General features: G+C 37.4%; 2 protein-coding genes across 9 annotated transcripts in view; both read left to right on the top strand.

The window, feature by feature from the left end:
• Positions 1-16,012, top strand: part of LOC100599361 (UDP-glucuronosyltransferase 2B19) — a 50,844-nt gene extending 34,832 nt beyond the window's left edge. Inside the window, exons 1-7 of one of the 5 annotated variants that reach the window (XM_030818437.1) lie at positions 1,874-2,183; positions 2,535-2,594; positions 3,888-4,036; positions 8,186-8,317; positions 11,029-11,116; positions 12,294-12,513; positions 15,736-16,012. In XM_030818437.1, the coding sequence (XP_030674297.1) occupies positions 1,874-2,183; positions 2,535-2,594; positions 3,888-4,036; positions 8,186-8,317; positions 11,029-11,116; positions 12,294-12,513; positions 15,736-16,012 (1,236 nt within the window). Of the gene's footprint in view, positions 1-1,873; positions 2,595-3,887; positions 4,037-8,185; positions 8,318-11,028; positions 11,117-12,293; positions 12,514-15,735 lie in introns of those variants that run through there. The other 4 variants (XM_030818438.1, XM_030818436.1, XM_030818435.1 and 1 more) reach the window with 4 other exon arrangements.
• Positions 16,013-28,224: 12,212 nt separating this feature from the next.
• Positions 28,225-51,397, top strand: LOC100598804 (UDP-glucuronosyltransferase 2B4). 4 transcript variants are annotated; one of them, XM_012499321.2, is made up of 7 exons: positions 28,266-28,576; positions 28,928-28,986; positions 30,290-30,438; positions 42,011-42,142; positions 44,874-44,961; positions 46,144-46,363; positions 50,653-50,929. In XM_012499321.2, exons 1-7 carry the CDS (start codon positions 28,266-28,268, stop codon positions 50,927-50,929), a joined length of 1,236 nt encoding a protein of 411 aa, XP_012354775.1. The 4 variants fall into 4 exon arrangements, with proteins under 4 accessions (XP_003265736.1, XP_004089026.1, XP_012354775.1 ...); XM_003265688.3 differs by having other exon boundaries at positions 28,225-28,986; positions 50,653-51,397; XM_003265689.3 differs by lacking the exon at positions 28,928-28,986 and having other exon boundaries at positions 28,266-28,734.
• Positions 51,398-72,089: the final 20,692 nt, after the last annotated feature.

Below are 72,089 nucleotides of genomic sequence, written 5' to 3'. Positions count from 1 at the left end.
GATGGCTGCTAACTCATCAGAGTAGTGACTGCTAGTAGTTGGTGTGGCTGTGGCACTTTCTTAAAAGTAAGAAAACAACAGCATGTGCCACATCCACTAACCCTTCTTTTTCACAAAATATTTCTGTTTAATATGCACTGTTGTTTGATAGCAATTTTCCCATAGCGGTTCTTCTTTCAAAATGGAATCAAACATCTGAAAGTGTAATGCTGCTTTATTCACTAAGTTTAAGTCATATTCTACATTCATTGTTGTCATTTCAACAATGTTTACATAATCTTCACCAGGAGTAGATTCCATCTCAAGAAACAACTTTCTTTGTTCTTCCATAAGAAGCAACTCCTCATGCATTTGTTTTATCACGAGATTGTAGCAATGTAGTTACATCTTCAAGTTTCACTTCTAATTTGAGTTATCTTTCTATTTCCACCATATTTGCCATTATTTCCTCCACTGGATTCTTTGTTATAGGGCCAACAGGTTCATATGCCCACTTTACAATAATAGACCAATTACACTGAGGCGTTATGTTTTGCAGCAAAGAAAGAGTTTAATAATTGCAGGGCACAGAGCAAGAAGATAGTTGGAGACCCTCAAACTTACCTCCCTAAGAAGTTCTGGGCTGGAGTTTTTAAGGGGATAATAGAGAGTGATGGACTGAAAAACTGGGGTCACAGATTAGTCAGGATAATGGAGATAAAATCATCAGGACTTGGAAACTGCATTCTTTGGTGAGTCAGCTCTTTGTGAGCACCTTCAGACCACCTGGCATCAGTGAAGTCTTTCAGATTAGCTGGCATCAGTGAGGTCCTTCAGACCAGCTGAGTCAGTAGTTTCATCAGTATGCTGGACCTGAAGGTGAGAAAACAACATTTCAAAATGTTTAAGTTATTATTTATAGAACAGTTAAATGAGCTATAATCTTGTAACAGTATCTGCATAATTATAAGACAATAACCAAAAAACTATGAGGAAGTGAGTCAGAGAGCAAGCTAACTGAAAGATGTCTGGTGAATGTACTGTAGGCTTGGTTTACTTTTATTTCTTCCCCTCCCTTTATCCTTGATTAATTCAACAAAGTCTACAGGGATAGTTTCATCTTGAAACTGTATAAATCATACATGATGGTAGTAACAATCAACATATAAATGTTCTATCATAAATGAACCTTTAAAATATTATGCTAAGTAAAATAAGCCAGTCATAAAAGATCACAAATTGTATGATTCCATGTATTAACAAATGTCTAGAATAGGCAGATCTATAGAGATAGAAATTCAATTAGCATTTGCCCAAGATAGGACAAATGCAGAAAGTAGGGGTAAGGAGTTAAAGGATAAAGTGTACAGGCTTTAGTTTTAGGAGATAAGAGTTTTCCAAAACTGACCGTTATGAAGATGCACAGTTCTCTGAATACACTATGAAACATTAAATTTTGCACAATAATTGATAATTTGTGTGGTATCTGAATTATAGTTCAACAAATTTACAAAAGTTTTTTAACCATTTTTAGCCATTTTATCTTTAGTTCTGTGTGAAAGAGACTGCAGGAACGTGAGCCTTTCACTGCTACTCTTATGGACACTATTCTAAAACATATTACATGAGTCAGGTGACATGTCCATACAAGATCACTGATATTAGCTTAATTATAGCACTTAAAAATATGAAAAGGAAAATAAACTCACTTGTGTAAACAGGTCTTCTACCTTTTGTCTCCTTGTTATCCACATGTTCAGATTGTTAATATAATGTATTTACTTTGAAGTGTAAAAGTTATATTTTAACTTCTTCACTGATTTAAACTGGATGTCAGCATGAGAAATGACAGAAAGGAGCAGCAACTGGGAAACAAGCATTGCATTGCATCACCATGTCTATGAAATGGACTTCAGCTCTTCTGCTGATACAGCTGAGCTGTTACTTTAGCTCTGGGAGTTGTGGAAAGGTGCTGGTGTGGCCCACAGAATTCAGCCATTGGATGAATATAAAGACAATCCTGGATGAGCTTGTCCAGAGAGGTCATGAGGTGACTGTATTGGCATATTCAACTTCCATTCTTCCTGATCCCAACAACCCATCTGCTCTTAAATTTGAAGTTTGTCCTACATCTTTAACTGAAACTGAGTTTGAGGATATCGTCACGCAACTGGTTAAGAGATGGTCAGACATTCCAAAAGACACATTTTGGCCACATTTTTCACAAGTACAAGAAATGATATGGTCATATGGTGACATGATTAGAAAATTCTGTCAAGATGTGGTTTCAAATAAGAAACTTATGAAAAAACTACAGGAGTCAAGATTTGATGTTGTTCTTGCAGATGCTATTTCCCCCTGTGGTGAGCTGCTGGCTGAGCTACTTAAAATACCCTTTGTCTACAGCCTCCGCTTCTCTCCTGGCTATGCAATTGAAAAGCATGGTGGAGGATTTCTGCTCCCTCCTTCCTATGTGCCTGTTGTTATGTCAGAATTAAGTGATCAGATGACTTTCACGGAGAAAGTAAAAAATATGATCTATGTGGTTTATTTTGACTTTTGGTTCCAAATATGGGATACGAAGAAGTGGGATCAATTTTACAGTAAAGTTCTAGGTAAGTAATTTTTTCATCTGGTAGCATGGAGATCTAACTTTCCTGTGCCTTTGAATCTGAGCTTGTATAAAGCCATAAAGTCAGGGTAGTGGGGGCTTTTTGTAAGTGAATTTATCAAATGAAAGAAAAAGATTATCAAACTCACAAACACTATAGAAAAGGGAAATCATAGGATCAGTTAAAACCCTGTGGCCATCAACCATACAGAACACTCCAGGAAGTCATAAACCTGTAAATTAGTGCACCTTAGATTTCTTTAAGCAATCACACATCTATTTTATTATACATTTTTTTATCTTAAAAAAAGTCAGACTCATCAAGAAACAACTTGAGGAATGCATACTGGTAGATTGAGTAGTTACACATTTTTCTAGAACCATCTACTTAACATTGCAGAAATTGTTTTTTTCTTGTATACCTCAGTCACCTTATTTAGTAATTGCAATATGTACCCATGTTACCAGGAGGTTTCCTTTACAGTTGAGAGAAATAATGTCTCCGTTCCAGAATCAAAAACCAATACATATAATTTGAAGTTTCCAATGTTTCTATTCTCCTTCACTAAAGGATTGGAAACCATTCATTTTAAGGCCAATCATCTTGTTGAAGTGTGAACATTAAGTTGTTACTGTGTAGTTTTTTTGAAACTATGCATCTTTATTTAAAATATGAGCCAAATTAAGGATGAACACAAACTTGTATTTTAATAAGTTCTCAAAATTTTCTAGCTGTAATTTGCGAATATATTTACTTACAAACTAATATTGTTAAGATCTTAGCATGAATCAAAAGCAGTGGTAGGTACAAAGATTTCAGCCATAATTTCAAAATAATCAACAGTTCACTTGAAGATCCAAAGATAAAAGGACTAGATAAATGAATTGTGGAAATTGGACTATTTCTAAGAAAATTGTTTTTATGGGTAGAGTAGAATTCACTGATAATGGAGCTCCAAGAGTGGCTTATATGTGTATCTGCTACTATGAAGGCTTAAAAAATAAAGAAATGGAGATTAATTCTCCTTGGCTTATTTATGATTGTGAATATACTGATGTGACATAAACGATGTAGTTTTCCCTCATGATTCTCTCACCACTTTGTCTTTCTTGTAAATACCCATGGGCAAAATATATAATACATAAAAATTAAACTATGCCTATATATGAACACATGTATATATATTTCAAAGCACAAACACTTTGCCTACATTTTTGCCTACATTATTCTAACTTTTTTCGGAAGATTACCTAATTATCTTGTGTCACCTACTTTTCTTTTCTTTTTTCAAATCAGGAAGACCCACAACGTTATTCCAGACAATGGCAAAAGCTGAAATATGGCTTATTCGAAACTACTGGGATTTTCAATTTCCTCATCCAGTCTTACCAAATGTTGAGTTCGTTGGAGGACTCCACTGCAAACCTGCCAAACCCCTACCTAAGGTAAACTATTACTGTTTGTTTTGTCTGCTTTGCATTTTCAGTGCAAATGGTTCTATATTCATTCAGAGTGTTTGATTTATACTGGAAGAAAGATGGGTAGTGGGAAGGTAAAGCAGATACCAATTAAAAACTCACATACATGTTGATACCATCACAAGTTTGTGAATTTCATCATTATTACAGATAAAGAGGCACATTAAAGAGACTCCAAATAGGGTTGGTAAATTAAAGCTTTGATTATGCAACATATAGGAAGGTACTGGCCATTCATTCAAAGAATATTTATAAAGAGATTAGCACACACCACAGGCAAGGGTGTCAGACACAGTTTCTGTCTCAACACAAATTACATTCTACTTTGAAAGATAAAATATATGCAAGTAATAAAAACTGTGTAAAAAATATTATCTCCAGAGAAAAATCAATGCTAAGGAAACCTCCAGTATAGATAACAGAGAGTATCCTGGAGTCACCGATATTAATAATTTAGATGAGAGCTGAACAATATGCAGGAATAAGTGAAAGAATGAGGGAGAGAAAAAAACACAAAAAGAAAAGCTGGTAAAGTGTTCAGGACAGTTCTCAAGACTCAAAGTTTAGTTTGCAAGGGAGATACTGAGTAAGAATCAGATGATGCTGACAGGCAAGATAAGAGCCAGATACTCCTTAGGAACTGAAATATTTATTAAGCACATTTAGGAACTACTAAAAAGAGTTAAGAAAAGAAAATATGTGATAAGATTATATTTAAAAAAAATTTCAAGGTGTTCAATAGATTAAATTGCAGAAGGGCCAGACTGGAAAGATCCGATCATTCAGAAAATTTTATATGAATTCAGGTAGCAGATGATGGAAAAGTGAACTAGAAAGTGGATAGAAATAATTATGCCTACTTTTGCAGTAATACTACTAACTTCATACCGTGTTGTGTGGAAAAAAGTTAATACAATTAAAACACTTAAAATGTCTCTGGCATATAGTTAGTGATTCAGAAATGTCATTAATTTTGCAATTATGGCTATTTTTGTTATTACGATACTACTAATTAACATGTGTAAGTCACTTGAGATATCATTCCTCGTTTAATAGAAACTAATTATTCAGTATTTCAAGATTGCATTCTCTAACAAAGTCCTACCTGTCTTCTATATCACAGCTACCTTGTGGACTTGATTAAAAGAAGACATATCAGTTCTGACAGTAAGATGAGCAAGCTGAAATTGTAAAATTCTACCATAAGTGATAAGGATCTTCACCAGTATTCTAACTTATAAGAAAATAATTCCTTAACAATATAAATGTGTGATTCTAATAATGTTTGAAGCAAGACCCAGTGTTCACTTAATTTTATTCAAACATTTACATCATTCTGCATTGAGATTCCAGAGGTTTACATCTTAGCATAGACATACCCTATTAGAGCAGGTGTTTTCTGCCTTAAGACAAGCAACCCAATAAAGCTTCCTGGGGTAACTTGTGTCTCAACATCATAGCTGCCTGATAGAGAAGCACAGAAAAAATGAAGAACGCATGTATAATAAATACCAAATAATTTCTAACACTCGTATCTGAATAGTGCCCTCAGTTTACAATAACAAAAGAATTCTGTCATCATAGAACATTATATTCTTTATGAAGAAACATAAGAACCTCATATATTTTAAATTGATATCACAGTTCTAAGAAATAGGTAGAAAGTAAACATTCTTTATTACATTATTATGTAATCTCTTGAGAGATCATTTTTGTCTACCTCCTTATTAGCAGCAACATGATACTGATATTTTATTCCATGGTTAAAATTTAATATCTATGTTGAATGCAAATTGTATGGGCTTTATATGGTAACTTTCTAAAAAGACAAAAGCTGAGGTGAGACTAATGGAAATTCTGTCCCACCCTATCCTACTCTTGAAAGATTTCCCCACTCACATTAAGGGAAACTGATAGTGCCAGTAGGAGAGGGAAGAAAATAGGAGGTGTAGAAGGACAAGAAAAAGGATGACTAGTAGTATAATAGTGATAATTACTAATACTAGCTGTTGTTAATTACTAATACTAGCTGTTGTTATTAACTTGAAGAAAGTTTTGAATGCAAGTCAATGGTTGTGAAACCCATTTTCTAATTGTTTATTATGTAAAATAATGGTAAACCCAAGTTTCTATCTATTCAATTAAATATTAGATTCTCAGATAATTTATGTATATTTTAAGAGAAAAGGACACTTGGCAAATGTATCAAGTGTTAAAAATGCATCTAGCCATTGGTTTTACAATATATTTACATGAAATCATACAGAGAGAAGAAAATCAAGATATCCATGTTTAATATTTATGGAAAATATTCATAAGATAAACATTGCAAGTAATCAAACATCTTAAATGAAGGAATAATTAAAAACTTACATGCATACTGTAGCATTATAACTTTATCAATAAAATATTCAATTACAGTCAGCTATAATACAAGTAAAGTGAGATAGAAAAAATTATAAATATTACAAGATGACACTTTTTTTGTAGGAGGAAAAGTATATACAATAAGAACAAAATTGTCTAAATAAATGTCACAAGTGTACATTGAGCTATAAAAATAGAACAAAAGCCATAATGAAAACTACATAGTTTACCATGATAACATCTCTAGACAGAAATTTTATAAAAAACACTTATTTTCTTTTTAGAACTTTTAATACTTTTATAAAATTCCTTACATAAATAGTATTTTTTTAAGTCGTCACAGAAAGGGAAGCAATTAGTCCACATCAATAATGAATCTGTAAACAGCGGTTATATTAGTTTAACACTGGGTGGATGAAGAAGGCTCTGAGCATCAAGCCACTGAGACAAAACACTGAACATAAGTTACATCAAATGCAGCTACAGGTAACTGCAATCACACATAATACCTGGATATCCCATGTATTACCTGGAATAGTACTACAATGACTGTGACATCATTAACACTAATGTCTTAAGATTAAAACTCATGTTTTTAAAAATACTCAGCCATATGTGGTCTGCAAATAAACATTTGGAATTTTTTTCTTTGTTTTGTAAAGAACACTTAAGAGAAAGTTTTACCCTAATGATTATATCTGAAATTAATTAACTTTAAAAATTGGCATAGATTGGGGAACACAAGTCAGAATGATTCTCAATAAATTCCAGCCAAGTACATCTTCACTAAGATTTTTATGTAGTGTGAGTGAGCTACTCAAGAGGGTGACCAAATCTCCTCTGCAGAAAGGCCTGGCAGTCTCTTGTATTCTGGTGCAAGTGCTGCTGCCTCTGAGGCACAGCAAAGTGATGATGAGAGCTCCTCACATGCAGTTATAAATAGCACATCAATTTAACAGTGTGATATCATGGCAGTAGGTGCTCCACCTAAACAATAACCAGAAAAATACAATCATTCAACTATTTAACTATATACTGTACAATTCTGTATTATAAATGAGACTCTTAGAATTTATTCATAGAAATTCCAAACCACAATAGCAGATTCCAGAATGTCAGTGATTTTTAACCACCACCTTTTACAGTTACTTTTTTTTTCTTTTTTGAAAAAAGTCTGGAAAACTCTGACAAACTTTAAGTGAAGTGTAAAAGATTATAGAGTAAGATAAATGTAGACTTACATAATCCCAGGTGTGAGGAACTTTTCCTTAGTGCTTGTAGTCAGAGAAGTCAACCACTAATGACTTCCAACTAAAATAATTCTACAGAAAACCTGCCAAAAATAAGCATATGTGATTTAGCAGAACAACAACATAGCATTAAAGCCAAGTGGTGCCACTTTAAAGAGCCTGTATTAGTAATTATGATACTATAAATGAAGAGTTTTGGTACTTCCCCAAATACTATGTAATAGCTCTATTTCATTTCTTTCTTTCACACACACACACACACACACACAAACATGCATACACACGCATATTTCCACAAATACCCTTAACGGAGGCAACCTATCTCACATTATACATCTTGCAAAAAAAAAACTGAGTAATTGAGTCAGTGAAAAAACATCCTTTACTCCAATAATTCCTCATAATACTTGATTTTCTCTTTTTAGTTTTTATACCAATTCTTCCACAGTGCTTGCTGTGCTGATAATCTATTATGATGGAACACATTCTTTTTTCACAGGAAATGGAAGAGTTTGTCCAAAGCTCTGGAGAAAATGGTATTGTGGTGTTTTCTCTGGGGTCAATGGTCAGTAACATGTCAGAAGAACGGGCCAATGTAATTGCATCAGCCCTTGCCAAGATCCCACAAAAGGTAAGATAAAATGTCTTAAGGTTGTGAAAAACTACTGAAAGAGGCTGTTAAAGTTTGTTAAGAATCCAATTGTGGAAACTTCCTGCCTATAAATTTAGCTGTTGGAAAGCACTAATTATCTCAGATGTTAATTCAAAATCAAAAATATATATGGAAGATGTTAAAGTAATACAGAGGGTGTTATTCACTGGTAATTAATTTGGCATTAATATCGTGATCAGGAATAAATATAATTAAGAGTTGCAGGTAAAGTTTTGGTATCATCATGATATTGGGGTCAGGTAAGAGCTATCATCAAATTCTGCCCCTGTGATTGGATCCTTTTATTTAAGAATTCCTGAGGGCACTGTACACCCTACAGATGTTAGAAAACATTACATTTTAGTGAGTAACTTCACTAGCACAATAACAATAGCAGGTATTTCAAAAAGGCTGACATGCATCCTGCAGTATGGTGTTGCCATGTTACCCAGCCTCATGTACTTTCTGTCCATTTTGGAGTAGGCCTATTTGAGTGATATTCAGGGTACTATTCAGAGAAAGGATGGCCTAGGCTGTCAGACAACTAATATAAGGACCCACACAGCCAGGCCGATTTGGAGAAAGAGAAAAAGCAGCCTGCCTTGCTGGACTGGGCCCAGCTAATGTCTGAAGTAGGAAGATGAAATAGAAAGGGTGGAGATGGATCCTGCTCTGAGGGTGGACCCTGTGTAATATAAAATGTGGCCCCACAAGGACGCTGCACTATGAGATTAACAATTCCTCCCAGTGGAGGCAGCAGAATGAAATATAGGAAGGATTCAAGCAGAAGGAAGCCAGGCAGGGGAACAGGTTTAGATGCCCCCTCCATAGAACGTAGTAGGAACCTATTTTCTTTTATGTAGAATAAAATGTGTGTTTGTCAACTACTTTTTAGTTCCCTGTCTGACATAGTCTTCTTGTAATGACCTATGCTAATATTTTGCCAAAAACTCAAAGTTACTTTAACACTGATGTAACAAATAGAACTTAAACACTGTAAATTATTTTTTATGTAAGGATTCCCTGGGGGTTCCAAAATTACTATCATAAACATAAAAATATCTTGGCTATAGCAGAACATATAAATCACTGTTGTCAAAATTTTGTAGCACACTGTCTAAGTGTTAGCAATCAGTTGACCAAAATTCAGCAAAATACAATTTTGAATTTATTCAAGAGTTGTATTTTTACTTATGGTACCAATAGGTTCCTCATTTCTATGCTGAAAAAATATCCAAAATTAGAAATACTGAGAATACTTTGAATTTGTGTCAAAAATTGTCACTTGAAATTTTTCTTGGAAGTAGTGCTTGATAATTTGTAATTTCCAAAAAGTTATACATGCTACCTTTGCAGCATTAATTGACTTCTTCCAGGTGGCTTATTTCATAGACTTGCATTTTTGTCAATCAAAGACAACAAACTTATTAAAATAACTTATAGACAAGTAGATATAAGTGAACTACTTCCTATATTACTCAAAAAAATGAATAAATTAATATTAAATTTGGCAGATGAAAACTCATATAATACATAACACAAAATAAGCATATAGGTCATTAGTAAATTGTTGCTGCTTTTTCACACTAGAATTATGACTACCTAAAATGTGTATTGCATATAATTATTAAAAATTTTTATGTTATTAAAACTAAATTTTATTTGTTAACTTTTAATTTCAGGGTAAATGAGGAGGTTTGTTACATAGGTAAACATGTCTTGGGGGTTTTTTGTACAGACTGTTTCATCAAGCAGGTAGTAAGACTAGTACCTTTTAGTTATTTTTCCTGATCCTTTCTCTCCTCTCAACCCCCACACTCCAATAAGCCCCAATTTATGTTGTTCCTCTCTGTATGTTCATGTGTTCTCATCTTTTAGCTTCCACTTATAAGTGAGGGCATGTGGTATTTGGATTTCTGTTCCTGTGTTTGTTTGCTAAGGATAACGGACTGCAGCGCACTTATGCTCCTGCAAAAGACATGATCTTGTTCTTTTTTATGGCTACGTAATATTTCACCGTGTGGATATATCACATTTTCTTTATCCAGTCCATCACTGATGGGCATTTAGATTGACTTCATGTCTTTGCTAGGATGAATAGTGCTGTAATGAACATATGTGTGCATGTTCTAATTTATAGTCCTTTGGATACATACCCAGTAATGGGATTGCTGGGTTGAATGGTATTTCTGCCTCTAGGATTTTGAGGAATCGCCATGCTGTCTTCCACAATGGTTGAACTTACACTCCCTCCAACAGAGTATAAACATTTCTTTTTCTATACAACATCACAAGCATCTGTTATTTTTTGAGTTTTTAATAATGGCCATTCTGACTGGTGTGAGATGGTATCTCTTTGTGGTTTTGACCAGTGATGTTAAGCTTTTTTCCATATAGAGGTTTGCCACATATAGGTTTTCTTTTGAAAAGTGTAACAATATTTAAATACTTGAAATTTTCATTGATAATCTTATTTGTCTAAGCTACTATTTTGAAAAATCGTAATTTCCTTATGTACCTAACTCATTATAAAATCAAGGAAATGAAATGTGAGTATTCCATTTACATCAGTCTAAGTAGTTCTTGTTACTTAACATCATTTGTTCTCATTGTTAATCTCTTTAGCGTTCTAACATTCTATAACTTTTGAGTTCCTCTCATGGAATAAGATATTTTCTTCACTGTAATAGGTTCTGTGGAGATTTGATGGCAATAAACCAGATACCTTAGGACTCAATACTCAGCTTTACAAGTGGATACCCCAGAATGATCTTCTTGGTAAGTCTTTGGAGAACAAATACTGCATATATTAGTAACAGATTATTAGAGTGCTAATAGTCATATTGAAACAAGCCTATTGAACATTTGTTATGCAAAAACTTAAAAATAAAATGAAAATTCTATATATGTATTTTCCAGTCCTAGAGTGGAAAGAATAAACAACAATTGTTGGCATTTTATGATATGTGCCCACATTCTTTATGATCAGAGTATCTTTATTTCAGGTGTTATTACCTCTCACAGAATTTTTTGAGCACTTCCTGGGTGTCTTCCCTTCTCATATTTCTACAAATTTAAACCTGTTCTTTCCTCTTCTGTAGGGTTATTTCAAATGTCACTAAAAATAACAGCCCTTCTGCTATCATCAGGGACACTGCATTTTCTGTGGGATTAAGTCCCTAATCTTAATCAAAAAGTGATGACACATTTCATAATGAAATGTGACCTGTCTTTCCTCAATTCTAGCACCACCACCACCTCACTGCCTGCTGCCTTGCACACCCCACATATCCCACTGCATGACCGTACTTAAGAGAACACAATCTGGCTGGGCACAGTGTCTCACGCCTGTAATCCTAGCACTTTGGGAGGCTGATGCGGGTGGATTGACTGAGCTCAGGAGTTCGAGACCATCCTGGGCAACATGGTGAAACTCCATCTCTATTAAAATGCAAAAAATTAACTGGGCATGGCTGTTTGCCCCTGTAGTCCCAGCTACTCAGAAGGCTGAGTAGGAGAATTGCCTGAACCAGGGAGGTGGAGGTTGCAGTGAGCCGAGATTGCACCACTCCACTCCAGCCTGGGCGACAGAGGGAGACTCCATCTCCATTAAAAAAAACCAATAACAAAAAAAACAAGAACACATTCTTACATGCCCATCCCTTTTCTGTGCTTTTTTCTTTTTTGCACATTATATTTCCTTATCTAAATTGCACTTTTTTGTTAGTTCAACTGGTAATCTTGTATTAATTTTTTCAGTCTGAAGTTAAACACACCACATAGCCTTCACTTACATCTCCAGCAGAAGTAGGTGCTCCTTCCTCTGAAGTCTGAAAAGCAACTTGAATTCAGTTCAGTGTGTTATCTAGGAAGCGCTATCACATTCAGATTCTTCCGTTGTGCATTTCTCATTTTATTCCTATGAATTATTTTGCTAAAATTCATCCAATCCTAGGTCACCCAAAAACCAGAGCTTTTATAACTCATGGTGGAGCCAATGGAGTCTACGAGGCGATCTACCATGGAATCCCTATGGTGGGCGTTCCATTGTTTGCAGATCAACCTGATAACATTGCACACATGAAGGCCAAGGGTGCAGCTGTTAGTTTGGACTTCAACACAATGTCAAGTACAGACTTACTCAATGCACTGAAGACAGTAATTAATGATCCTTTGTGAGTATAACTTTTTTTTTACTCAGTGGTATTTATAGATAGGTTCTCTTGTCAATAGTGAGTATGACTTTTATCCTTTTCATAAGAGACTGATTTTGAAAGAATTTAAATGATTTAAACAATCTGAAATCTGCTTTTATTTTTGAGTGGTTATTTAAAAATTTTATTTGAACCACATACGTTTAATGAATAACCAATTATTGAAGTAATTTTCTACACAAAAATAATTTTAAAGTGATATAGATAAGAAGACATTTTAAAATAAATTTGACATAATCAATGCACAGTAGAAAGGAAGGATAAAGTTGAAGTAATATAATAAAATATTTTAATTCAATATCTAAAATGTCTCAAAGTGTATCTGTTTTCTCACTGAAAAATTTATTTTTATTATCATTATTGTAACAGACTCGATAATTAAATTTAATTTCCATAGCATAAAACCCACCTAAAGTATAAAATACAAATGTATTAGTATGCTTACAGACATGAAGCCATCACCATTATATAATTTTAGAACATTTTTATCAACATAAAAGTAACCATAATGCTACAGAAATCACTTCCCATGACCCCTTAGCCCTAGGCTAACACCAATTTGTTTTCCTTCTCTATGATTATTCTCTCTACATATTTCATATAAATTGAACGATACAATTTATGATGTTGTGTAAATTACTTCTTTTACCAAGTACAATTTTTGTTGTTTTTATGGTTTTTAGCTTTATTTATGTTGTATGTATTAACATTTCATTTCTTTTTACAGCAATATATTTTATAATACGGGTATGCCATATTTTATTTGTCTCTGTATGATCTGAGAGATAGGTAAATTGGTACTTTCCCTTCAAAATAATGTTTAAGATGATCTTACCTTTTAGAGCTGTTTCACTTAGTGTATGTACATTTATTTTATGTGTTTTATACTTAAATGTGTATTTTAGAAGATGTATAATGTATTTTAAGATTCTAGGCATCAAATAATTTCAAAATAAGCACAAAAAAATAGAGGAAATCCTAGGGGTTCTATCATAGTGTGGCCAGGGAAAGCCTCTCTTATCGGTAACATTTAGAGGGTTGCCTCAAAAAGAGATAGAATCATGCCTTGGGTTGTTGCAAGAAAGAATACTCCAAGCGTGGGTAGAGGGGACACAATGTATAAGGTGCTGAGATGGGAGCTTAAAGAAAAATATAAGGCCAATGTCCCTAGACCTAGAGTGCATGGCAGTGTTTGGAGAAGAGCTTGCCAGTGTCTGATAAAGGAGGATCCTGAGGACCAAATAACAGAGTTGGATTTTATTCTTGATATGATGAAAAGTCAGGCAAAAGTCTTAATCAGGGCAGTGTCATAATCTGACTTTTATTTCAAAAATAATCATTCTGGCTACTGGGTGGGAAACAGTAGGACACAAAAGATTAGAATAGGAGCAGAGCTCGTGGCTATGAGGCATTTCACCCACATGACACAATTCGTCTCTAGAAACTTAAAGACGGTAATTCTCAAATTGCATTTTAACTATATATCTTTTACCACTTAAAATGGTTCGTGATGCTGAGCATGATTTTATATGCCTGTTTGAGACCTAGAGGAGTGTACCTGGATATTTCATAACACAAAGAATAAATGCTTAAGCAATGGGTACCCTTTTCTTCATGATGTGATTATTTCACATTGCAGCCTGTATCAAAATATCTAATTTACCTCATAAATATACACAACTACTATGTACTCACAACTAAAAATTAAAAAAATAAAAAAATAAAATTGCTCATATATTCTCTGCATCAAATAATTAACTTTCTCACCTGAACTTCCATTTTTACTTTAAAAATATTTGTCACTTATGAAATCCAATTTAAAAGCCAAACGTTCTATGATAACTCAAATTAAAATACAAAAATTCTATGTCAATTCTATTACATTTACTTTGAATCAGATGACACTTTAAAAACCTTTCAAGGACTTGATATGCTCAGGCAAATTAACTTACTTTTTTTATTATTATATTTTAGGTTTTAGGGTACATGTGCACAATGTGCAGGTTTGTTACATATGTATCCATGTGCCATGTTGTTTTGCTGCACCCATTAACTTGTCATTTAGCATTAGGTATATCTCCTAATGCTGTCCCTCCCCACTCGCCCCACCCCACAACAGTCCCCGGAGTGTGATGTTCCCCTTCCTGTGTCCATGAGTTCTCATTGTTCAATTCCCACCTATGAGTGAGAACATGCGGTGTTTGGTTTTTTGTCCTTGAACTCAAACAAATTTACAAGAAAAAAACAAACAACCCCATCAGAAAGTGGGCGAAGGACATGAACAGACACTTCTCAAAAGAAAACATTTATGCAGCCAAAAAACACATGAAAAAATGCTCATCATCACTGGCCATCAGAGAAATGCAAATCAAAACCACAGTGAGATACCATCTCACACCAGTTAGAATGGCCATCATTAAAAAGTCAGGAAACAACAGGTGCTGGAGAGGATGTGGAGAAATGGGAACACTTTTACACTGTTGGTGGGACTGTAAACTAGTTCAGCCATTGTGGAAGTCAGTATGGCGATTCCTCAGGGATTTAGAACTAGAAATACCATTTGACCCAGCCATCCCATTACTGGGTATATACCCAAAGGCCTATAAATCATGCTGCTATAAAGACACATGCACACGTATGTTTATTGCAGCACTATTCACAATAACAAAGAGTTGGAACCAACCCAAATGTTCAACAACGATAGACTGGATTAAGAAAATGTGGCACATATACACCATGGAATACTATGCAGCCATAAAAAATGATGAGTTCGTGTCCTTTGTAGGGACATGGATGAAACTGGAAAACATCATTCTCAGTAAACTATCACAAGGACTTCTTTTTTTGAGAGGCGGTCTCACTCTGTCACCAGGCTGGAGTGCAGTGGTGCAACCTTGGCTCACTGCAACCTCCCCCTCCTGGGTTCAAGAGATTCTCCTGCCTCAGCCTCCCAAGTAGCTGGTACTACAGGCGTGTGCCACCACGTCTGGGTAATTTTATTTTATTTTTTTGTATTTTTACTAGAGATGGGGTTTCGCCCTGTTAGCCAGGATGGTCTTGATCTCCTGACCTGGTGATCTGCCTGTCTCGGCCTCCCTAAGTACTGGGATTACTGTTGTGAGCCTCTGCATGCAGCCAAATTAACTTACTTTCAATGTTGATACCTTTATGTTTGTCATTTAGATATAAAGAGAATGCTATGAAATTATCAAGAATTCATCATGATCAACCAGTGAAGCCCCTGGATCGAGCAGTCTTCTGGATTGAGTTTGTCATGCGCCATAAAGGAGCCAAACACCTTCGGGTTGCAGCCCACGACCTCACCTGGTTCCAGTACCACTCTTTGGATGTGATTGGGTTCCTGCTGGCCTGTGTGGCAACTGTGATATTCATCATCACAAAATGTTTGTTTTGTGTCTGGAAGTTTGTTAGAACAGGCAAGAAGGGAAAAAGAGATTAATTATGTCTGAGGCTGGAAGCTGGGAAACCTGATAAATGAGAATCCTTCAGTTTATCACAAAAAGAAGAGGTTGTGATACAAGATTCCTTTCTTCTTTTGACAAAACATCTTTCAAAACTTGCCTTGTCAAGTCAAAATTTGGTTTTTAGAGATTTAGTACCTGTTTAACCATTAGAAATATTTCATGTCAAGGAGGAAAACATTAGGGAAAACAAAAATTATATAAAGCCATATGAACTTATATTTAAATTGATTGAGCTCATATTGAAATTTATTGTTCTAATTCACAGTTTACGTGAAAAAAATTTACTGAGCTTAACTACATGTTACACATTGTACATGGACACAAGAACATTAAGAAGTCCACTGATGGTATCAATACTGTTTTGCATATACTCAGCATACTTTGGATTCATTTCATGCAGGATTGTATTGTTTTAATTGTTACTGAGGAAACTATTAAATAACCAAATTGTATAAAAAGTCTCTCTCTTCTTCTTGATATTTTGAGATAAGTAGCGCTGCTTGGCTTTTATTGTGCCTCCAGCTTCAGTGTCACTTTTTTTCCTAAAAGGTATGATAAAATTGCTTACCATTTTAGAGCTTCAGTCATTTCCCAGTGGGAAGTATGTGGAATTAGAAATAAAACAACTCCTATCTGGTTTCTACTACAAAATGAACTAATTTTACAATGTGCTTGGTTTTTTGAGCCTATTCTATTTTTCTGGTCATTTAAAAATATTCCTCCTTTTCTTATTCTTTCTTTTTTTAGTTATTTCAAGTTTTTGGGCCACAGTTAGTTTTTGGTTACAGGATAAGCTCTTTAGTGGTGATTTTTCAGATTTTTGTGCATCAATTACTCAAGCAATATACACTGTACCCAACGTGTAGTGTTTTATCCCTCACCTCCCTCCTGCCCTTCTCTCTGAGTTCCGAGAGTCCTTTATATCATTCTTATGCCTTTGTGTCCTAATAGCTTAGGTCCCACTTATGAGTGAGAACATACAGTGTTTGGTTTTATATTCCTGAATTACTTCACTTAGAATAATGGTCTCCAACTCCATCCAGGTTTATTTTGTCCCTTTTGAGGCTGAGTAGTATTCATATATATATATATATATATATATATATATATATATATATATTCCCCCAATGGGTGGATAAAGTAAATGTGATATATATAATGTATATATACACACACATATATATACACATACATATACACATATATACAAAATATATACATAGTATATATATGTATGTATGTATGTGTATACAAACACACACACATATATATGTATATATACACATATATACACATATATATGTATATATACACATATACACATATATATACATATATGTATAATACGTATATATTATGTGTATATATGTGTGTGTGTGTATATATATATATATCAGATTTTCTTTATCCTCCCATTGGTTGATGGGAATCTAGGCTGGTTCCATAGTTTTGCAATTGTGAATTGTGCTGCTGTAAACATGTTTGTATATGGGTCTTTTTCATATAATGACTTATTTTCCTCTGGACAGATGTCCAACAACATAATTGCTGGATCAAGTGGCAGTTCTACTTTTAGTTATTGCTTGCCATAGTGGTTATACTAGTTTGCATTCCCACCAGCAGTGTAAATGTGTTCCCTTATTACTACCATGCCAACTTCTATTATTTTTGGATTTTTAAATTATAGCCATTTGCCATTTGTATATCTTCAACTATCTGAACTTTGACAAACCTGACAAAAACAAGCAATGGGGAAAGGATTCCCTATTTAATAAATGCTGCTGGGAAAACTGTCTAGCCATATGTAGAAAGCTGAAACTGGATCCCTTCCTTACACCTTATACAAAAATTAATTCAAGATGGATTAAAGACTTACATGTTAGACCTAAAACCATAAAACCCTAGAAGAAAACCTAGGCAATACCATTCAGGACATAGGCATGGGCAAGGACATCATGTCTAAAACACCAAAAGCAATGGCAACAAAAGCCAAAATTGTCAAATGGGATCTAATTTAAAGAGCTTCTGCAAAGAAAAAGAAACTACCATCAGAGTGAACAGGAAACCTACAAAATGGGAGAAAATTTTTGCAACCTACTCATCTGACAAAGGGCTAATATCCAGAATCTACAATGAACTCAAACAAATTTACAAGAAAAAAACAAACAACCCCATCAAAAAGTGGGTGAAGGACATGAACAGGCACCTCTCAAAAGAAGACATTTATACAGCCAAAAAACACATGCAAAAATGTTCATCATCACTGGCCATCAGAGAAATGCAAATCAAAACCACAATGAGATACCACCTCACACCAGTTAGAATGGCCATCATTAAAAAGTCAGGAAACAACAGGTGCTGGAGAGGATGTGGAGAAATAGGAACACTTTTACACCGTTGGTGGGACTGTGGAAGTCAGTGTGGCGATTCCTCAGGGATCTAGAACTAGAAATACCATTTGACCCAGCCATCCCATTACTGGGTATATACCCAAAGGACTATAAATCATGCTGCTATAAAGACACATGCACACGTATGTTTATTGTGGCACTATTCACAATAGCAAAGAGATGGGACCAACCAAAATGTCCAACAACGATAGACTGGATTAAGAAAATGTGGCAAATATACACCATGGAATACTATGCAGCCATAAAAAATGATAAGTGCATGTCCTTTGTAGGGACATGGATGAAACTGGAAAACATCATTCTCAGTAAACTATCCCAAGGACAAAAAACCAAATACCGCATGTTCTCATTCATAGGTGGGAACTGAACAATGAGAACTCATGGACACAGGAAGGGGAACATCACACTCCAGGGAATGTTGTGGGGTGGGGGGACGGTGGAGGGACAGCATTAGGAGATAGTACCTAATGCTAAATGACAAGTTAATGGGTGTAGCAAAACAACATGGCCCATGGATACATATGTAACAAACCTGCACATTGTGCACATGTACCCTAAAACCTAAAGTATAATAATAAAAAAAAAGAAGCTTTTGTAAGGCAGGTGTGGTGGTAACAGATTCCTTCAGCCTTTGCTTGTCTAAAAAATATCTTATTTTTCCTTTACTTATAAAGCTTAGTTTGGCAGGATGTTGAATAATGGCCCCCAATCTCTTCTGGCTTGTAGGGTTTCAGCTGAGAGGTACACTGTTAGTTTTATGGGCTTCCCTTCATAGGTGACCTGGTTTTTCTCACTATCTTTCTGTAACATTTGTTTTTTTTCATTTTTACCAAGAAGAATCTGATAATTATGTGTCTTGATGATAATCTTCTCATGGAGTATCTTACTGGGGTTCTCTGCATTTTCTGAATTTGAATGTTGGTCTCTCTAGCTAGGTAAGGAAAGTTCTCAGGGATGATACCTGAAATACAGTTTCCAGGTTGATTCCATTTTCCCCATATCTTTCAGGCACTCCAGCTAGTTGTAGATTTAGTCCCTTTATAAAATCTCATATTTTTTGGAGGTTTCGTTCATTCCTTTTCATTCTTTGTTTTTCTATTTTTGTCTGCCTGTCTTAATTCAGAAAGCCAGTCTTCAAGCTCTGAGATTCTTTTCTTTGCTTGGTCTATTCTGCTATTAATACTTGTGATTTCATTATGAAATTCATGTGGTATCATTTCCATACTTTGTAAAGTAGAGTTCTTTATAATATATTTTGCTCCTATGATAATTTATTATCATTTTTGGCTTTCTTGCTTTTGGGTTACAATGTACTTGTTTAGCTTAGGTAACTTCATTTCTATCCATATTCTGAATTTTACTTCTGTCATGTCAGCCATCTTAGCCTCAGCCTGGTTCTGAACCCTTGCTGGAGAGGTGATATGGTCATTTGGATGAGAAAATGTACTGTGGATTTTTGAGTTTTCAGCATTCTTGTAATAATTTTTTACCTTTGTGGGCCTGTCTGTCTTCAGTTTTTGAGGTTGCTGACCTTTGCTTATGTTTCTTTTTTATCTTATTTAATTACCTTGAGGGTTCATTGTGATATAAGGTGAATTCAGCCAATCGGCTTTGTTTCTGGAGGATTTTGGGGGACCAACGTTCTGCTCCCAAGTCCTGGACCACGTGCTTTAACTCCAGTGGACTTTTATTGGGTCTCAACTTTGTTCTCTGGCTCCTCAAGGTTTTAAGTCTTCTGAGCTGTGGTGGCCCAGGTGAAGCAGCTGCAGCAGACTGCTAGTGAGTGCAGAGGTGTCTGCCTGCCTCACTATGGTTGCTCATCACGAAGGCTGAAGCAAGGCAACTGGAGAAGGAGTGGAAGGCCCCTGCTGGAGACTGTGTGCTGTTATAGTGGAGGTGATGTTGGATTAAGGTGGATTGCTGGGCAGCACAATTCTGGGTCTCTTCTCTGTGCTCCACAAGTTAAGAGTGATCACTTAGGTTATGGGAGGATTTCCTGTTCTCTGTGCAGCTTTAGCACAAGGGTGTGGGACTGGCAGGGGCAGGGCTTTCTGGCTCTGTGCCTGCCAAGGCTATGTCTGCAAAGGCTGTCAGCAGGGCGGGAGGGGTGCGGTGGGAGGGTGTACTGCACTCCTGTGTGCTGCTGGGGCAAGTAAAGCTAAACTCACTCATGCAGATTTGCATCAGCACAGTGACATGGGGAGTTGCTGTGTACTCAGGAGAAGCTGCAGTCTTGGGAGAGAACATGTAGACTGGGCGCACGGCTATAGGGGCCACCTTGCTGGAGTTCTCCAGTCAGGCACAGTCCAGTGTTGCAGAAGCTATGGTGTGAGCCCCCAGAGCACCAAAGACTACCCTGTAAGCAGTCGTGGCCAGAGTGGGGCCCTGGGGAAGGGCAGAAGTCCAAGGAGTGCTCAAGTTGAACCAGCCTCGTCTGATGTGCAGAATTGCCCTGAAAAGACCAGGTTTGACAGTTCCCCTAGGGCTAAAGTCTATTATGTGAGCAAGTTGAGCCTAAAGAGATGGCCATTGATGGCCACACTTTGCTACAGATGCTCCCACACCAATCCCTCTTGGCTTCACATCAGCTGGCTTACTGCTCCACTACTTTGCTTGTCTCCTGGAGGATCCATACCAGAGAGGTGCTGGTCAGCAATCACTCAATGCAATCATCCCAGGATGGAGATACTGTTCTGTGGGCCCAAGCCAGGGGTTCCCTGTTTTTTGACTAGCAGTGTGATGTGTGGGATCCATGGGAGATGGTCGGGCCTCCTCTTCCTGAATCAACTGGAGCTTGTTGGAGGTATGAATATGGCATTTAGGGTCTTTGCTCCTTTGGTAGTCTGAGGGAGCAAGATAAGTTCCACCACAGAAGCTGTGGCAGAGAGGCTTTCAGGGGCCCCTGGAGTCTCTGTCCAGGGAGTTTCCAAGTTGCTACTAGCTCAATAGTTCTTGCAGGGGGTGCCTAGAGGCCCAGGCTTGGGAGATCTGCCCAGTGAGGAGATATGGGAACAGGCAACCACATTACAGTCCGCTCACTTTTCTGTAGGGCTGCTGCAGTATGCTGGGGGCCCACTCCAGTCTCTAGTTGCCTCAGATTTTCCAGTACCTGAAGGTATCATCAGTGAAATCTGAGAAACTGCAAAGATGGCAGCCTGCTCTTTTTCCTAATAGCTCTGTACCAGGGAGGTACAGACCTGTTGCTGGCCCAAACACACCTCTAAGAGGTGTCTGGAGACCCCAGTTGGGAGGTCTAACTCTTTCTGACTAGAAGGACTATGTTAATAACTCGGTGATGGGTTGATAGCTGCAGCAAAATACCATGGCACGTATTTACTTATGTAACAAACCTTCACATCCTGGACATGTATCCTGGAACTTAAAACAAATACAATGAACAACAACAACAAAAATAAATTATTAATAAATGACAACTGAATGAAGAAAAGAAAGAAAAGAAAGGAAGAAAGAAAGAGAAACAGAAAGAAAGAAAGAAAGAAAGAAGAAAGAAAGAAAGAAAGAAGAAAGAAAGAAAGAAAGAAAGAAGAAAGAAAGAAAGAAAGAAAGAAAGAAAGAAAGAAAGAAAGAAAGAAAAAAGAAAGAAAAAGAAATAAAGAGAAAGAAAGAAAGAGGAAGGAAGGAAGGAAGGAAGGAAGGAAGGAAGGAAGGAAGGAAGGAAGGAAAATGAAAGAGAGACAAGGCAGGATGATGTCCCACCCAGGAGCAATGCAGAGCCAAATGAACCTCCCAGAGAAGTGATGAGTGAATGTGCAACCCCAGGTAACATTCTTCTCCCACAGATCTCTGCAACCATTGGGTCAGGAAGTTCCCTCATGAACCCGCTCCACCAGGGCTTTAAGTGTGACACACAGAGCTACCTGGAGTCTAGGTAGAGCAGCTGACCACATTTTCATAGAGCAGCTGTGCTGTGCTGGGGGTATATATCAGCCCCTGGTCACCTTGGAACCTCCAAACCTCAAAGGTAGGATTGGTTAGATTGCCCAAACAGCAAAGATGACAGCCCGCCCCTTCTCTGGAAGCTCTATATTAACCCTATACCTAAAAACTCTGTCAGCTGAGGAACACCAGAGGTGGTACCCAAAATCCCTGTTGGGAGACTCCACCCAGTGATGAGGAACAGGGTCAGGGATCCACTTAAAAAAGCAGTCTGCTCACACATTTTTGTAGGACTGCTTTGCCGTGCTGGGCTATCACTTTCACCCTAGTCGTCTTGGACTCTTCAAAGCCTCCAAGTTGAAATTGCTAAGTCACCCGAACAGCAAAGATGGCAGCCCACACCTCTTGGGAGCTCTCTCCCAGGGTGCTTTCAAATCTCCAGTGGCAGGAGAACACTGATTGGGGTGGCTAGAAGCCCCTGTTTGGAGGTCCCGCCCAATGGGGAGGAACAGGATCTGGAACCTGCTTAAAGAAGCAGTCCAGCCAAGTTTAGGCAGAGTAGATTTCAACAGCTGAGGGATTCCTTCCTCCCCGCCCCCCCACTCCATTTGGACTCTCCAAAGCTCAAAGGGCAGAACAGCTAAGTTGCTCAAACAGCAAAAATGGTAGCCCTCACTGCACACTACCCCCCTGCACCCAACCCCCAGCTCCATCTCCAGTAGGCACAACACTGCTACCATGACTGTCTGGAATTCCAAGCCAGTGGGTCTTATCCTGTGATGTGTTGTGAGGGTGGCACTTGCAGACTGTCACTGCTTGGCCACCTGAATTCAACCTCTTTGCTAGGAATATGGTCACATTCCTAACCTCCCACTTTGCCAGAGCTACAGCTACTTTTGCCAGGAAGCCCAGAAAGCTGGGGTATCTAAAACTCCCAGGTCTCTACACATGCCTGAGCTGCTGCTCTGCCTAAACTCCATGTAGTTCTGTGTGTCACACTTAAGGCCCTGGTGGAGTGGGTTCATGAGGGGACTTCCTGGCCCGAGGGTTACATGTGGGAGAAGTATGTTATCTGGGGTTGCACATTCACTCATCACTTCCCTGGGTCAGGGAAGTTTGCTTAGCTCTGCATTGCTCCTGGATGGACCATCATCCTGCTTGCTTTCTTTTCTTTCTTTCGTTCGTTCTTTTCTTTCTTTCGTTCGTTCTTTCCTTTCTTTCTTTCTTTCTTTCTTTCTTTCTTTCTTTCTTTCTTTCTTCCTTCTTTCTTTCTCTTTCTTTCTTTTTCTTTCTTTCTTCTTTCTTTCTTTCTTTTTTTTTCTTTCTTCTTCCTTTCTTCTTCCTTTCCTTGTTCAAAGGTCATTTATTAATAATTTATTTTTGTTGTTGTTCTTCATTGTATTTGTCTTAAGTTCCAGGATACATGTCCAGGATGTGCAAGTTTGTTACATAGGTAAATATGTGCCATGGTATTTTGTTGTAGCTATCAACCCATCACCAAGGTATTAAGCCCAGAAGGCATTAGCTATTTATCCTAATGCCCTCCCTTCCCTATCCCAACAGGCCCCAGTGTGTGTTGTTCCCCTCCATGTGTCCATGTGTTCTCATTGTTCAGTTCCCACTTATAAGTGAAAACGTGGTATTTGGTTGTCTGATTCTGTGTTAGTTTGCTGAGGATAATGGCTTCTAGCTGCATCCACGTCCCTGCAATGGGCACAGTCTCATTCTTGTTTATGTCTTCATAGTATTCCACAGTGTATATGTACCACATTTTCTTTATCCTGTCTATCATTGATGAGCATTTGGGTTGATTCTATCTCTTTGCTATTGTGAATAGTGCAGCAATGAACATATGTGTGCATGTATCTTTAAAATACAATAATTTATATTCTTTGGGTATATACTCAGTAATTGGATTATGACAATATTAACCTTAAATGTAAATGGGCTAAATGCCCTAATTAAAAAATACTGAATGACAAGCTGGATAAAGAGTTGGGACCCATCAGCATGCTGTATGCAACAGACCCATCTCATTTGCAAAGACACACATAGGATCAAAATAAAAGGATGGAGGAAAATTTACCAACCAAATAGAAAGCAGAAAGAAGCAAGTCTTTCTATCCTAATTTCTGACAAAACAGACTTTAAATCAAAAAGATCAATAAGATAAAGAAGGCCATTACAGAATGGTAAAGGGTTCAATTCAACAAGAAGAGCTAACTATCCTAAATATATATGCACCCAATACAGAAACACCCAGACTCATGAAGCAAGTTCTTAGAGACTTACAAAGAGACTTAGACTCCCACACAATAATTGTGGGAGACTTTAACACCCCACTGTCAATATTAGACAGAGTTTTGAAACAGAAAATTAACAACAATGTTCATGACTTGAACTCAGCTCTGGATCAAGTGGACGTGACAGATATCTACATAATTCCTCACCCAGAAACAACAGAATATACATTCTTCTCTGTACCACATTGCACTTACTCTAAAATCAATCACAGAAATGGAAGTAAAACACTCCTTAGCAAATGAAAAGAACTGAAATCATAATAAGAAGTCTCTCCGACCACAGCACAATCAAATCGGAACCCAAGATTAAGAAACTCACTTAAAACCCCACAACTACAGGGAAATTGAACAACCTGCTCTCGAATGACTCCTGAGTAAGTAATGAAATTAAGGCAGAAATCAAGAAGTTCTTTCAAACCAATGAGAACAAAAAGACAATATAACAGAATCTCTGAGATGCAGCTAAAGCATTGCTAAGAGGGAAATTTAAAGGACTAAATTCCCACATCAAAGAACTTGACAGTCCTCAAATTGATGCATATATCACAACTAAAAGAACTAGAGAGCCAAGTGCAAACAAACCCCAAAGCTGGCAGAAGACAAGAAATAACTAAGATCAGAGTGGTGCTGAAGGAGATAGAGACATGAAAAACTATTCAAAAAATCAACAAATCCGGGAGCTGTTTCTTGAAAAAATAAAATAAAATAGACAGCAGTCTAGACCAATAAAGAGAAAAAGAGAGAAGAATCAAATAGACACAATAAAAAAATGATAAAGAGGATATGAACACTGATTCCATAGAAACACAAACCACCATCAGAGAATACTATAAACACTTCCATGCAAATAAACTAGAAAATCTAGAAGTAGATAAATTCCTTGACACATACACCCACCCAAAGATGAACTGAGAATAAGATGAGACCTATAACAAGTTCTGAAATGGAGGGAGTAATAAATATCCTACCAATCAACCAAAAAAAAAAAAAAAAGCCCAGGATCAGATGGATTCATAGCTGCCTTGTTTTTCTCCATTCTCTGTGTATCAGTTCCTTCCTTGATTAGTCCCAATGCAAATGCCTGAATGTTTCAGCTGAAGGTGCTGTATTTACCCACTCCATCTTTTTCTCTCCAAAAGAGCCATGCATATGAGCTGCTTCTAGTTGGCCATCTTGCCCACTCCCCCACTTATAATAATTTTCAAGCGTATACTTCATATTAAGTGATTTTGCTAACACAAGAAATACTTCTGAGATGTTGTGGATTTGGTTCCAGGCTACAATAAAGCAAAACATGCAATAAAGTGAGTCACAGAATTTGTTTTGGTTTCTCTGGCACATAAAAGTTATGTTTACACAATGCTGCAGTCTATTAATTCTGTAGTAGTATTAAGTTCAAAAAAAAGTACACACCTTAATTAAAAACACTTCATTGTTAAAAAGTAGTAACACTCATCTCAGCCTTCAGTGAGTTGTAAACTTTTTTCATGGTGGAGAGTCTTGTTGATGGCTACTAACTCATCAGCGTAGTGACTGCTAGTAGTTGGCATGGCTGTGGCACTTTCTTAAAAGTAAGAAAACAATGGCATATGCCACATCCACTAACCCTTCTTTTCACAAAAGATTTCTGTTTAGCATGCATTTTTGTTTGATAGCAATTTTCCCATAGTGGTACTTCTTTCAAAACTGGAATCAATCCTCTGAAAGTCTAATGCTGCTTTATTAAGTAAATTTAAGTCATATTCTAAATCTATTGTTGTCATTTCAGCAATGTTCACATAATCTTCACCAGGAGTAGATTCAATCTCAAGAAACAACTTTCTTTTCTCTTCCATGAGAAGCAACTCGTCATGTATTTGTTTTATCACGAGATTGCAGCAATTTACTTACATCTTCAAGTTCCACTTCCAATTTGAGTTATCTTTCTATTTCCACCACATTTGCAGTTATTTCCTCTACTGAAGTCTTTGTTATAAGGCCAACAGGTTCATATGCCCACTCTGCAGTAATAGACCAATTGCAATGAGACATTATGTTTTGCAGCAAAGAAAGAGTTTAATAATTGGAGGGCACTGAGAAGGAAGATACTTGGAGACCCTCAAACTTACCTCCTCAAGGAAATCTGGGCTGGAGTTTTTAAGGGGATAATGGAGGGTGATGGACTGAAAAATTGGAGGCATAGATTAGTCAGGATAATGAAGATAAAATCAGCAGGAGTTGGAAAATGCATTCTTTGGTGAGTCAGCTCCTTGTGGGGTCCTTGAGACCAGCTGGCATCAGAGAGGTCCCTCAGACCAGCTGAGTCAGTAGTTTCATCAGTATGCTGGACCTGAAGGAATACCTCAAAGAGAAAACCACATTTCAAAATGTTTAAGTTATTATCTATAGAACAGTTAAGATGAACTCTAATCTTGTAATAATGTCTGCATAATTCTAAGACGGTAGCCAAAATACTAGGAGAAAGTGAGTCAGAGAGCAAGCTAACCTAATAATTAATACTGAATGTGCTACAGGCTTGGTTTACTTTTTTTTTTTTCCCTCCCTTTGTCCTTGATTAATTCAACAAAGTCTATAGGAATAGTTTCATCTTGAAACTCTCTAAATCATACATGATGGTTGTAAGAATCAACACATAAATGCTATATCATAAACGAATCTTTAAAATATTATGCTAAGTAAAATAAGCCAGTCATAAAATATCACATATTGTATGATTCCATGTATTAAAAAAAGTCCAGAATAGGCAAATCTATAGAGATAGAAATTCAAGTAGCAGTTGCCCAGGATAGGACAAATGCAGAAAGAAGGGGTAGGGAGTAAAAGGCTAAAGTTTATAGGGTTTATTTTTAGGAGATAAGAGTTCTCTAAAACTGACTCTTATGGTAGAAGCACAATTCTGTGAATATACTATGAAACATTAAATTTTACACAATAATTGATAATTTGTATGATATCTGAATTATATGTCAACAAATTTACAAAAGCTTTTGAACCACATTTAGCTATTTTACCTTTAGTTCTGTGTCAAAGAGACTGCAGGAACATGAGCCTCTCACTGCTACTCTTATGCACACTATTCTGAAATATATTACATGAGTCAGGTGACGTGTCTATCCAAGATCACTGATATTAGCTGAATTACAGCACTTAAAAATCTAGGGCCAGCTGCGGTGGCTCACATCTGTAATCCCAGCACTTTGGGAGGCCGAGGCAGGCGGATCACAAGGTCAGGAGTTCGAGACCCTCGTGCCGAATACAGTGAAACCCTGTCTCTACTAAAAAAAAAAAAAAAATTAGCTGGGAGCGGTGGCAGGCGCCTGTCTGTAGTCCCAGCTACTTGGGAGGCTGAGGCAAGAGAATGGCGTGAACCCGGGAGGAGGAGCTTGCAGTGAGCTCTCAAAAAAAAATCCAAAAAGGGCATTAAACTCACTTGTGTAAACAGGTCATCTACCTTTTATTTGTCTCTTTGTCATCCACATGCTGACTGTTAATATAATGTATTTACTTTGAAGTGTAAAAGTTACATTTTAACTTCTTCACTGATTTAAACTGGATGTCACCATGAGAAATGACAGAAAGGAGCAGCAACTGGGAAACAAGCATTGCATTGCATCAAGATGTCTATGAAATGGACTTCAGCTCTTCTGCTGATACAGCTGAGCTGTTACTTTAGCTCTGGGAGTTGTGGAAAGGTGCTGGTGTGGCCCACAGAATTCAGCCATTGGATGAATATAAAGACAATCCTGGATGAGCTTGTCCAGAGAGGTCATGAGGTGACTGTATTGGCATCTTCAGCTTCCATTTCTTTTGATCCCAACAGCCCATCTACTCTTAAATTTGAAGTTTATCCTATATCTTTAACTAAAACTGAGTTTGAGGATATTATCAAGCAGCTGGTTAAGAGATGGGCAGACCTTCCAAAAGACACATTTTGGTCATATTTTTCACAAGTACAAGAAATCATGTGGACATTTAGTGACATGACTAGAAAATTCTGTAAGGATATAGTTTCAAATAAGAAACTTATGAAGAAACTACAAGAGTCAAGATTTGATGTTGTTCTTGCAGATGCTGTTTTCCCCTTTGGTGAGCTGCTGGCTGAGCTACTTAAAATACCCTTTGTCTACAGCCTCCGCTTCTCTCCTGGCTATGCAATTGAAAAGCACAGTGGAGGATTTCTGTTCCCTCCTTCCTATGTGCCTGTTGTTATGTCAGAATTAAGTGATCAAATGACTTTCATAGAGAGGGTAAAAAATATGATCTATGTGCTTTATTTTGAATTTTGGTTCCAAATGTTTGACATGAAGAAGTGGGATCAGTTCTATAGTGAAGTGCTAGGTAAGTAACTTTTTCAACTGGTAACAAGAAGATTTAACTTTCTTGTACCTTTGAAGCTGAGCTTGTATAAAGCCATAAAGTCAGGGTAGTGGGGTATTTTTGTAATGAATTTATCAAAAGAAATTGTAAGATGATCTACCAAACTCACAAACACTATAGAAAATGTAAATTATAGGATCAGTTAAAACTCTGTGGCCATCACTCACACAGAAGACTCCAGGAACTCATAAACCTGTATATTAGTGTCCCTAAGATTTCCTTAAGCAATCACATACCTGTTTTATTATACATTTTTTCATCTTTAAAAGAAAGTCAGACTTATCCAGAAACATCTTGATGAATGCATACTGGTAGATTGAGTAGTTACACATTTTTCTAGAACTATCTATATAACATTGCAGAAATTCTTTTTTCTTGTATATCTCAGTCTCATTATTTGATAATTGCAATATATACCCATGTTACTAGAAAGTTTCCTCCACAGTTGAGAGAAATAATGTCTCCATTTCAGAATCAAAAACCAATGCATGTTATTTGAATTTTCCAGTATTTCTATTCTCCTTCACTAAAGGATTAGAAACCATTCCTTTTAAGGCTCATCATCTTGTCAAAGTGTGAACATTGTTATAACTGTATAGTTTTTTTTGAAACTATGTCTCTTATTTAAAAACATAAGCCAAATTAAGGTTGAACGCAAATTTCTATTTCAATAATTTCTCAAAATTTTCTAGCTGTAATTTGCAAACATATTTACCTAAAAACTAATAGTATTATGAGATTAGCATGAATCAAAAGCAGTAGTAGGTAAAAGGATTTCAGCCATAATTTCAAAATAATCAACAGTTAACTTGAAGAACCAAAGATAAAAGGACTAGATTAATGAATAGGAAATTAGACTATTTCTTAGAAAATTGTTTTTATGGGTATGGTAGAATTAATTGATCATGGAGCTCAAAGAGTGGTTTATACGTATATCTGCTACTATTGAAGGTTTACAAAATAAAGAAATGGAGATTAATTCTCTATATCTTGTTTGTGGTTGTGAATATACTGATGTGACATTAGGGATGTAGTTTTCCCTCATGATTCTCTCACCACTTTGCCTTTCTTGTAAATACACATGGGTAAAATATATAATACATAAAAATTAAACTATGCCTATATATGAATATATGTATATTTTTTCAAGGCACAAACACTTCACCTACATTTTTGCCTACATTATTCTAACTTCTTTCAGAAAATTACCTAGTTTAATTATCTTGTGTCATCTATCTTTTCTTTTGTTCTTTTTTCCTGTCAGGAAGACCCACTACATTATCTGAGACAATGGCAAAAGCTGAAATATGGCTTATTCGAAACTACTGGGATTTTCAATTTCCTCACCCAGTCTTACCAAATGTTGAGTTCGTTGGAGGACTCCACTGCAAGCCTGCCAAACCCCTACCTAAGGTAAACTACTACTGTTTGTTTTTTCTGCTTTGAATTTTCAGTGCAAATGGTTTTATATTCATTCAGAGTTTTTGACTTACACTGGAAGAAAGATGTAAGTGGGAAGAGTAAAGCAGATACCAATTAGAAACTCACGTACATGTTGATACTATCACAAGTTTATGAATTTCATCATTATTACCAATAAAGAGGGATACTAAAGAGACTTTGAAAATAGGGTTGGTAAATTAAAGCTTTGATTATGCAACATATAAAAAGGTATTGGCCATTCATTCAAAGAATATTTATAAAGAGATTAGCACACACCACAGGTAAGTGTATTGGACACAGCTTCTATCCCAACACACCTTGCATTCTACTTTGAAAGATAGAATATATGCAAGTAATAAAAACTGTGTAAAAACTATTATCTCCAGAGAAAAACCAATGCTAAGGAAGCATCCAGTATAGATAATAGAGAGTATCCTGGAGTCACTGATATTAATAATTTAGATGGGAGCTGAACTATATGAAGGAATAGGTAAAAGAATGAAGAAGAGAAAAAAAACACAAAAAGAAAAGCAGGTTAAGTGTTCAGGACAGTTCTCAAGACTCAAAGTTTAGTTTGCAAGGGAGATACTGAGTAAGAATCAGATGATGCTGACAGGCAAGATAAGAGCCCGATACTCCTCAGGAGTTGAAATATTTGTTAAGCACATTTAGGGACTACTAAAAAGAGTTAAGAAATGAAAATATGTGATAAGATTATATTTAAAAAAAGATTCCAAGATGTTCGATGGATTAAATTGTAGAAGGGCCAGACTAGAAAGAGCTGACCATTGAGGAAATTTTGTATGACTTCAGGTAGCAGATGATGGAAAAGTGGACTAGAAAGTGGATAGAATTACTTATGCCTACTTTTACAGTAATACTACTAACTTCACATTGTGTTGTGCAGAAAAGGTTAATACAAATAAACCACTTAAAATGTCTCTGGCATATAGTTAGTGATTCAGAAATATTATTTTGCAATTGTGGTTATTTTTGTTATTATTAATACTATGAATTACTTAACATGTGTAAGTCACTTGAGATATTATTCCTTATTTAATAGAAACTAGTTATTCAGCATTTCAAGATTATATTCTCTAACAAAGTCCTACCGGTCTTCTATATGACAGATACCCTATAGACTTGTTTAAAATAAGACATATCAGTTTTGACAGTAAGTTGAGCAAACTGAAATTGTAAAATTCTACCATAAGTGACAAGGATCTTCACCAGTATTCTAACTTATAAGAACATAATCCTTTACCAATATAAATGTGTGATTCTATTCATATTTGCAGCCAGACCCAGTGTTCACTTGATTTTACTAAAGCATTTAAATGATTCTGCATTGAGATCCCAGAGGTTTACATCTTAGCATAAACATACCCTATTAGAGCAGGTGTTTTCTGCCTTAAGACAAGCAACCCAGTAAAGCTTCCTGGGATAGCTTGTGTCTCGACATCATAGGTGCCCGACAGAGAAGCACAGAAAAGATGAACAACGCATGTATAATAAAGACCAAATAATTTCTACCACTTGTATCTGAATTGTGCCCTCAGTTTACAATAACAAAAGAATTCTGTCATCATGTAGCATTATATTCTTTATGGAGGAACATAAGAATGTAATATATTTTAAATTGATATCACCCTTCTAAGAAATAATAGAAAGTAAGCATTTTTATTACATTATGTAATCTCTTAAGATATAATTTTTGCCTACCTCCTTATTAACAGCAATGTGAAACTGATATTTTATTCCATGGTTAAAATTCAATATCTATGTTGAATGCAAATTGTATGGGCTTTATATGGTAACTTTCTAAAGAGACAAAAGCTGAGGTGAGACTAATGAAAATTCTGTCCCACCCTATCCTACTCTTGAAAGATTTCCCCACTCACATTAAGGGAAACTGATAGTGCCAGTAGGAGGGGGAAGAGAGTATGAGGTGTAGAAGGATAAGAAAAATATTGAATCATAGTACATGTGATAATTACTAATACTAGCTGTTGTTACTAACTTGTAGAAAGCTTTGAATGCAAGTCAATGGTTGTGAAAGCCATTCTCTAATTGTTTATTATGTAAAATAATTGCAAACCCAATTTGCTTTCTATTCAATTAAATATTAGATTCTCAGATAATTTATGTATACTTTAAAAGGACACTTGCCAAATGTATTAAGTATTAAAAATACATCTAGCGATTGGTTTTATAATATATTCACATGAAATCATGCAGAGAAAAAATAAATGAAGATGTACATATTTAATATTTATGGAAAATATTCATAAAATAAACATCAAAAGTAATCAAACATCTTAAATTAAGGAATAATTAAAAACTTACACTAGATGCATACTATAACATTACAATAATTTTATCAATAAAATATTCAATTACAGTAAGCTATAATACAAGTGTGTCTGTAATTGGTGGGTTCGTGGTCTCGCTGGCTCAGGAGTGAAGCTGCAGACCTTTGCAGTCAGTGTTACAGCTCTTAAGGTGGCACATCTGGAGTTGTTCATTCCTCCTGGTGGGCTCATGGTCTCTCTGGCTTCAGGAATGAAGGTGCACACCTTCGTGGTGAGTGTTACAGCTCATAAAAGCAGTGTGGACCCAAAGAGTGAGAAGTAGCAAGATTTATTGCAAAGAGTGAAAGTACAAAGCTTCCACAGTGTGGAAGGGGACCCAAGCAGGTTGCCACTGCTGGCTTGGACAGCCTGTTTTATTCTCTTATTTGGCCCCACCCACATCCTGCTGATTGGTAGAGCTGAGTGGTCTGTTTTGACAGAGCGCTGAGTGGTGCGTTTACAATCCCTGAGCTAGACATAAAGGTTCTCCAAGTCCCCACCAGACTCAGGAGCCCAGCTGGCTGCATGCAGTGGATCCCGCACTGGGGCTGCAGGTGGAGCTGCCTGCCAGCCCCATGCCATGCACCTGCACTCCTCAGCCCTTGGGTGGTCGATGGGACTGGGTGCTGTGTAGCAGGGGATGGTGCTCATCGTGGAGGCTTGGGCCCCACAGGAGCCCATGAAGGGGGTGGGAGGCTCAGGCATGGCGGGCTGCAGGTCCCGAGCCCTGCCCTGCAGGAAGGCAGCTAAGGCCCAGTGAGAAATCCAGTGCCGTGCCGGTGGGCTGGCACTGCTGGGGTACCTAGTACACCTTCTGCAGCTGCTGGCCTGGGTACTAAGCCCCTCATTGCCCGGGGCCGGCAGGGTTGGCCAGCTGCTCCGAGTATGGGGCCTGCCAAGCCCACACCCACCTGGAACTCCAGCTGGCCCACAAGCACCATGTGCAGCCCCATTTCCCGCCTGCACATCTCCCTCTACACGTCCCTGCAAGCTGAGGGAGCTGGCTCCAGTCTTGGCCAGCCCAGAAAGGGGCTCCCACAGTGCAGCGGTGGGCTGAAGGGCCGTTCAAGTGCCGCCAAAGTGGGAGCCCAGGTAGAGGAGGTGCCAAGAATGGGCGAGGGCTGTGAGGACTGCCAGCATGCTGTCACCTCTCAATCCCCCCTCTAAACAGGACACCCCAACTGCTGTTGGGAATTTGGCCAATGACCACTCTAGCTACTTCCTGCTGGATAGGGGTGAAGAAGAAGCCTGCAGTTGTAGTTTCCTTCAAAGGGGAACTCTCTAGGCCAGGGGAAGTGCCAGCGGGTCAGTCCAGGGGTCCTTGGTAGAAGTTGTTAGTTGAACTCATTTGGGGTTCCATTTGTAAGACCATCTGTAGCTTGATGGCCTCAATTCTAGAGGAAACAAATTTGAACAAGAAGGTTAAAAATACAGGGCCCAAAGGCAAGTAACAGCAAGATGGCTGCCAAGGGACCTAGAAAGGAGAGAAGCCATGTTGCCCAACTAAAGAGGTTGATATAAGAATTTGAAAGGCGTTGTCTGATTTCAGAAGCCTTTTCCTCTAAACGCCAGGTGGCAACTCGTACTATCCCCGACTGGTTAATGTAAAAACAACACTCTTCCCCTAAGAAGGTGCAGAATCCTCCTTTCTCAGCAGTGAGGGGGTCTAGGCCTCGGCGGTTTTGGAAAGTCACTGCTGCCAAAGAGTCTATTTGAGATTTTAAAGTAAGAATAGATTTTGTTATTTCTTGCAAACTGTTTGAGAGGCAGATATGGGTTGAAGATCCACATAAGTAGAATATGCCTTGGCTGCATAGATAGAAATTTACCCTGGCTTTTAAAGGAATAGGGTGCACTGTTTTTTCTTTAATACTTCCATTTCTCTCTTTCTTTCTTAGATTTCTTCTTCATCTCTTCCTCTCTTTTTAACTCTCTCTTTGACTTTCTGTGTCTGTCCTTCTTTCTCTCTGACTTCTTCTTTGTCTCTTCCTTTCTGTCTCTTTCTTTGACTTCCTGTCTCTTTCTTTCCTTTCTGCTGCCTCTTCCAGCTGCTTATGCTACTGTTCTCCCCTCTCCTTCCCATTTTAATGGCTTTGTCAGTGTAAGATTCCCACCTCTTTGGGTTCCTGCACCATATGCAATAACTCCATAACTTCCCTGTGGTATTTAATGGGGGTTCCCCTAGAGGTTAGGAACTCACTCTCTTTCCATATTGCAGCATGGGTATGTAGGATTAGATAAGAATACTTGCTATCTGTATACACATTGATTTTTTTTCCATTTCCCAGTTCTAAGGCTCAGGTAAGTACCACTAGTTCAGCTAACTGGGCACTGGTCCCTGAGGCAAGAGGCTTGGTTTCAAGTATGGTTACATCACTAACTATGGTGTAACCTGCCCTTTGTATCTCATTCTCCACAACTGAACTTCCATCAGTATATAGGTTAAGGTCAGTATTAGTTAAGGGGACTTCTAAGAGATCATCTTGGGCAGCATAAGTCTGGACTATAATTTGTTGGCAGTCATGCTCGATTGGTTCCCCATCCTCTGGGAGAAAAGTGGCAGGGTTGAGGGCCACGCATGTGCATATTGGAAGTACCAGTCCCTCAAAGAGTAGTGCCTGGTATCTAAGTAGGTGTTTGTGTGATAGCCGTAAACTTCCTTTGGCACCTAGTATACCATTTACATCATGAATAGTCCAGACAGTGAGATCCTTTCCTTGTATTATTTTGATAGCCTCTGACACTAAGACGGCCACTGCTGCAACTACCCTTAAACAGTGAGGCCAGCCTTTTGCTACTACATCAGTTTCCTTACTTAGGTATGCCACTGGTTGTGGGGTTGTCCCATGAGTCTGAGTAAGGACTCCAAGAGCTATCCTGGCTCTCTCTGTGACATATAAAAAGAAGTTCTGTCATGTGGGAAGGCTTAAAGCTGGAGCTTATACTAGGGCCTGCTTTAAGGTTTTGAAGGCTGTTTCTGCCTCTGGTTCCCATTTGACTAGATGAGTACTTGCCCCCTGGGTTTCCTTGATTAGAGAATAGAGGGGCGTGGCTGTCTTGCTGTATCTAGGGATCCATAGTCGGCAAAAGCTGGTAATTCCAAGGAACCCCCTCAACTGTTTTAATGTCTTAGGGTGAGGATAAGCCAATATAGGCTGTATTCGTTCCTTACTGAGGGCCCTGGTCCCTTTGGCTAAGATTAGGCCTAGATATTTAACCTGCTGTAGGCAAAGCTGGGCCTTCGTCCTAGACACCTTGTACCCTTGATTAGCTAGAAAGTTCAAGAGATCTAGAGTAGCCTGCTGGTAACAGGCTTCTGAACTGGTAGCCAAAAGTAAATCATCCACATATTGAAGAATCAGAGTGCCTGGACTTGAGAAGCGCCCTAGATCTTGGGCCAGTGCCTGACCAAACAGGTGAGGGCTATCCCTAAACCCTTGGGGCAAGACCGTCCACGTAAGTTGGGACATGTAGTCGGTGGGATCCTCAAAGGCAAAGAGAAACTGGGAGTCAGAGTGCAGGGAATACAGAAGAAGGCATCCTTGAGGTCCAGAACCATTAACCATTCTGCTTCCTTTGGTATTTGAGAGAGCACAGTATAGGGGTTGGGTACAACTGGATATAGTGGAATTGCTGCCTCATTAATGAGTCTAAGACCTTGCACTAGTCTCCACTGACCATTGAGTTTTTGTACTCCTAGAATTGGGGTGTTGCAGGGACTGCTGCATTTCCTTACTAAGCCTTGAGCTTTCAAATGTTTAACAATATTCTGTAATCCTTTATGAGCTTCAGGCCTTAAGCGATATTCCCTTTGATAAGGAAAAATGGTGGGATCTTTTAACCTGATTTGGACTGGATGGGCATTTTTTGCCCTTCCAAATTGTCCTTCCAATGCCCAGACTTTAGGGTTGATTCCCTCCTCAAGTAGGAGACAACAAATGGGTAACCTGTTCCCCATATTCATGTAGATAATAGCTGCACCCTTGGCTAATATATCCCTCCCTAATAAGGGTGTGGGATTTTCAGGCATAACAAGAAAGGCATATGAAAAGAGCAAAGTCTCCCAATTACAACTGAGGAGGTGGGAGAAATACTTGGTAACAGGCTGTCCCAGGATTCCTCGGATGGTAATGGACCTTGAGGACAGTAGCCCAGGACAGGAGATTAACACTGAGAAGGCCGCACCAGTGTCCAGGAGGAAGTCAATTTCCTGGCTCTCAGTAGTTAAACATACCCAGGGCTCAGTGAGGGTGATGACGTGAGCTGACACTCGCCCTGGGCACCCTCAGTCCTGTTGTTGGATCATCTGGTTGGGGGCTTCTGACCCAGGGAAGCTTCGTCCTCTGGGGCAGTGCACCTTCCAGTGATTGCCTCGGCATAGTGGACATGGATGAGGGGGCAGCTTGTTTCTCATTGGACAATCTTTTTTAAAGTATCCTAGTAAACCACACTGATAACAAGCCCTACCAGGTGATTGGCCTGCTCCATTTTCTGTCCTCTCTGAACCACCAAGCTTTGCTTGTCTGAGGGCCATGACTAAGGCTGCGGCCTTTCTCTGATCTCGCTTTTCCTTTTGGGCCTGTTCCTCTTGGTCCCTATTATAGAACAGTGAGATTGCCAGGTTTAATAATGCCTCTAGATTTTGTTCAGGGCTCAGGGCTTGCTTTTGGAGCTTTCTCCTGATATCTGTGGCTGATTGGGTAATAAACTTATCTTTTAGAATCAATTGACCCTCAAGTGATTCGGGTGACAGGGGAATATATTTTCTTAAGGCCTCTCATAGCCGCTCGAGGAAGGCAGAAGGATTTTTTTCCTTTCCCTGAGTTATGGTGGACATCATTGAATAATTCATGGGCTTTTTTCTAATTCTCCTTAGTCCTTCTAGAACACGGGTCAACAGATGTTTATGACTCCAGTCCCCATGATCTGAGTCAAGGTCTCAGTGGGGATCCACACAGGGGATGGCTTGCTGACCGGTAGGGAATTTGTCCCTTTCTTAGGCTGTCATTCTATCATTTACTTGACTAAGATACCAGGTATCTCCAAACTCTCAGGCTGCAGCTAAAGGCTCATTCTTTTCATTAAAAGCCAGAGTTTGATCTAACAGTAGCATGACATCTCTCCAAGCGAGGTCGAAGGTTTGCCCTAGACCCCATAGGACATCTATGTACCTAACAGGATCTTCTGAAAACTTCCCCAGGTCTGCCTTGATCTGTTTTAAATGAGAGATGGAGAAGAGGACAGGTGCCCAGGTTGGGCCAAATTCCGCTCCCCCTACAGCTTGAAAGGGACATAACCGATAGCCCGGGGTTTTTGTGGACCTTTGGAGATTTCTTTGCTTAATTCCTTCTGGGCTGGGGAGATTAGAGGAGGATTATCATTAATCAGAAGGGGAGCTGTAGCGAGGCTAGGATATGGGGGTAAGCTGAGAGGTCCTCCTATGGGATGTAAATTGCAAGCTTTGCATAGTTGTGTATTCTCCCTCAGTGAAAAGAAAGCTTGGACATAAGGTATTTCACTCCATTTGCCTTCCCTGTAACAGAAAAGGTCAAGCTGGAGGATAGTATTGTAATTTGTACTTCCCTCAGGTGGCCATTTTTCCCCATAAGAGAGAGAATATTGGGGCCAAGTTGTAGTGCAGAAAAAAATGAGCCACCTCTTTTACAGGGTTTGTGGGTCAAATTGGTCCCAACGGCTTAGGATGCATTTCAAGGGTGAGCCTGTTGATGCCTGAATGTTTCCCATCTGAAAGACAAAACTGCCCATAGTTTTGGTTTATTTTTTTTCTTCCCCTGCCCAAGAACTTGCAACAGTCCCTGGACCCTGCCTGATCGGAATAGTTGCACTCACTGCCACAGCAGCAGAAACACTAGTTTTCCTCCCAGACCACATGGAGGACCAAGGAAGGTCAGATTTAGTGGTCCTTACCAACACATTCTTGAAAACCTGCACCCTTGCCTGTCCTCCTAGACCACAAGGAGGACCAACTGAGAAACATCAGATTTAGTGACCCTTACAGATGCATTCTTGAAAACCTGTTAGAGTCCTAAGCATTCTCCTGTTAGTATTGGGACATTACCCCTTTCCTAGAAAGATGTTATGCCCCAAAAATGAAATGCAAGGCCATACCCTGAGGGAAGGAAGGGATCTCCAGAGTTGGAGGAGTGACACCTTTTGTCCTCACTTATGTGAATAGAAGGATAAAATTTCTGAGGCTCCCCATATCCTAGCTTCAGGAATAGCTTTTGTTAGGCCTGTTAGTCTGAGGAGGGATCCTAAAATTCCAGGTAGTCCCCACTATGACGGGGCTTTGGGCAAAAATTGTGTCTTTCTGATTGGTGAGCCCAGGTGCCTAAAGAAGGTAACAGAGTCCTGGAGTTTATACTAGAAATAATTCTTATAGGAAAAACTAGAAAAGCACCAGAGACAGGTAGCAATTTTTAGAAGTGGGACTAACCTCAGAGAAGAGAAGTGAGAGGAAGTTTGTCTGGCAGGCATTAAGATCCAGGGGGCAAGGGTGAGGATAGATAGGATAGATGGGTGAGACTTGCTTGGGCGACATGCTTTTGAGAGTTCCGCTCATGGCTGCAGGGTCAACGAACTTGTTGTCGGGACCCTGGAGCTGCATGGCTTTCCTCTCTGTCAACCCTCGGCTCAGCCCAGAAGTACAGGAAAACCAGAAGCTGGTTCTAGGCAAAGCAACAGTCCCAAGTCCAAAGAGTGGGGGGTTGTTAGAGAGCCCTTTCCCCGAAAGCCTGAGACTGGTGTCTTTAGTCCAGTGGCCACGCTAGTCACTTTTAACTGGCCGACAGGTGCCTGGCATTTAGCACCCGAATTCTAAGGAAAACTAGAACAGAATAGCAAGTGAAAGGGGTCCGATGGTACTCACTGCTTGTCAATAGGCCATTGTCTCACCGCTCAGCTATAGGTGATGGTCTCACCGCTCGGCAATTGTCTCACCGCTTGGCGATAGGCAAAAGTCCCATCTGTGTCACCCAAATGTGTCTGGAATTGGTGGGTTCTTGGTCTCACTGACTTCAAGAATGAAGCCACGGACCTCGCGGTGAGTGTTACAGCTCTTAAGGTGGCGCGTCTGGAGTTTGTTCCTTCTGATGTTGGGATGTGTTTGGAGTTTCTTCCTTCTGGTGGGTTCGTGGTCTCACTGGCTGAGGAGTGAAGCTGCAGACCTTCGCGGTGAATATTACAGTTCTTAAGGCGGCACGTCTGGAGTTGTTCATTCCTCCCTGTGGGCTCTTGGTCTTGCTGGCTTCAGGAGTGAAGCTGCAGACCTTCGCGGTGAGTGTTACAGCTCATAAAAACAGTGTGGACGCAAAGAGTGAGAAGTAGCAAGATTTATTGCAAAGAGTGAAAGTACAAAGCTTCCACAATGTGGAAGGGGACCCGAGTGGGTTGCCACTGCTGTCTCGGGCAGCCTGCTTTTATTCTCTTATTTGGCCCCATCCACATCCTGCTGATTGGTAGAGCTGAGTGGTCTGTTTTGACAGGGCACTGATTGGTGCATTTACACAAGTAAGATGAGGTAGGAAATTATAAATATTACAGGATGACACATTTTTTGTAGGAGGAAAATGTATATACAATCAGAATAGAATTGTCTAAATAAATGTCACAAGTGTACATTGAGCTATAAAGATAGAACCAAAGCCATGATGAAAACATATGTAGTTTACAAGGTGACATCTCTAGACAGAAATTTTAGAAAAAAAAAATATTTTCTTTTTAGAACTTGCAATACTTTTATAAAATACCTTACATACATAGTGTATTATTATTTTAAAGTTGTCACAGAATGGGAAACAACAAGTCCACATCAATAATGAATCCCCTTTAGGGATTATATTACTTTAACACTGGGTGGATGAAGGTGGGTCCGGACATCAAGCCACTGAAACAAAACACTGAACGTAAGTTACATCAAATGTGGCTACAGGTAACTGCAATCACACACAATACCTGGGTATCCTATGTATTATCTTGAATAACAGAACAATGACTCTCACATCATTAACACTGATGTCTTAAGATTAAAAATCATATTTTAGAAAATACTCAGCCATATGTGGTCTGCAAATAAACATTTGGAATCTTTTTTTCTTTGTTTTGTAAAGAACACTTAAGAAAAAGTTTTACCCCGATGATTAAATCTGAAAGTATTTACATTTCAAAATTGGCGTAGATTGGGGAACACAGGTTACAATGATTCTCAGTAAATTCCAGCCAAGTACATCTTCACTAAGATTTTTATGTAGTGTGAGTGAGCTACTCAAGAGGGTGACCAAATCTCTGCAGAAAGGCCTGGCAGTCTCTCGCATTCTGGTGCAAGTGCTGCTGCCTCTGAGACACAGCAAAGTGATGATGAGAGTTCCTCACATGCAGTTATAAATAGCACATTAATTTAACAGTGTGATTTCAGGGAAAAATTGTTCTACTTAAACAATCACCTGAAAAATATAGTCATTCTACTATGTAACTACATACTGTACAATTCTGTATTACAAATGAGACTCTTAGAAACAATTCATAGAAATTCCAAACCACAATAGCAGACTCCAGAATGTCAGTGATTCTTAACCACCACCTTTTACAATTACTTTTTTTCTCTTTTGAAAAAAGACTGGAAAACTCTGACAAACTTTAAGTGAAGTGTAAAGGATTATAGAATAAGATAAATGTAGGTTTACATAATCCCAGCTGTGAGGAACTTTTCCTCAGTGCTCAGAGTCAGGGAAGTCAACCACTAATGACTTCCAACTAAAATCATTCTACAGAAAACCTGCCTAAAATAAACATATGTGATTTAACAGAACAAAAATACAGCATTAAAGCCAACTGGTGCCACTTTAAAGAACCTATATTAGTACTTAAATATTATAAGTGAAGAGTTTGGGTATCTCCTCAAATACTGTGTAATAGCTCTATTTCTTTACTCCCTTTCACAAATGTACACACATACACACACACATATTTACACAAAGACCCTTAACAGAGGCAACCTATCTCATATTATACATATCGCAAAAAAAAACTGAGTAATTGAGTCAGTTAAAAAACATCCTTTACTCCAATAATTCCTCATAATACTTGATTTTCTCTCTTTTTATAACAATTCTTTCACAGTGCTTGCTGTGCTGATAATCTATTATGATGGAACAAATTCTTTTTTTTCACAGGAAATGGAAGAGTTTGTCCAAAGCTCTGGAGAAAATGGTATTGTGGTGTTTTCTCTGGGGTCAATGGTCAGTAACACGTCAGAAGAAAGGGCCAATGTAATTGCATCAGCCCTTGCCAAGATCCCACAAAAGGTAAGATAAAATGTTTTAATGTAGTGAAAAACTATTGAAAGAGGCTGTTAAAGTTTGTAAAGAATCCAATTTTAGAAACTTCCTGCCTGTAAATTTAGCTGTTGGGAAAGCACTAATTATCTCAGATATTAATTCAAAATCAAAAATATATATGGAAGATGCTAAAATAATACAGAGGGTGTTTTTCATTGCTAATTAATTTGGCATTAATATTGTGATCAGGAATAAATATAATTAAGAGTTGCAGGTAAAGTTTTGGTATCATCATATTGGGGTCAGGTAAGAGCTATCAGTAAATTCTGCTCCTGTGATTTGATCCTCTCATTTAAGAACCCCTGAGGGCACTGTACACCCTATAGATGTTAGAAAACATTACATTTTAGTGAGTAACTTCACTAGCACAATAACAATAGCAGGTATTTCAAAAAGGCTGACATGCATCATGCAGTTTAGTGTTGCCATGTTACCCAGCCTCGTGTGCTTCCTGTACATTTTGGAATAGGCCTATTCAAGTGATATTCAGGGTACTATTCAGAGAAAGGAAGGCCTAGGCTGTCAGAAAACTAGTGTAAGGACCCGCAGAGCTAGGCAGATTTGGAGAAAGAGAAAAAGCAGCCTGCTTTTCTGGACAGGGCCTAGCCAATGTCTGAAGTAGGAAGATGAAAGAGAAAGGGTGGAGATGGATCCTGCTCTGAGGGTGGACCCTGTGTAGTATAAAATGTGGCCCCACAAGGACGCTGCACTATGAGATTAACAATTCCTCCTGATGGAGGCAGCAGAATGAAATATAGGAAGGATTCAAGCAGAAGGAAGCCAGGCAGGGGAACAAGTTCAGATGTCCCCTCCATAGAACATAGTAGGAACATATTTTCTTTTATGTAGAATAAAATGTGTATTTGTCAATTACTTTTTAGTTCCCTGTCTGACATAGCCTTCTTGTAATTACCTATGCTAATATTTTGCCAAAAACTCAAAGTTCTTTCACACTGATGTAACAAATAGAACTTAAACACCATAATGTTTTTTTTAATGTATAAGGATTCCTTGGGGGTTCCAAAATTAGTAACTTAAACATAAAAATGTATCAGCTACAGCAAAACATATGAATCACTGTTGTCAAAATTTTATATCATATTTTCTAAGTGTTAACAGTCAGTTGACCAAAATTCAGCAAAATACAATTTTGAATTTATTCAAGAGTTTTATTTTTATTTATGGTACCAACAGGTTCCTCATTTCAAAATTGACAAAATATCCAAAATTAGCAATACTGAGAATACTCTGAATTTGTGTCAAAAATTGTCACTTGAAATTTTTCTTGGAAGTAGTTCTTGATAATTTGTAATTTCCAAGAAGTTATACATGCTACATTTGCAGCATTAATTGACTTCTTCCAAGTAGCTTATTCTATAGACTTTCATTTTTGTCAATCAAAGGATATCAAGCTCTATTAAAATGACTTATAGACAAGTAGATATAAGTGAACTACTTCCCGTATTACTCAAAAAAATGAATAAATTAATATTAAATTTGGTAGATGAAAACTCATACATAAAACAAAATAAGCGTATAAGTCATTAGAAAATTGGTATTGCTTTTTTACACTTGAATTATGACTACCTAAAATTTTTAATGCATATAATTATTAAAATTTTGTATATTTTTAAAATTAAGTTTTATTTTTAAACTTTTAATTTCAAGGGTAAATGTGGAGTTTTGTTACATAGGTAAACTTATGTCTTGGGGTTTGTTGTATGAACTGTTTCATCATACAGGTAGTAAGACTAGTACCTTTTAGTTATTTTTCCTGATCCTTTCTCTCCTCCCAACGCCCACCCTCCAATAAGCCCCAGTGTATGTTATTCCTCTCTATATGTTCATGTGTTCTCATCTTTTAGCTTCCACTTATAAGTGAGGGCATGTGGTATTTAGATTTCTGTTCCTGTGTTTGTTTGCTAAGGATAACGGCCTGCAGCTCACTTACATTCCTGCAAAATACATGATCTTGTTCTTTTTTATGGCTACATAATATTTCATGGTGAACATGTACCACATTTTCTTTATCGAATCCATCATTGATGGGCATTTAGATTGATTTCACGTCTTTGCTATGGTGAACAGTTTTATATAGAATAAAATGTGTATTTGTCTGTGATAAACATACATGTGCATGTTCTAATTTGTAGTCTTTAGATACATACCTAGTAATGGCATTGCTGGGTTGAATGGTATTTCTGCCTCTAGGATTTTGGGGAATCGCCATGCTGTCTTCCACAATGGTTGAACTTACAGTCCCTTCAACAGAGTATAAGCATTTCTTTTTCTATACAACATCACAAGCATCTGTTATTTTTTGAGTTTTTAATAATGGCCATTCTGACTGGTGTGAGATGGTATCTCTTTGTGGTTTTGACCAGTGATGTAAAGCTTTTTTTCATATAGTGGTTTTTCACATATAATTTTCTTTTGAAAAGTGTAACAACTTTTTAAATACTTGAACATTTCATTGATAATCTTATTTGTCTAAGCTACTATTTTGAAAAATCATGATTTCCTTATATACCTAATTATAAAATTAAGGAAATGAAATATGAGTATTCTATTTACATCAGTCTGAGTAGTTCTTGTTACTTAACATCCCTTGTTCTCATTGTTAATCTCTTTAGATTTCTAACATTCTATGACTTTTGAGTTCCACTCATGGAATAAGATATTTTCTTCACTGTAACAGGTTCTGTGGAGATTTGATGGGAATAAACCAGATACTTTAGGACCCAATACTCGGCTGTACAAGTGGATACCCCAGAATGATCTTCTTGGTAAGTCTCTGGAGAACAAGTACTGAACGTATTAGTAACAGATTATTAGAGTGTTAATAGTTCTCATGAAACAAGCTTACTGAACATTTGTTATGGAAGAACTTTAAAATAAAATGAAACTTCTTTATATTTATTTTCCAGTCCTGGGGGAAAAGAATAAATGATAATTGTTTGCATTTTGGGATATACACCCACATTCTTAATAATCAGAGTCAGAGTATCTTTATTTCAGGTGTTATTACCTCTCACAGAATTTTTCTGGCACTTCTTGGGTTGTCTTCCTTTCTCATTTCTACAACTTTACACCTGTTCTTTCCTCCTCTGTAGGGTTATTTCAAATGTCACTAAAAATAACAGCCCTTCTGCTATCACCAGGGACACTGCATCTTCTGTAGGATTAAGTCCCTAATCTTAATCAAAAAGTGATGACACATTTCATAATGAAATGTGACCTGTCTTTCCTCAATTTAGCACCACCACCACCTCACTGCCTGCTGCCTTGCACACCCCACATATCACACTCCATGACTGTACTTAAGAGAACATATTCTGGCCAGGCACAGTGGCTCATGCCTGTAATCCTAGCACTTTGGGAGGCTGATGCAGGCAGATTGACTGAGCTCAGGAGTTCGAGACCATCCTGGGCAACATGGTGAAACTCCATCTCTATTAAAATACAAAAAGTTAACTGGGCATGGCTGTTTGCCCCTGTAGTCCCAGCTACTCAGAAGGCTGAGTAGGAGAATTGCCTGAACCCGGGAGATGGAGGTTGCAGTGAGCCGAGATTGCACCACTGCACTCCAGCCTGGGCGACAGAGGGAGACTCCGTCTCCATTAAAAGCAAAAAATAAAAAATAAAAAAAAAGAACACATGCTTACATGCCCATCCCTTTTCTGCGCTTTTTTCTTTTTTGCACATTATATTTCCTTATCTAAATTGCACTATTTTGTTAGTTCAATTGGTAATCTTGTATTAATTTTTTCAGTCTGAAGTTAAACACACCACATAGCCTTCACTTACATCTCCAGCAGAAGTAGGTGCTCCTTCCTCTGAAGTCTGAAAAGCAACTTGAATTCAGTTCAGTGTGTTATCTAGGAAACACTGTCACATTCAGATTCTTCCGTTGTGCATTTCTCATTTTATTCCTATGAATAATTTTGCTAAAATTCATCCAATCCTAGGTCATCCAAAAACCAGAGCTTTTATAACTCATGGTGGAGCCAATGGCGTCTACGAGGCGATCTACCATGGAATCCCTATGGTGGGCGTTCCATTGTTTGCAGATCAACCTGATAACATTGCACACATGAAGGCCAAGGGAGCAGCTGTTAGTTTGGACTTCAACACAATGTCAAGTACAGACTTACTCAATGCACTGAAGACAGTAATTAATGATCCTTTGTGAGTATAACTTTTTTTTTACTCAGTGGTATTTATAGATAGGTTCTCTTGTCCATAGTGAGTATGACTTTTATCCTTTTTATAAGAGACTGATTTTGAAAGAATTTAAATGATTTAAACAATCTGAAATCTGCTTTTATTTTTGAGTGGTTATTTAAAAATTTTATTTGAACCACATGCATTTAATGAATAATCAATTATTGAAATAATTTTCTACACAAAAATAATTTTAAAGTGATATAGATAATAAGACATTTTAAAATAAATTTTACGTAATCAATTCACAGTAGAAAGATAAACTTGAAGTAATATAATAAAATATTTTAATTTAATATCTAAAATGTCTCGAAGTGTATCTGTTTTCTCACTGAAAAATTTATTTTTATTATCATTATTGTAACAGACTTGATAATTAAATTTAATTTCCATAGCATAAAACCCACCTATTTAAGTATAAAATCCAAATATATTTAGTATGCTTACAGTCATGAAGCCATCACCATCATATAATTTTAGAACATTTGTATCAACGTAAAAGAAGCCATAATGGTATAGAAGTCATTTCGCATGACCCCTTAGCCCTAGGCTAACACCAATTTGCTTTCCTTCTCTATAGATTATTCTTTCTACATATTTCATATAAACTGAATCATATAATTTATGATGTGTAAATGACTTCTTTTACCAAGTACAATTTTTGTTACTTTTTATGGTTTTTAGCTTTATTTATATTGTGTGTATTAATAGTTCATTTATTTTCAGCAATATATTTTATAATATGGGTATGCCATATTTTATTTATCTCTTTATTAGCTCATTCACCTTTTGATTGTTTCCAGTTGTGGCTATTAGGAACATTGCTACATGTTTTTGTATGGACGTGATTTCATTTCTTTTGGGTAGATACTAGAAGTGGAATTCCTGGCTCTTGTAAGAACTGTGTTTATGAAAATTGCCAAACTGTTTTCCAAATGCTTGTTCCATTTGTCATTACCACCAGCAATACAGTAAAGCTCCAGTTCGTCCACATTGTTGTCAACACCTGTTATTATTTGTCTTTTTGTTACACCATTCTTGGTGGGTGTAAACAGACCCCTCATTTTAGCCTTGGATTGCACTTTGATTACGGCCAGAGATGTTGATGATCTTTATATGTGGTTACTGATCATGCATATACCTTCTTTGGAAAAATGTCTATTTTAATCTTTGAAACATTTTAAAACTTTGATACTTGTCTTATTATTGAGTTTTATATAAGAACTATTTATGTATTATGGATACAATCCCATATGAGATATATAATTTATAAATATTTTGTCTCATTCTTGGTGCACTAACATTTTACATTTTTGATGATGGTCTTTGAAGCACACAAATTTTACTTTTAGTGAGTAAAATTTTTGATAATTGATTTATTCATACTCCAAAGAAAACAATGTGCAAAATGCCTTGCCCAACCCAGCTACTATCAATTCAGCATTCATAACTACTATTAATAATGTTTTTATGTAAAGAGGGCTTCACCTAAAGGAATAGTTTAAATGTACTTTATCACAAAGACAATAGAAGGTTAATGCATGATAAAAGTACCTTTAAAGAATACAGGAAATAATTGGAAAAGAAACATAAAACAGGTTAGACAAATAGAAAAGAAATATAAAATAAGGTAGTAAATTTAAATGTGAATATACAGATATTTCCATTAAATCTAAACTGACCTGAAAAATAAGACCAAATAATGAGTAAGGACATAAAACATTTGAAGAACACAATTAACAATTGTAATGTTGTAACATAACACACACACACACATATATATAACTTATACATATGTATTCTATATATCAACTGGAAGGCATATTTTTCTAGATCATGTTGAATAGGCAAAAGTTATTTGAAGTTACATGGGGAGGGTCATAAATCAAGATTCAGTATGTATGAAAAGATTCAATATCATAAAGAGTATAAGATCCAGCCATAGTGAATGTGAGAAATTATAAAAATGATAACTAAAAAATCTTTAAATCTTGAACATTAAACACACTTTAGAGTATTTTAAAGTAAAAAAGTAAATCATAATTGTGCATGCACTTTTATTTCAACAAGTCCACTCTCAATTACATAGGAAAAGATATGTATAAATTTGTAAGCCTATTGCTATATACAAGAATGTTTATGACAGAATTATTAATAGTGTCCAAAACTTGTTGGCACTCAAATATCTATTGATTATAAACTAAAAAGATAATCTGTGGTATTCTCAATCAATTAAATACTACACAGCAACAGAATTAAACAAACAACTGCTACATTTAAAAAAAAAGACACTTTGGGAAGCCAAGGCAGGTGGATCACGATGTCAGGAGTTTGAGACCAGCCTGACCAACATGCTGAAAACCTTGTCTCTACTAAAAATACTAAAATTAGCCGGGCATGACGGTGCGTGCCTGTAATGCCAGCTACTCAGGAGGCTGAGGCAGGAAAATTACTTGAACCCGGGAGGTGGAGGTTGCAGTGAGCCGAGATCATACCACTGCACTCCAGCCTAGGTGACAGAGTGAGACTCCATCTCAAAAAACAGAAAAAAAAAAGAAGAATATATTACATAATTAATTTAATTAGATAAGCAAGCAAAGCTGAAGTATGACATTCAAAGTCAGGTTAACACTTAATTGGAGGACAAAAGCAGTGACTAAAACGGTCCAGGAAAAGAGTTCTTCTAAGAAGATTCTGATACCTTCTATCAGGATCTGAGAGATAGTGGTATCTTCACTTCAAAATAATGTTTAAGATGATCTTACCTTATTGGGCTGTTTCACTTAGTGTATGTACACTTACATTATGTGTTTTATGCTTAAATGCATATTTTAGAAGACATATAATGTATTTTAAGATTATAGGCATCAAATAAGTTCAAAATAAGCACAAAGAGTAGAGGAAATCCCAGGGGTTCTATCATAGTGTGGCCAGGAAAAGCCTCTCTTATTGGTAACATTTAGAGGGTTGCCTCAAAAAAAAAACAGAAGCATGCCTTGGGTTGTTGCAAGAAAGAATACTCCAAGCGTGGGTAGAGGGGAGGCAATGTGTAAGACACTAAGATGGGAGCTTAAAGAAAAATATAAGGCCAATGTCCCTAGAAGACCTAGTGGGCATGGGAAAGTGTTTGGAGAAGAGCTTGCCAGTGTCTGATAATGCAGGATACTGAGGACCAAATAACAGAGTTGGATTTTATTCTTGATATGATGAAAAGCCAGGCAAAAGTCTTAACCAGGGGAGTATCATAATCTGACTTTTATTTCAAAAAAGTCATTCTGGCTACTGGGTGGGAAACAGTAGGACATAAAGAGTAGAATAGAAGCAGAGCACGTGGCTATGAAGCATTTCACCCACATGATACAACTCCTCTTTAGAAACTTAAAGATGATAATTCTCAAATTGTATTTTAACTATATATCTTTCACCACTTAAAATGGCTCATGATGCTGACCATGATTTTATAGGCCTGCTGGAGAACTAAAGGAGTGTAATTGGATATTTCATAACACAAAGATAAATGTTTAAGTGATAGGTAGCTTTTCTTCATGATGTGATTATTTCACATTGCAGCCTGTATCAAAACATCTCATGTACCTCATAAATAAATACCCCTACTATGTACCCACAAAAACTAAAACTTAAAAAAATAAATAAAATTGCTCATATATTCTCTGCCTCAAATAATTAACTTTCTCACCTGACCTTCCATTTTTACTTTAAAAATATTTGTCAAATATGAAATACCAATTTAAAAGCCAAACTTTCTATGATGACTCAAATTAAAATACACACATTCTATGTCAATTCTAGGACGTTTACTTTGAATCATTTGGCACTTTAAAAACCTTTCATGGATTTGATGTGCTCAGGCAAATTAACTTTCCCTCTCTTTTTTTGAGAGGGAAGTCTCATTTTGTCACCAGGCTGGAGTGCAGTGTTGTGATTGTGGCTCACTGCAACTTCCGCCTCCTGGGTTCAAGTGATTCTCCTGCCTCAGCCTCTGAAGTAGCTGAGACTACAGGCACGTGCCACCACGCCTGGGTAATCTTTTTTCTTTTCTTTTTTTTTTTTTTTTTTTTTCATATTTTTACTAGAGACGGGGTATCACCCTGTTAGCCAGGACGGTCTTGATCTCCTGACCTCGTGATCCACCCGCCTCGACCTCCAAAAGTGCTGAGATTGCAGGTGTGAGCCTCTGCGCCTGGCCAAATTAACTTACTTTCAATGTTGATACCTTTCTGCTTATCGTTTAGATATAAAGAGAATGCTATGAAATTATCAAGAATTCATCATGATCAACCAGTGAAGCCCCTGGATCGAGCAGTCTTCTGGATTGAGTTTGTCATGCGCCATAAAGGAGCCAAACACCTTCGGGTTGCAGCCCACGACCTCACCTGGTTCCAGTACCACTCTTTGGATGTGATTGGGTTCCTGCTGACCTGTGTGGCAACTGTGATATTCATCATCACAAAATGTCTGTTTTGTGTCTGGAAGTTTGTTAGAACAGGAAAGAAGGGGAAAAGAGATTAGTTACGTCTGAGTCTGGAAGCTGGGAAACCTGATAAATGAGAATCCTTCAGTTTATTACAAAAAGAAGAGGTTGTGATACAAGAGATTCCTTTCTTCTTGTGACAAAACATCTTTCAAAACTTACCTTGTCAAGTCAAAATTTGTTTTAGTACCTGTTTAACCATTAGAAATATTTCATGTCAAGGAGGAAAACATTAGGGAAAACAAAAATGATATAAAGCCATATGAGATTATATTGAAATGTATTGAGCTTATATTGAAATTTATTGTTCCAATTTACAGATTACATGAAAAAAATTTACTAAGCTTAACTACATGTTACACATTGTACATGGACACAAGAACATTAAGAAGTCCACTGATGGTATCAGTACTGTGTGCAAATACTCAGCATACTTTGGATTCATTTCATGCAGGATTGTGTTGTTTTAATTGTTGTTGAGGAAACTAATAAATAATTAAATTGTATAGAAAGTCTCTTCCTCTTGATATTTTGAGATGATTAGTGCTGCTTGGCTTTTATTGTGCATCCTGCTTCAACGTCACTTTTTTTCCTAAAAGATATGATAAAAGTGCTTACCATTTTAGAGCTTCAGTCATTTCCCAGTGAAAAGTATGTGGAATTAGAAATACAGCAACTCCTACCTGGTTTCTATTACAAAATGAACTAATTTTACAATGCGTTTGGTTTTTTGAGCCAATTCTATTTTTCTGTTCATTTGAAAATATTCATCTTTTTTTATTCTTTTTTTTTTTAGTTATTTCAATAGCTTTTGGGTCACAACTGGTTTTTGGTTACATGGATAAGCTCTTCAGTGGTGATTTTTCAGATTCTGGTGCACTCATTATTCAAGAAACATACACTGTACCCAATGTGTAGTGTTTTATCCCTCACCTCCATCCTATCCTTCCCTCTGAGTTCCGAGAGTCCATTATACCATTCTTTTTTTTTTTTAGTGGTTATTTATTATTTAATGTTTTCTTTTTTTAAATTTTATTATAATTATTCTTTAAGTTTTAGGGTACATGTGCACAATGTGCAGGTTTGTTACATATGTATACATGTGCCATGTTGGTGTGCTGCACCCATTAATTCGTCATTTAACATTAGGTATATCTCCTAATGCTATCCCTCCCTCCTCCCCCCAACCCCACAACAGTCCCCGGAGCATGATGTTCCCCTTCCTGTGTCCATGTGTTCTCATTGTTCAATTCCCACCTATGAGTGAGAACATGTGGTGTTTGGTTTTTTGTCCTTGCGATAGTTTGCTGAGAATGATGGTTTCCAGTTTCATCCATGTCCCTACAAAGGACATGAACTCATCATTTTTTATGCCTGCATAGTATTCCATGGTATATATGTGCCACATTTTCTTAATCCAGTCTATCGTTGTTGGACATTTGGATTGGTTCCAAGTCTTTGGTATTGTGACTAGTGCCACAGTAAACATAACTGTGCATGTGTCTTTATAGCAGCATGATTTATAGTCCTTTGGGTATATACCCAGTAATGGCATGGCTGGGTCAAATGGTATTTCTAGTTCTAGATCCCTGAGGAATCGCCACACTGTCTTCCACAATGGTTGAACTAGTTCACAGTCCTATCAACAGTGTAAAAGTGTTCCTATTTCTCCACATCCTCTCCAGCACCTGTTGTTTCCTGACTTTTTAATGATTGCCATTCTAACTGATGTGAGATGGTATCAGCTTAAGGAGATTTTGGGCTGAGACAACGGGGTTTTCTAGATATACAATCATGTCATCTGCAAACAGGGACAATGTGACTTCCTCTTTTCCTAATTGAATACCCTTTATTTCCTTCTCCTGCCTGATTGCCCTTGCCAGAACTTCCAACACTATGTTGAATAGGAGTGGTGAGAGAGGGCATCCCTGTCTTGTGCCAGTTTTCAATGGGAATGCTTCCAGTTTTTGCCCATTCAGTATGATATTGGCTGTGGGCTTGTCATAGATAGCTCTTATTATTTTGAGATACGTCCCATCAATACTTTTTTCCTCTGGATAGATGTCCAGCAGTGGAATTGCTGGATCAAATGGCAGTTCTACTTTTAGTTATTTAAGGGATATCCATATTGTTTGCCATAGTGGTTTTCCTAGCTTGCATTCCCACCAGCAGTGTAAATGTGTTCCCTTATTACTACCATGCCAACATCTATTATTTTTGGATTTTTAAACTATGGCCATTCGCCATTTGTATATCTTCTTTTGTAAATTGTCTATTCATGTCCTTAAGTCACATTTTGAGGGATTATTTGTTTTTCTCTTGCTGATTTGTTTCAGCACTTTGTAGACTGTGGATATTAGTCTTTTGTGGGATGTGTAGTTTGTGAAGATTTTCTCTAACTCTGTGAGTTATCTGTTTACTTTGCTGATTATCTCTTTTGCTGTTCAGAAGTTTTTAGTGTAATTGAGTTCCTTCTATTTATCTTTGTTTTTGTTGCCTTTGCTTTTGGGTTATTGTTCATGAAGTCTTTGCCTAAGCCAATGTCTAGAAGAGTTTTTATGATGTTATCTTCTACAATTTTTATACTTCCAGGTCTTAGATTTAATTATTTGATTCATCTTAAGTTGATCTTTGTATAAGATGAGAGATGAGTATTCAATTTCATTCTTCTACATGTGTCTTGCCAATTATCCTAGCACCATTTGTTGAATAGGTTGTCCTTTCCCCACTTTATGTTTTTGTTTGCTTTGTCAAAGACTAGTTGGCTATAAGTATTTAGTTTTATTTCTGAATTCTCTATTCTGTTTCATTGGTCTACATGCCTGTTTTTATACCAGTACCATGCTGTTTAGTTAACTATAGCCTTGTAGTATAGTTTGAAGTCAGGTAATGTGACACCTCCAGATGTGTGTTTTTTTGTTGTTGTTGTTTGCTTAGTCTTACTTTGGCTATGTGGACATCAAAGCTGAGAATCAAATAAAAACCTCAACCCCTATTAAAGCATCTGCAATAATAATAATAATAATTAAATAAATACTTAGAAATATACTTAACCAAGAAGGTGAAATTTCTCCACAAAGAAGACCACAAAACACTTCTGAAATAAATCATAGATGATGCAAACAAATGGAAACACATCCCGTGTTCATTTGTGGCTTGAATAAATACTGTGAACATCACCATACTACCAAAAGCAATTTATAAATTCAATGTAATTTCCATTAAAATACCATCATTGTTATTCACAGAACCAAAAAAAAAAATTCTAAATTTCTTGTGGGTTCTATTCTCGTTTTTCACCTTTAATGACAAATGCTAAGTTCTTAATTTTTGGTTGTAATAGTATAGGAATTTCATTATAAAGGGATTAAACGTATTTTTAATCTTGCTAAACATACATGTACATATACATGTCCATTTATTTTAAAATAAGACACTGCATCATTTAGTTACCTAATAGACAAGTGGTAAAATTCAATTTGTTTGTTGAAGACAGTTTGAAATAATAATTATTATTCCACATATTATCCTTCAAATAATGATGTCTAATTTTTCTCTTTTTCCACAGGGTCTTTTGATCCATTTCTTCTCTAAATATAAAGTAGAAGCATGAAATCTTTTAGCATGACAAAAAGTGTACAAAGTATACAATGAGATTATAAATTTTGTGGAAAATATCTAAATCAAGCCATAAACCTTCTTTAATGTACACATCAGGGAAGCACTTTATGATAAAAGTGGTCCAGATAGACAAAAACTTAGTTATCTTTGTTGGTAAGAAGCCTTACTATTTACTAATTATCACACAAGTATTCTCCAGCCTAAGGAATGATTTAAATATAAATATTTTATATATCTATATCACTACATATGTATATATATTTATATATATATAAATCATGACTATATATGTATATATAAATCGACTATATATACATATATATGTGTATATATATACTATATATGTATATATATAATCGATTTATACATATATATACATATATATACATATATATATACATGTATATACATATACTATATATGTATATATAAATATATATGTGTATATATATATATATACACACACACACACAGAGAGTATAACATTGATGCTAGTGAAATTATAGGAAAAGTTTATAACAGAATATTTCATACAAATCATCCAGGAACTGATACATATATAAAGAAACACAGAACTAATATAGTGTCAAAGGTTAATAATATTGTTTTATCATGCTTATAAACATCTGTTTATTTACATTAAACCTATCCTACAACACATGTAACAATAGATTGGTATCCATTGTTTAGTGACACCTACAAGACAACAACCAAAAAAGACAAACAATCTAATATAAAAGTTGATGAATGTATGAATAGATAATTCAAAGTAAAAATGGCAAATAACATATCAAAGATGATAAAGTTACTGATGCTCAATTAAATAGAAATAATGCCAATAAATTATTGCTATAAAAACCCCAAATAGAAGAGTCAGCATAACATGGTGGTTAAGAGCTGGCACTCTGAATTCAGGTCACCTTGATTCAAATCCCTGAGAAACCACTAAATAATGGTATGGGTTGGACAAGGTACTTAAACTTTATTTGCCTCAGCTTTCTCACCAATGAATTGGCAATGTTGGTCACAGTATTATCTACCTCAGGAATTGCTGAAAGAAGGAATTCACTAATATTGCAAAGCACTAGAAACAATTTTGTATACATCAAAATAAAATTTGCACTCTTATAATTAAATAAAAAAATTTCCACAACAAGTTTACTGTTCATAAAATTGCATAGTACAGGCTAGGCATGGTGGCTCACATCTGTAATTCCAGCACTTTGAGAGACCAAGCAAGATCAAGAGGTCAAGAACATCCTGGCCAACATAGGGAAACCCCATCTTTACTAAAAATACAAAAATTAGGTGGGCATGGTGGAGTGTCCCTGCAGTCCTAGCTACTCAGGAGGCTGAAGCAGGAGAATGCTTGAACCCCGGGAGTCGGAGGTTGCAATGAGCTGAGATCATGCCACTGCACTCTAGCCTGGTGACAGAGTGAGATTCTGTCAAAAAAAAAAAAAAAGAAAGAAAGAAAACCAACAGATAAACAAAAAACATAGTATAGTTCGAAAACATGATATGTTTGTAATGTAAATAATAAAAATGACATAATTTACTATTTCAAATATGTGGGAATTAAATTTATAGCATAAAGCAAGGGCTAACAAACTATGACCTTTTGGTCAAATCTGGCCATCCACTTGTGTTCTTTTTTAAATAGTTGGTTAAAAATTTTTATGCCACAAAATTAAACACTTTAACCATTTAATGTGTACAATTCATTGGCGTTTAATATATTTGCAATATTTTGCCACTACCACCACTCTCTAGATCCCAAGTATTTTTTCACTTCAAAAGGCAGCTTTATACCCATTAGACAGTCATCTCGCATTCTCCCATCCTCCGTCTCCTGCAAACTGGCATTATCTGTTGGCATCATTCTATAGCCTAATAGTTAATATTTTTTTAAAGGCAAATAGGTACATAACTTCAACAAAGTGTCCTATTTTTCCTTATTTTTACATCTCCTATTTGTTCCTAAGTGAAAATTCTGTGATGTATAAGAATTAGTTTTTATTTCCTAATTGTTCTGTTATTAAATATATTCAGCAGTGTTGTGATTTATATTGTTATAATTTCTGTCCAATTTTGTATTGAAGTCTGTCCCTTGAGAATTGCAGTAAACCAAGCTCAGATGGAGGTGAGGAAGTGAAATTCAGATATGTGTGTCAGGTAAAACACAATGAAATGAAAAAGTAAAACCAAAATGCATAAAATATAAGAAATGTATTACAGTTCCTAGAGATATTAAGGATAATGACATAAAACGGACAGAAAGTTCAGAAGTGGCAGAGAGCTCAACCAGCTGCCTGGAAGTGGTAGAGAGAATCCCTGTGTTGGGGGCTGTGGGGGTGCTTTTCTTAAGGTCTATGAGCATTATTTCCTAATCTTGTCTGCCGGAGTTGTGGAGTGGCTATCTCAAGAAAACACACGTGAAGAGGGAAAATTATTATTTGATTCTGGTATTGACCATTAGGTTATCTCATGGTAATCAGCTCTGTGGTATGTTGCATTTCTGGGTCAGTGGGATGAGAAACAAGTGGATTCTGTCACAAACAATTACACAAAGAAGGGAAGTTTTCACAAAGCCAGAAGTGACAGGCTATGACTAGATCTTAAACAACTCAAGTTAAGTCTAAAAATGGATGTGGAGGCAATAACTATATTCAACAAATGTATGGCAAGAAGGTAGAAAAGGGATTGATCCAGCAGGACCCAGGAGACAGCCCAAATACTGTGAGTGCCCAAACTGTGAAAATGGGAAAGGGAGATCATCTGCCTTTGAACACACACCCTTACCAGGAAACCTAAAGTTTCAGACCACAAAAGTTGACCTGACCTGGAGCTGAGTCAATTAGAGAGCTAAGTTAAATACAGGGTACAGGAAGCAGCGGGAAAAGCCCTGTGTATTCTCTGGTTTTCCAGGGAAGCCATTTCTGTCTTGTCTCACAGGGGTCCTTGGGGTGGGCTGCCAGAGGAACTGGGAAAAGACCACAGGGAGAAGGAAACCTCCAGCTGAACTTTGCAACAATTCCAACAGAATGCAAAATCTCCTGGTCAGAACTCCAGAGAGTATGTGAATTTGCGTGTAGACTCAACAGGTGGGGAGGTGTGAACACCCTGCTTACTTTCTCAGCTGGGAGGCTGGTAGCCTGGGGCAAGTTCTCAGCCCTGCTCACCCATTGACTGGAAATAAACTTGGTGTTGTTGGGAAGTGCATGGTGGAAGTGAGACCGGTCTTTTGGGTTGCATGGGTGCTGGGTGAGACCCGTAACTGTCAGCTTTCCCCCACTTTCCTGACAACCTGCATGACATAGTAGAGGAAGCAATAATCCTTCTGGGATTATAACTCTATTGACCTGGGAACCACACCCCCAATGTCCACAGCAGCTACTACATCAAGGGAACACCCTATGAGACAAAAGAATATGAACAGCAGCCTTGAGCACCAGATCTTCCATCTGACATAGTCTACCCAAAAGAGAAGAAACCATAAAAACAATTCTGGTAATATGACAAACTAGGTTCTTTACCACCCCCAAAAATCACACTAGCTCACCAGTAATGGATATAAACCAAAAAGAAATCCTACCTGTTGTATTAGTGTGGCCTGGAAATGGGACATGGAGTTAAAGGAGATTATTTTGGAGGTTTAAAATTTAATGACTGCCCTGTAGGGTTTCACACCTTCATGGCGCCTGTAGCTTCTTTGTTTTGGCAAATTTCTCCCTTTTGGAACAGGAGCATTGATGCAATGGATGCACTCTAATGACATCTTGAAATTAACTAACTTGTTTTTAATTTTACGTGCTCGTAAGTGGAAGGGCCTTACTTTGCCTCAGATGAGACTTTGGACTGTTGACTTTTGAGTTAATGCTGAAATGAGTTAAGACTGGAGATTGTTTGGAAGGGATAACGATATTTTGCAATATGAGAAGAACATGAGATTTGGGAGGGGACAGGAGCAGAATAATAAAGTTTGGATTTTTGTTCCCACCCAAAATACATGTCAAATTGAAGGAGTGGCCTGGTGGGAGGTGACTGGATCATGGGAGCTGATTTCTCCCTTGCTGATCCCTGATCCCATGATAGTGAATAAGTTCTCATGAGATATAATGGTTTAAAAGTGTGTGGCTCTTACCCTTTCACTCCCACTCTCCTGCCACCATGAGAAGATGGTTCTAGTTTCTCCTTTGCCTTCCATCATGATTGTAAGTTTCCTCCAGCCTCCCAGTCATGCTTCCTGTTAAGCCTGCACTACTGTGAGTCAATTAAACTTTTTTCCTTCATAAATTAGTCTCAAGTATTTCTTTAAAGCAGTGTGAAAACAGACTAATAGAAAGAGTATCTGCAAAAAAAAAAAAAAAAAAAAAAAAAAAAAAAAAAAACTAATGGCACACTTAATAGAGAAAGCCTAAATGATTTTTTTTTTTCCTAAGGTAAAGAACAAGAGAAAGAAGTCAACTCTCTTCACTTTTATTCAAAATTGATTTGGAGTTTTTTGGCAAGACCATTAGTCAAAAACATAAAATAAATCAAATCCATATTGGAAAGGAAAATAATAAAACTATCTTTATTGGTATATGGCATGATCTTATATACAGAACATCTTAATGAATCCACTATAAAAGTATTTGCTCAAAAAAAAAACAAAAATTTTAGGACATAATATCAATATATTAAAATAATTTTATTTCCACATAATTGCAATAAACTATTCTATATGATATTAAGAATACAATTTTACATAAAATACCATCAGAAAGAATAAAATACTTAGGATACCTTTAACAAAAGAAATACAAAATGTAAATTGTGAAAATTACTAAAAATTGTGGAAAGAAATTAAAGATCTAAATGAATGAAAACATATCTCATATTACTGATTTGAAAAACATTATAGTAGCATTGCCTTTATTTGCCAAATTGATACATAGATTGAACTTATCAAGACCCTGCCATGGCTCTATCAAGACTTCAGTTGGTTTCTTATCTAAAATTCATATAGATATATAAGAAATCTAAATATAACCAAAGCCATTTTGGCAAAAAAGAACAAAGTTAGAAACATAAAACAAATCTACAGTAATCAAGACAGTAGGGTACAGGTATACAGTGAGACACATGCACCATTTGAATAGACTTCAGAATCCAGAAATACAGCCACACATAGGGTCACTAATTTTTGACGAGAATGTCATTGTATAGACAATGATGAAAGTATAGCCTCTTTAACAAATGCCAATGAGCAAACTGATTATTTATATGCAACAGAATGAAATTGAACTTCTTCCCTCAAACCATACACAAAAATGAACTCAAACTAGATCAAAACCTAAATATAAGAGCTAGAATTATAAAAATTTTAGGAGAAAGAATATGAGTATAACTTTGTAATCTTGAATATGTCAAGGTTTTTAGATATGACACCAAAAACAGAAGAAACAAAATTGATAAATTGGACTACTTCAAAATCAAAACTTTTGCACATCAAATAACACATGGCACAATCTCTGCTTATTGCAGCCTAGACCTCCTGGGCTCGAGGAATCCTCCCACCTCAGCTTCCCAAGTAGCTGGGACTACAGCCATGCACCACCATGCATGGCTAATTTTTTTTTTTTTTTTTTTTTTGTAGAGACAGGATTTCACCATGTTGCCCAGGCTGGTCTTGAGACACTGGGCTCAAGTGATCTGCCTGCCTTAGCATCCCAAAGTACTGGGACTATAGGTGTGAACCACCGTGCCCCGCCATTGAATTGTCACTTTTAACATGTAAATTGTAATTATATATGTATAATAATACATACATAATATGTAATTGTGTGTGTACAAATTTTTTACACACAGAATGAATCTTGAACCATGATATCTAATAAATGCTGATTCAGCTGTATAATTACTTCTTTTCCAGTTCTGTGTCAAGAAGACTGCAGGCAAGGAAGCCGCACACTTCCCCCTGGTCTTGCCACTTAAAATCCTCTTACATGACTTAGGTTTCTAGCATATTCAAGTTTAACTTCTACTGGGGGGTAAGCCACTTTTAACAATTTAAGAGACATTAACATGCTCTTGTAAGCATGAGGCCATCTACCTTTTCTTTATCCATTTGCCATCCAAACACTGTTATTGTTCATATAATGTATTTACTTTGACATTGCTATGGCTTGAATGTATTCCTTCCAAAATTCAGGTGTTGCCAATGTGACAGATTAAGACTAGGGGCCTCAGAGACGTGATACTGCATTCCTTGCAGATTTTAATGGCAGTCCTTATAAAAGAGCTTCATGGCAGTGCGTGGTGGTTCACACCTGTAATCCCAGCATTTTGGGGGTGGGTGGATCACCTGAGGTCAGGAGTTCAAGACCAGCCTAGCCAACATGGTGAAACCCCATCTCTACTAAAAATACAAAAAAAAAAAAATAGCTGGGCATGGTGGTGGGCACCTGTAATCCCAGCTACTCAGAAGACTGAGGCAGGGGAATCACTTGAACCTGGGAGGTGGAGGTTGCAGTGAACCAAGATTGCAGCATTTCACTCCAGTCTGGACAAGAAGAGAAAAACTGTGTTACAAAAAAAGAAAAAAAGAAAAAAATTCTTCATGCAGCATTCAGCGGCCTTGTTATTCTGCTTTTCTACCATGTGAGGCTGCAATGTTGGTTACTTTTGCCCTTCCACTTTCCACCATGTGAGGATGCAGCAAGAAGGCCCTCTGTAGATGCCAGTACCTTGATCTTGCATTTCTTTCCCTCTCGAACTGTGAGAGATCAATTTCTGTTTTTTTGTAAATTATCCAGACTCAGGTATCTTGTTGTAACCAGAAAAACTGTTAAATACAGATGTGAAAAGGTTTTATTTTAAATTCTTGATGATTTCTCCTTAGATATAAGCAACAGCAATGGCATAGACAAGAGTAATTCAAAGAGATGCATTGCATTTAACCAGAGCATCTATGAAATGGACTTTGGTTTTGTTCCTCCTACACTTGAGTTGAGTTGTTACTTTAGCTAGTGGAGTTGTGGGAAGCTGCTGGTGGAAGATAGACATTGGTCAATGTTAAGTGAGCACTGGATGAATTTGTCCAGAAACATCATGAGGTGACTGTCCTAGAGCTTTATTTTTCATTTTCTTTGATCTCGACAAACCATCTAGTATTAAATTTAAACTTTTTCTACATATTGCACTACTAAAGATAAATTGTAGAAAGTTTTTACAGGATCAATCAATGCATAGATAAAAGGTGTGCCCAAAGATACATTTGAATGTATTTTCCACTACTGCAGAAAAACTTACGGGCATATGGTTGATTAAAACAAAACAAAACAAAACAAAAAATCCAACACATACACACACAAAAAAAACACTCAGCTGAATTAAATGTAAAGGAGTTTAGTTGAACAATAAATAATTCATGATTCAGGCAGCCCCCAGAATCACAGCAGTTTCACAGAGACTCTAGCACAGCCACATCATAGAAAAAGATTTATAGATCAAAAAAGGGAAATGATGTACAGAAATTGGAAGTCAGGTACAGAATGGCTGGACTGGTTAAAGGTTGAACACTAAGCAGTGTATGAATGATTGAAGTGTGGCCTCTGGGATTGACAAGACTCAGTTATTTTTATAGGTGCATATTCCTAAGTTAGGTTTTTGATCTTGTCTACCTGTTAAGCTGAGTTGCAGTTTGTCCACAAGGGCTCAAATATAAAAGCATGGAGTCCTTCTCAGTCCAGATTTAGTTCACTTTAACAATTCCCCTTTTTGGTCATTTTCTTTATTATGAGAGATTGACCAAAACTTTAGTTATTGATGTCACTCTCACCATTGTAAATGTATTTATTTGGTCTTGAAACCCACTGGGAAACAGTAGAACAGTGAGTTATTCAAAGTTAGGAAAAGGGAATGAGTAGAGGGTACATTTTTATGCTGGAACATCCTGTTTAAAGGAGAAAAACAAAACCTGGTCTGTTCTTAGGATCTGTGTTTCCTTAACATCTTAGTTTAATTATATCACATTTAGCACAAGTGACTCTCCATTTTAGTTTGGGTTGGCCTGTTGGGGCCTAGGACAAGAGCTTAGTTCAAAATAATGGCTTCCTGTAATTTTGTTAAAAAAAATCCCCCTTTTTGGTTGGGTTGTCTCTTAGGTGAGAGTGTGACCAAAACATAGGGCTTAGAACCACTCTCTACCATCATTTTGGGTTTTTGGTCTCAGCATGATATTGAAAGGTTATGAGATCCTCATGGTTGCACATTTCTTTTGGCTCTTGTCATTCCAATTGAAGAAAGACCAGATTAAACTGTCAATATTTCCTGCTTTTAAACTTTACCTAAAGTAACCTTACAGATACTCTGAAAAAGAAAAATTTAAGATGGTTCATGGAGGAAAGAGAATTAAAAGTGGCTAAGATCACCCAAATATCAATCAGAAAGTCTCATCTCCTAAGCTAGGGATTAAACCTTGAACCTAGGCTGCCATTGTGAATAGAGAAAGCATGGCCACATGGTTACAAGGTCAAGCTCCCAAGGACCTAACTGACCAGTGTGCTGAGCCACCTTGTACAACAGGCTTATAAAGTTTTAGGCACGTACTTTTTCCTAAGGTACCCATCTTTATGAAAGAACAGTACAGAAAAACACAAAAAGCACACCAGATTCACTACAGCTTAAGACCAACCTCAGAATTCCTTTATTTTTGTATTAATCAAAACATCACAGAGGAGATAATCAGTGATTTTTACCATTCATTTAACCAGTTCGCACAGAGAAAAAGAGGGAGACTAGCCAGAAATCTGACTGCTAATAAATTATTATTACACTTTTGCCAGTGATACAGGAGTTATTAAGAAATCATTTTTAGGAAGATAGTAAGGGTAAAGGTTCTCAGTGGAAACTTTCCTTTAATGAGAAAAAACTCCCAGGCCAGGCACGGTGGCTCACACCTGTAATCCCAGCACTTTGGGAGGCTGAGACGGGTGGATCACAAGGTCAGGATTTTGAGACCAACCTGGCCAATATGGTGAAACCCCGTCTCTACCAAAAATACAAAAATTAGCCTGACGTGGTGGCAGGCAACTATAGTCCCAGGTACTATGGAGGCTAAGGCAGGATAATCTCTTGAACCTGGGAGGCAGAAGTTGCAGTGAGCCAAGATCGGGCCACTGCACTACTACAACCTGGGAGACAGAGCGAAAATCCTCCAAAAACAGAAAAAGAAACAAAAAACAAAAAACAAACAAAAAAACAGAAACAACCCCCAAACTATCTCTTTTCTTTTTTCTTTTTTTTTTGACACAGAGTCTCTCACTCTGTCAACCAGGATGGAGTGTGGTAGCACTATCTCCACCTCCTTGGTTCAAACTATTCTTCTGCCTTACCCACCTGAGTAGCTGGGACTACAGGTGCTTGCCACCATGCCCACCTAATTTTTGTGGTTTTAGTAGAGATGGGATTTCATCATCTTGGCCAGGCTGGTCTCAAACTCCTGACCTTGTGATCTGCAGTCCTCAGCCTCCCAAAGTGCTGGGATTACAGGCATAAGCCACCTCACTAGGCCAAACCATCTCTTTTCTAACAGAAAAGGTGGCTTAAAGGGCTGGGCTGGCAAGTTTGATATGCAAATGCCAGCCATTAGAAACTGGATTCACTCAACAGGGTGATTCTCACAGTCTTTTTCTTGTCACCAGGTGTAGGAAGTGTCATGGCCACCTCCAGATAACACCGTGTGTTTGAAACATCATGGTGAACTGCATTTGCATATTAAAGCCCTACAGTGGGAGGGCCAGGTTTTTCACAGTCTACATAAATGAATACCTGCTCAAACCAATCCCTTGGGCAGTATGGAAACCAGACACCACCTTTTCCAGCATCCCAGTATAAGTAGTCACATGTCCCCCACACATAGGATTTTCTCTTTGTTCAAATTGCCTCTCCCTCTGTCTCTGAAGAGGGGGGCTGTTGTCTTCTTCCTTCCTTTTTTCTTACCTGTTAAACTTTTCACTCCTTAAAAACACTCCACATTTGTCTGTGTGTTTTTATCTAAACTGGCACAAGACCAAGGACCCTGGTGTTACTCCAGTCATCAAAGCTGTGTCACCAGTATGCCAGCCTTCTGGATTTTCTTTCCCTGAGTGGTCCTGGTGACCCAGCTTGCCACATGATTGCCCTGGCGGCCAAGCTGAATCATAAAAGAAAATTACCTTTTTTCATTCTGGTCAAAGCAAAATATATGTGATAAGACATTAGCCACTCTGCTTATCACCCAATATCAAACTGTCAAGACTTAAATTTGCCCCCAGATGAGCCCTTTTATCTTTAATCCAACCTCCGACTAGGAGTTTCAACAACCAGTCTCTTGGCAAGAGGGTTGCCCTGAGTAATAGAAAAGATAGGAAAGGAAAAGCAGAGACAGAAAAGTACTGCCTGTAGCAGGGTGGGAAGGTAAAGAGTTCAAGGAGGCCACAGCTAGACCCACCCATTGCAGCTGACATTGAATCAAAAGTTTAGGTAGCTACTCTTCAGTCATGAGGGGATTTTTTCCAGTGGTTCTGAGAGGTGAAGCCAGCTGGACTTCCTGGGTTGAGTGGGGACTTGGAGAACTTTTCTGTCTAGCTAAGGGATTGTAAACACACCAATCGGTGCTCTGTGTCTAGCTAAAGGTTTGTAAATGCACCAATCAGCACTCTGCAAAAACACACCAATCAGAGCTCTGTGTCTAGCTAAAGGTTTGTAAATGCACCAATCAGTACTCTGTAAAAACACACCAATCAGTGCTCTGTGTCTAGCTAAAAGTTTGTAAACACATCAATCAGCACTTTGTAAAAACGGATCAATCAGCACTCTGTAAAATGGGCCAATCAGTGCTCTGTAAAATGGACCAATCAGCAGGATGTGGGCAGGACCAAATAAGGGAATAAAAGCTGGCCACCTGAGCCAGCAGTGACAACCTGCTCGGGTCCCCTTCCACACAGTAGAAGCTTTGTTCTTTCTCTCTTCACAATAAATCTTGCTGTGGCTCACTCTTTGGGTCTGCACTACCTTTATGAGCTGTAACACTCACTGTGAAGGTTTGCGGCTTCACTCCTGAAGTCAGGAAGACCATGAACCCACCAGGAGGAATAAACAACTCCAGAAGCACCACCTTTAAGAGCTGTAACACTCACTGTGAAAGGCTGCGTCTTCACTCCTGAAGTCAAGGGAGACCATGAACTCAATGGAAGGAAGAAACTCCGGGCACATCTGAACATCTGAGAGAACAAACTCCGGACACACCATCTTTAAGAACTGTAACACTCACCACAAAGGTCTGTGACTTCATTCTTGAAGTCAGCGAGACCAAGAATCCACTGGAAGGAATGAATTCTGGACACAATTCCATCAGCTATCAGGTTTCCCGTTTTGGGGAGGAAAAAGCACCCCATGTCTCATGGTTTTGTACATGCCTAATCCTGTCACCCATAGCAGTCAGCAATAAATGTAAGACAGATTAATCCAAAGAAAATAGCAGTTAACATCCCATAGTGTCAAACCAGTTCTTAGCCAAAAGGGCCTTACTGAGAGCCCTCATTTTTAAATGTACTTTAAGGCATTTTTGTTCATTCAGAATGTTCTACTGTAAGTTACCTTTAGTAAGATTTTGTCCTTTCTGGAAGACTTTGCTGCCTCCCAGACATCATGTATAAGCAGGAAGGAACTTAAGGATCCCATTTTTACCTAAAATATTGGCTTTACTCTCACATTCTCTTGATTAACTTAGCCATTGATTTTTTTCCTACCTAAGCACACAAGAAAAATAAAGCAAAGTGTGGAACACAAAAATCTCTGTAAATTTCCAGAGCCAAATTTTGTAACCCCTGCCGTATAACTGCTTAACCAGTTCCTTTCTGCCCCAGTCAGATATAAGAGGCCTCTAACTATATCCAAGCCAGTAAATTCCCAGATCAAATCCATTTCTGAACCCAGCCCAGTTTCTGTCACAACTGCCAAACCCAGTTTGGATCAGAATTATTTTCAAAGAAACTTGGAGAACTCAAAACACAAATCTGTGGAGTTCCAAAATCCCAGAGAGCTTAACCATAATCCCCAGCCACTCTGGAGATCAATGGACACAAGTGGGCCCTGCAAGTACTTTCTTTGCTTGTTCACTAAAAGCTCTTGGGGGTCTCTAGAAGCTCCACTTCAGATCCTGCTTCTGATATCATCTGATAAACTAAAAACTTCAGCCAAATTAAATTTAAAGAAGTTTAACTGAGCAAGGAACAATTCAAGAATTGGGCACCCCCTAGAGCCACAGCAGATTCATGGAGACTCCAGCACAGCCACGTGGTGGAAGAAGATTTATAGACAAAAAAGGGAAATGATGTACAGAAATAGAAAGTTAGGTACACAACAGCTGGATTGGTTACAGGTTGGCGTTTGCCTGATTTGAACAAAGTTTGAACACTTAACAGTGTATGAATGATTGAAGTATGGCCACTGGGATTGGCCAAGACTCAGTTATTGTTACAGCCACGTACTCCTAATTTAGGTTTTCCGTTTTGTCTACCTATTAAGGTAGGCTGCAGTTCATCCACAAGGACTCAAATATAAAAGTACAAAGTCCTCAGGCCATATTTAGTTCGCTTTAGCATGCTGATTGTTATGAAAATCTTTGTAAAAATTTGGTTTTGAACAAGAAACTTACGAAAAAACTACAAAAGTCATTGTTTGATGTACTTCTTGCACATACCATCGGTCCCTGTGGTGAGGTGCTGGCTGAGCTACTTAAACCATCCTTTGTTTACAGTTCCTGCCTCTTTCCTGGTTACCTATTGGAGAAGTACAGTGGAGGACTGCAATTCTCTCCTTTCCACATGCCTGTTGTTCTGTCAGAATTAGGGAACCAAGTGTAACATATACGGAGAACACAAAATACATATGTAATTTATTTTGACTTTTGGTTCCAAACATTTAATGAGAAGAAGTGGGATCAGTTTTACAGTGAAGAACTGTGTATGTTCTTAATTGATAGTATAAAGTTCTAACTTTCACGATGCCTTTGAAGATAAGGTTATATAAATATAAAATCAGAAAATTGTGTTTTATAGGTGAAATGATGAAATAAAAAGATAAAATGATTTTTTTACAAACATTATGAAAGGCTAATGTTATATGATCCATTAGAATCCTGTGGCCATCACTCACACAGGACACTCTAGAAAGTTATACAACTATTAATTTAAGCAATATGGATGTCTGTGAGCAATTAGATATACAATTTACTATACATTTATTTTCATATCATAAAAATTCAGCAGACAACTCCCTAATTTTTTAATAAAGATATAAATTCATGAGGGACACATATATTTGTAGCACTTCTATCTATGTAGTGCTGAGGAAACTGTTTTACCTTGTGAGCCTCAGTCTCCTTATTGAAAATGAAAATATATATTTCATATTACTTAAAGGATTATTTCACTGGTAAATAATATATTGTTTCTTTCTGATACTCAAAAACCTCTAACAATAATAGTACAATTTGAGGTTTATAATAGTTACACATTTTTTATTAAGTCCTAACAAATCTATTGCAAAAATAGCAGAGGTAAATGTAAACAATTATATTAGCTCTAGAATCAAGTAATCTTCACATCAGGAAACAGCTTTCCCAGGAGTACTCAGTCTAGGTTTCTACTATTTAGCAAGCATGTCTTTGAATCTTGGTTTTTCAAGATACCAGAAATTCAGACATTCTCTCAAAAACATTTCATTCCCTTGGGAATAAGTAGGCATCCGTACTTATTCATTATCTCATCTATTTGCCACTTTATCAGGAGATACATATTTAAACAGTCCTTGCTCTCTATCTGAACCAGCAAAACAAGAGTTGTATTTTGTAGAACAAAGAGTGAGAGAGGCACAAGTCTCTTGTATTGACCCGAATTTGCCTTTACAATTTTTAGTTTTTTATTCCATCCACTCTCCTACAGGACTTATAGTACAAAATGATTCTCTAGTTGAATGGGTATTTCTTCCTAATTCAGCCTCTAAAACTCTTTCAGTATATCTTGATCAAATAGCCACTTTGATTGGGTTAGGATGTCAAAGTGTCACTAAAATTTCCAACTTTGATTTAAACGTTATTGTGGTCCCTTTGTCAAAAAATGAAGTTAAAATTGCCTTTTCTACATCTTTATGCTGGCAGACTAATCCAGCTGACTGCACTGGCACTATTGATAATCACTTGCCTCAGTCAAAATTCTTTCAATTTTTAAGAAATGCATCCTGGATTCTACCAAAACTTACTGGTTCGTCACCACTAGAGAGAGCCATTACCATTTTTACTGATGGATCCAGTAATGGAAAGGCAGGGCATGTAGGACCAAAAGATAAAGCCATTTCTACTCCATACACTTCTGCTCAAAAAGCCGAGTTGTTTGTTGTTATCTCTGCGTTACAGGAATTTGATCGGCCTCTTAATATTGTCTCTGACTCAGCTTATGTAGTCCATGCCACTAAGGCAATAGAAACAGCTACCATCAAAAATATTGCTGACACTGACCTGTTTTCCTTGTTCTCTTTGTTAAAAAAAAAACTGTCAGAAACTGAAACCACCATTTTTTCATCACTCACATTCGTTCTCATACTAACTTGCCTGGACCTTTATCCAGTGGTAATCATAAAGTTGATACTCTTGTTTCTTTAGCCATTACAAACACAGAACAATTTCATCAACTCCCTGATACTAATGCCTCATGTCTTAAACATAAATATTCTCTCAATTGGAAACAAGCTAAACAAATTTTACAACACTGTTCTCAATGTCAGGTTCTTGTCTTACCTACACAATCTCCCAGAGTTAATCCCCAAAGCCTTTCTCCTAATGTTATCTGGCAGATGGATGTTACTCATGTTCCTTCTTTTGGAAAATTAGCTTATGTACATGTCACAGTTGACACTTTTTCCAATTTCATCTGGGCTACCCGTCAAACCAGAGAAGCCATTTCTCATGTTAAAAAACATATGTTTTCATGTTTTGTGGTTATGGGAATTCCTAGCGAGCTCAAAACAGACAATGGTCCAGCCTATTGCAGTAAAGCTTTTAAATTTTTTCTTGATCAGTGGCACATTAAACATATTACTGGTATTCCTTATAACATACAAGGCCAAGCTATTGTAGAAATAAATAACAGAACTTTAAAATTACAATTTCTCAAACAAAAAGAGGGGATAAGGAGTTGTCTACCCCTCACATACAACTAAACTTGACACTGCTCACGTTAAATTTTTTTAATATTCCTAAATCTAGTTCTGTTACTGCTGCCGAAAAACATTTCTCTGGTAACCATCCCACGGTAAACCAAGGAAGTGAAGTATGGTGGAAAGATGTTCATTCTAATATATGGTCAAAAGTTTCTATTTTAACGTGGAGAAGAGGCTATGCTTGTGTTTCCCCAGGTGAACATCAATCTTCTGTTTGGATTCCCACTAGACACCTGAAATTGCATCCTGAAGATGCATTCAACAAGGAGAGAAATTTGCTAAAAAAGCACCACAGCAGGAAACAACTAACACATCCAATCAACAAAAAGAAGAAAATGACCACACTAACTCCTTTACAACAGACAATCCAGTCAGCCATCCTGAACAACTTGTCTCCAGTGATCCAGGTCCGGCTCAACCTCTTCCTCCTCCTGATGACACTGATCCTTCTACCCTCTGTCACCCCACAGACTGTTAAAAACTATACATTTTGGGCCTATATTCCTTTTCCTCCTCTTATTTGAGCCATGACATGGATGGACACTCCTATCGAGGTCTATGTTAATGACAGTATTTGGATGCCTGGTTCTGTAGGTGATCATTGTACTGCCCAACCTTCAGAAGAAAGAACCCCTTTCAATATCACTTTAGGTTTTAAGTATCCACCTTTGTGCCTGGGACCCATTAATGTATGTCTCTCATTAGATATTCAAACTTGGGTGGTCACACTACCGTATGGTCACTCTATCCCTCCTTTAGGACACTTGGTATCAGGGCTGTCATTAAAACCTCTAAGACAGATCAAAACAGGAATAGCTGATTATATTCACACATCCCAATAAAAGCCTTTTGGACCTGCGCGTTCTCTCAATTTGTCTTCAAATGCTGACAAATTAATATGGAAGGATTGTGTTAGTTCAGAGGGAACTGTGTAATTTAATTCTTCTCACTACACCATTGTTGATTGGGCTCCTAAAGGTCATATTACTAATGATTGCTCTCAAGGTCACAGAGATTGTCAACATTTTCTCTATGATATTACTTATCAAAAAAGTAGTGGCAACCTTCTCCTATTATATCACAGATTTAACTCCTTTTTTCCTCTTAAGTGGAAACGGGCAGGGGTTGCCCCTCCAAAGCCAAGGCTTGTTGCTCCCCACTTAGGACCTGAACATTCAGAATTATGGAGATTAACAATAGCTATGACTGGTATGATAGTTTGGGCTGGAGAAGGTGTTATAAGTAAATCCACCTTGTCAACTTGAAAACTAAGACAACAGATTGATTCACACTACTATTTCCACATGGCCAAAAATATCACTATGGCAATTGTCAAAAGGTCAATTCAAAGATGGGACAGTAAAGATTATGAGGATTTATACCCCCCTGTTGCTAATGTCCCCCTACCACCTCCCATAAAACCTATTCCCCCCACCCCACATTCACAAAAAAGAGTATCATCCCAAAATATATATACTGTCTATATGGAGTCCAACAAAACTATATCACTTAAAAGTTGTGTTAAACCACCATATATGTTATTAGTAGGAAAGATTCATGTTAGTCCAAAAACAAACATAATTACCTGTGTTAATTGTTACTTGTATACTTGTATTGACTCATCCTTTAATCAGTATCATAGTGTTTTAATAGTAAGAGCCAGAGAAGGTATTTGGCTCCCCATAGCCTTACATAGGCCTTGGGAATCTTCCCCTTCTATCCATGTTATTAATAATATTCTACAGAAAATTCTTAGAAGGAGTAAAGGATTCATTTCTACATTAATTGCAATAATAATGGGCTTCATTGCTGTTACTGGGACTGCTGCTGCTGCTGGAGTTGCATTACATCAATCTATTCAAACTGTTCATTTTGTGGATAAATGTCAAAAAAATTCTACTCGGATGTGGAATTCTCAGCCAGGTGTTGATAAAAAATTGGCTAATCAAATTAATGATCTAAGACAAACTGTTATATGGATGGGAGATAGAATTATGAGTTTAGAACATAGATTACAAATGCAATGTGACTGGAATACTTCCGATTTTTATATAACTCCATTTCAACATAATGAGTCTGTTCACAATTGGGAATCAGTAAAACGCCATTTACAAGGAAGTGAAGATAATCTAAGTGTAGACATAAGCAAGCTAAAAGAACAGATTTTTGAGGCCTCTCAAGCACCCTTAACTGCTTTACCCGGTGCTGAAGTTTTAGATGGTATCTCTGAGGGGTTATCTAATCTCAACCCCATTCAATGGGTAAAATCTTTGGGACGATCCACTATCACTAATGTTGTTCTGTGTATAATTTGTGCTATTGGTTTATTGC

Source organism: Nomascus leucogenys, chromosome 9 (assembly GCF_006542625.1).
Source record: "Nomascus leucogenys isolate Asia chromosome 9, Asia_NLE_v1, whole genome shotgun sequence".
Lineage (NCBI taxonomy): Eukaryota > Metazoa > Chordata > Mammalia > Primates > Hylobatidae > Nomascus > Nomascus leucogenys.
This window is presented reverse-complemented; position numbering and strand designations above follow the sequence as displayed.

What these genes read in the sequence shown, in the direction of transcription:
- LOC100598804 (XM_003265688.3), top strand. Translation starts at nt 28,266, where the DNA reads ATGTCTATGAAATGGACTTCAGCTCTTCTGCTGATACAGCTGAGCTGT. An exon ending in GTTCTATAGTGAAGTGCTAG is followed by an intron (nt 28,987 to 30,289) that starts GTAAGTAACTTT and finishes TTTTCCTGTCAG; the next exon opens with GAAGACCCACTACATTATCT. An exon ending in CTGCCAAACCCCTACCTAAG is followed by an intron (nt 30,439 to 42,010) that starts GTAAACTACTAC and finishes TTTTTTTCACAG; the next exon opens with GAAATGGAAGAGTTTGTCCA.